The sequence below is a fragment of the Schistocerca gregaria genome, chromosome 7 (assembly GCF_023897955.1).
Source record: "Schistocerca gregaria isolate iqSchGreg1 chromosome 7, iqSchGreg1.2, whole genome shotgun sequence".
Taxonomy (NCBI): Eukaryota; Metazoa; Arthropoda; class Insecta; order Orthoptera; family Acrididae; genus Schistocerca; species Schistocerca gregaria.
The window spans coordinates 262,196,823-262,268,911 of record NC_064926.1 but is presented as its reverse complement, the minus strand read 5'-3'; positions in this window follow the sequence as shown (position 1 = coordinate 262,268,911).

The window sequence follows — 72,089 nt, the reverse complement described above, 5'->3', positions numbered from 1 at the left end:
TTGGGGCAGGTGGAGAGTTCGGCTGTGACAGAGTGCGCACTGTGTGGGACCGACCACGTAGTAAAATTCTCCGACACGGAAGTTCTGGCTGTAGAGAAGCACTACCACAGAAATACAAAAACAGGAGAACAGGTTCAACAAGAAAGAAGAAAGCCTTAATGTAACGGATCCCGGCTGCCCGTGCTGCAGCGAACGACCGTCGCAGGTAGCAAGAGGAGAACCGTACCGGAAATAGCCGCGAAAAAGCTCTCGGACGTTGGCGCGCCAGATACATATAGCCTGCGGCTGCGAGATCGGCTTCAGATCACCACCAGCAATGGGGGGTGAAGCTTTGACAATGCCAGCCACTCATGCTGGTGAAACGTCAGTAAAATCATCAGACGAACATCGGTCGAAGAACCCGAGGCAGAAGCCAATAAGCAGTTTGTGCGCGAACAGCACGATCGTGGAGCCATGGAATTACGGTAAATTGCTCTTGGTGCTCCTCGAACCAAGCACATACACTGCGAACCGTACGACACGTCACACTGCCTGCTGGTAAATGTCATAGTCCCGACGACAAACAAACTGCACTCAGGGATGGACGTGGTCTCGAAGGACAGATGCATGATTGCATTGATCCACTCTGCCTTCAAGAATGACGAGATCTCCCACGGAATGCCACCGAAAGATAGACCATAACGCTCCCTCCTCCAGCCTGGATCCGTCCGACGATTGCTGCAGGATGTTTGCTCTCAGTCCGATGAAGCATAAAACGTTGTTCATCTGCACAGGCCACCTGTCGCCATTCAGTGGGCGTCCAGTTGCGGTACTGGTGTGAAAATTCCAGCCTTCATCGACGATGCACTGCAGCCAGCATGGGTGCATGATCCAGACGCCTGCTGTGGAGGCTCATACGCAGCAACGATCGCCGAAGAGACACTGTTAGTAGGCCCTAGTTTCATCTGGGCGGTCGATTGCTCAACAGCTGCACGCCTGTCGGCCCGTGAACGTATCCACAGTCGTCTTCACCGCTACCATTTACGATATGATGTAGCAGTGCCTGTGCTATTCAGAAATACGATGCCCTGTGGCGATTACAGCCGTTATGAAATACACTAAATGTATTCTTAGCTACGAATATGGACAACCATCAGCTGTATAATGGAATGACAACCACAAAATTTTGTGCCATAGTCGAACCCAGATTTCCCACTTATGTTCTCGTACATCCATTGTGTATAATTCTGTACGCGGACAACATTTTACTTGAAAGTTACTTGAGCGGTGTCGTTGGATAAATACGACATAGCAGTGCCTTTGTTATTCAGAAATACGATGCAAAGTTCCTTTCGGCAAGCATGTATGAGGTTCATTCAAATCAAACCTGGTCAGTGCTTCTGCTTTTGAGCCGGCCGGCGTGGCCGTGCGGTTCTAGGCGCTACAGTCTGCAACCCGGCGACCGCTACGGTCGCAGGTTAGAATCCTGCCTCGGGCATGGATGTGTGTGATGTCCTTAGGTTAGTTCGGTTTAATTAGTTCTAAGTTCTAGGCGACTGATGACCTCATAAGTTAAGTCGCATAGTGCTCAGAGCCATTTGAACCATTTTCGTCTACCTTTGCCATACGCGTAAGGTGGCGCGACGTAACTGTGGGTATGGTGGCGCTATCTATGGTAGAGAGACTGACGCGTGCACACCGTTTAATGTTGAATAGCGCAGGTGGGGTTTCACGCAGAAGAGAAGGTGTCACACAAGTTATCGTCCATGCATTCGAGTAAGCAGGAACAACAACGAGTGATTCGATTTTTGGCGGCGGAGGTAGTTGTAAGCCATGAAATGTACCGACGGATGAAGCCTGTGTACGGTGAGTACAATCTGAGTCGGTTACGTGTTGTGGAATGGCGCAAACGATTCCTTGAGAGGCGCGAGTCACCGGAACACGATGCTCATCCAGGACACCGGCTATGGTTGTGGAAGTGAATGCTTTAGTCTTGGACAATCGCAGAATCGCCGTGGACGATGTTCCATCGGTTACTGGGTATTAGCGTGGGCACCGCGCACACCATAATGTATCAGCACTTGAACTTCCGAAAAATCTTTTCGCAGTGGGTTCCCCACCAACGCGGTGGAGCAGTTTCAGTGGGGAACACCCACCGTACAGTCCCGACCTTTCATCGTGGGACTTTCATTTGTTTGGACCCCTAAAACTAGCTATTCGCGGACATCGATTCGCAACAGACGAAGAAGTGTGTGACTGGGTGCAGGCCTGGATCCCACAGCAGCCTACTGGCTTCTTCAAGGATGGAACCGACCGGCTAGCGTCGCAATGGAATAAATTTGCCAACAGTTTGAGCGACTATTTTTGTGTGTGTGTACTATGTATAACTACATTTTTGAGTTAGTAAAATAGTTAGCGTTACTTTACACTAGTGACAGGGTGTCACTACGGGAATATACGTAATTAATGTACGAGTGCAGGCTGTAGACACATGGTTGACGACATAAGGAAGTTTGAGTGCAGCCGCAACTGCGACAGCTCGCCATAAGCGGGAAATCCGGGTTCGAGTCCTAGTCCACCACAAATTTTCATTGTCGTTATTACATTATACAGCTAATGGTTGTTCATATTAGAAACTGCGAATATATTTAATGCCTGTCATTTATGCTCCGTCGTGCCCTACAGTTGTCTCGGCTCCGGTTTTGTGTAGCGCCATTTTCTCATACACGGTATACTTTAACCATGGTGGCGAACAGTTAAAAAAACGTTTTGGAAATGCTTCGACACTTGGCCCGAACCCAATGATCATGCGATGTTGGACATCAGATAAATTTCCATGTTACGACAACACGTATTGTCTACCATCCACTGCTAATGCTGACACCTGTCCTCTGTGAGTGGTTGTTGCACGCCCACGTCGAACATATGCGGTAGTCACATTAATGTGACTGGAAGGTACAGTCATGCTCAAAAGTATCCAAACGACCTGAATTGCATTTCACCTGATTCGCATGCAACCCACATAACACAGCTGTCAAGCTAATCACCCCTTGGTACAGTCGTTTGACTATTGAAAATGGTTCCAACAAGTCACCACTGGAAAACACTGCTCTGTATCATAATAACTCAAGATGTAAAATAATACCACGATACTAGAAATGTCAGGGAACACATTATCACAGATAAGACTGTCCTTAAGGCTTCTAAGCTCACATTTATTGCAATAAATGACATACCTGAATTGTTACCACTCTCATTATTAGGCAATGCACGTGGCAAGTTCGTCGTGTTCATGATTTCCCCTTAAAAGTAACATCCTGTACTTGGTATTTAACACAATATGACATTAAAAATTTAAGTTATTCACCAGCAGCTAGTTGAGAATATGTATGAACTTCAAATGACACGAAGAACCGTCTCGTTCTGCGTACAGATTCAAACCCAGGTTTCGTGACTGACGGAAACTAACAGCCATTCCTGACTAGGCATACAGTGAGACGAAACATTAATTTTTTCCTTCCCAGTACTCCAACCCGGCGCCTGTCACTGTTATATTCTAGAGAAAACGAACGTTAAATATGGGTTTGTTACATCAGCAGTGACTGAGCATCTTTGAACTAGAAATAATATGACGAAGAGTTCAGTACTGACTGGGAATCAAACCCCACACATATCTTTGTTGACTACACACAAACAGACTTCAGCTACCGAATTTTTGTCCACCAGCAGCTCGGAATAACATTCTTGAACTTACGGTGATATCGCAAATAGTTATATGTCTCTCTGGAAATCAAAAACGTCAGATATCATTTGCTTTGGCAATGAATAAAAATGCATTAAAAATCAAATTTATTATCCACCAGCAGATATGTGCCCTCATGCTAGAGCTTGATAATTCATAATGAAAACTTTTTTGCCGGGGCAGGATTCGTACCCATTTAGGCACAATATGTGGAGATGTTGAGGAATCTGCAGTTTTGAACAAACAACAAATTGTAGTCGAGCTGTATTGTCATGAAGGGATCAAATTCCGCATTAAGGGCGGTCTGAGTTGCATTCCCAGTTCAGAACCAATTTTATCGACATACAGAAGCTCAAATAAAAGACGGAATAAGTGTCCTGTGACCCTACATAGCGTTTGTTTCGTCACTAGAAATAAATGACTAGTATAATAAAGGTTACTGTTGATAGTGTTTGTGTTGTGGTTGGCAGGAGAGCCAACACCGTTTTGCTAAAGGAGGCCGAAATGCACGCGTTTTAGCTCACGCAGGCTGGCGTGAGGTCTAGAACATGACAAGGAAATTAAAATTGAGAAAACCAGACGTAGCTGGTGGAATATTGAACTTTAATCCATTAATGACGAACGTCGCTCTTGACGGTACATGTTTTACAATATCAATAGAAACTGATAATGGCGCCTTGCTAGGTCGTAGCAAATAACGTAGCCTAAGGCTATGCTAACTATCATCGCGGCAAATGAGAGCATAGAAGTCAGTGAACCATCGCTAGCAAAGTCGGCTGTACAACTGGGGCGAGAGCTAGGAAGTCTCTCTAGACCTGCCGTGTGGCGGCGCTCGGTCTGCAATCACTGATGGTGGCGACACGCGGGTCCGACGTATACTACCGGACCGCGGCCGATTTAAAGGCTGCCACCTAGCAAGTGTGGTCTCTGGCGGTGACACCACAGTTTGTACGTATCACCACTCCTGACTTTATTGTGGTTCAACCTAACGTCTACTTGGTAGAGAAGGAATAACACGTTTAATGTGAATTTCAAACCACAATGCCATTATACCTTCTTCACTTGGCGTAGCCAGAAGCGAATAGAATCTATCTTTCCCTATCAAAAAGGATCGGCAGAAGTTGGAATCGAACCTAGACCGTCAGTATACGAACTTAGCATCGATCCAACAGACCACCAAATCCTCTTCACCGGGACTCAATTTTCTGTCATAACACCTTTGCGGCACACTGGATGAGAATTCTGACACACAGGTTCACTGTAGTTGTTCGTACCATGTTCAGTACATTCATTTACTTGGTTGACCGAATCGCCATCAACTAACTGCCTCGGCTGTCCAGTGCATACATTCGACTCCATTTTGTAACCACCGAAATAAAATAACGCAACTGTCATCTACACAGAACTGCCAACAGTGTAGGATGCAGAAATTTAATTAGGAAGTGTTCCGTTCCATTTGAGCTACTCTATTGCGCTATCTGTTTGTTGAAACCGTCGTGCAGTGCAAAAGAAAATCTGTAACTGTGTGTCTCTCGGAAGTCTAGATCCGGCCATTTGCATTATCTGACAGCACTGTGGAATGCAGAAACTCTGGAGGAACTGTTGTTGACTTCTGAGCTACGTGACAGCTAGTAGCGTAACGGTAAGCTTCGCGTACTGTAGATAAAACATTGCGAGTTCTATTACATTCAGTGCCAATTTTTTTTTTTTAAACGCAGTTTTGCTGTCTGCTGAAGTTGTCAGTTTAATGGAACTTCAACTCTACTCAACCCAAAATAGTCGTATGTGGAAAAAGGGCTAACTTCTGTGACATTTTGTTCTTTTCAGTTTTAATAGACGGCCAGGCAGCAGATGAATCTCGAAGCTGTAGCATGAGAATACCTATCTGCTGGTGGATAATAAATTTGATTTTTAATGCATTTTCATTCGTTGTCAACACTAATGATGTCTGACGTTTTTGACTCCCAGTGAGACATACGACTATTTGCGACATCACTGTAAGTTCAAGGATGTTATTCCGAGCTGCTGGCCGAGAAAAATTCGGTAGCTGAAGTCTGTTTGTGTGTAGTCAACAAAGATATGTGTGGGGTTTGATTCCCAGTCAGTACTGAACTCTTCGTCATATTATTTCTAGTTCAAACATGCTCACACGACGCTGCTGATGTTTCGTCTCGTAATTTCAGTTAAGACGTCTAGCTACTGGCGAGAAAATCCGATATGTCACAGTTGATTGTGCTTCCATAACATTCCGATTAGATTCTGGGTTCGAATTCCTGTCCAACTCAAAGCTTTACCTCACGGCATTTCAAGTAAGTTACTTGTGAAGAAGCAATATTTAACATCTCTCGTAGTTCGTTAACAGGGACAATAGATGCTGGGTAGGTATTCGCGTCCGTTAAAAATGATTATGTTATGTAATTTAAAGTTGACATTTGCTCACTGATGCAGTGTAAAATCGAGGTATATCACTCTCTGTATGCCTAGTCAGGAATGGCTGTTAGTTTCCGTCAGTCACGAAATCTTAGTCTTCATGACCTGTGTTTGAATCTATATGCACAACGAGACGGTTCGTCGTGTTATTTTAAGTTCATACATATTCTCAACTAGCTGCTCGTGAATAACTTAAATTTTTAATCGCATTTTGTGTTAAATAACAAGTACGGGATGTTACTTTCAAGAGGAAATCATGAATACGACGAATTTGCTACGTGCATTACCTGATGTAAAATGAGCGTGGTAACATTTCAGGTATGTCATTTATTGCTATAAATGTGAGCTTAGAAGCTTTAAGGACAGTCTTATCTGTGATAAGGTTTTCCTTGATATTTCTAGTATCGTGGTATTACTTTACATCTTGAGTTATTGCGATACAGAACAGTGTTTTTCTAGTGGTGACTTGTTGGAACCATTTTCAATAGTCAAACGACTGTACCAAGGAGCGATTAGAGAACCTTCTCGACAGCTGTGTTATGTGGGTTGCATGTGAATCGGGCGAAATGCAATTCAGGTCGTTCGGATACTTTTGAGCACGACTGTACATCTTAATGACAACATTACGACAGCATTTAAAATTTTTACATTCGGTCAGTAATTATATGAAACATTAAAAGTCATATTTCTGTTGTCTCTTGGAAACTATCAAATAGTAATGTAATTATGTCACCCTTCCAGGAAACTTGACGACCCTGTGACAGGTTAGGTGCGTAGGAATAGAGATAATGTAGTCAAACCAAGCCACTCCGCCGGGAGAATCACAATGCGGCGACGCTTATAGTCACGGCAAACTGAGGAGCAATGGCGACACAAAGTACAGCTTAGTGACGGGTACCCGTCAGGTGTCGCTACTGTATACATATCTGACAAATGTGTACGAAAAATTCAATGAAAACTGTAAATTAGCTAAAAAAACTGTTCTGAAATTTAAGTGTGCTAAATCTTGCTACGGTAATAAAATAAGATACATAAAAAATGTAGACGAAATGAACTGTCTTCAATTTTTGAAAAGCAAATGAGTGAGTAACAATGTATGATGCCGCCAAACTGTGGCATTAATTTTAGATGACATAATAATTCCGTGCTGTGTAATATAAGACTTAGTTCAAATTTTAGCTCAGTTTTCTATACATATGAAATTAGCGCCTCATCATTATTTCATAATTTATTGTTTACGCGATATAGATTGTTCAGCAGCTACACTAGATTCCATTTTCCATGAGAGATGTCAGTATGCCCATTATGGATGAAATCAATGGTATGACAATCATTTTTGTTATCATCGATTCTGATTAAAAAATATTGTCTATAATTCCACATAATTTTGCGGTCTTTCCGTAAATCAAAAATCACATGCGCTCTCTGGATCTGCTCTACTCGAGTTCTTCAAGAAGGAAAGATTTAAATAATTAATTAATTGCTCTGAGCACTATGGCACTTAACATCTATGGTCATCAGTCCCCTAGAACTTAGAACTACTTAAACCCAACTAACCTAAGGACATCACACAACACCGAGTCATCACGAGGCAGAGAGAATCCCTGACTCCGCCGGGAATCGAACCCGGGAACCCGGGCATGGGAAGCGTGAACGCTACCGCACTACCACGAGCTGCGGACAAGAAGGAAAGCCTTTTGTTTATTAGTACCTAAATTTTCGCGTAATAAACGTTGTTTCTGATGAAAACAACAGTACGACTACTACCTAAAATTGCTTGAAATTATTTGCCTCTTTACACATCGATGTTTTTGACTTGCATATAATGTATAAGTTTTCTTCGTGTGATTCAGATCAAGAATGTATAACACAAGATTTAAATGTCGCCCTGTCACCTCTAATTAAAATGGTTCAAATGGCTCTGAGCACTATGGGACTTAAGTTCTGAGGTCATCAGTCCCCTAGAACTTACAACTACTTAAACCTAGCTAACCTAAGAACATAACAAACATCCATGCCCGAGGTAGGAATCGAACCTGCGACCGTAGCGGTCGCGCGGTTCCAGACTTAAGCGCCCAAAACCGCTCGGCCACCGCGGCCGGCCCCTAATTAATCTGCAGTGGTAGTGTTGACGATAAATCGCACCTATTTTTAATTCCAAACATGAACTGTAACGGACACTTAGGGGGTTCACTGATATCAGACCATTACACAGAAATAAAATAAAGCAAAGGGTGAATTCAGGATCAAATTACTGAAAGTAAAAGCTCTACTGAATCATCTTCAGACCAATGCTGAATAAAAACACAAATGAACCATTTACAAATTACCCTCCTAGCTGGGTTTGACAGCGATCTGTGTCAAAATTGGTACAAAACGCTATCTCTTAAAAATTGGCTGACCGACTGACATCGACACAAAACGAAAAATAAGAAGAATCACTACACCCCAAATTATCGTGAAACCTCAGTGGAAACTGCAATTGCACATGATCCAGGTATGTAACGCTACTCCTAACGCAGGCGGAAGTGGGAGCGATTTCACCGTACTACTGCTGCTGTGGCTGCGATCTCCAGCAGGCGACGGCGCGGCCGTGGAATCTGGGTGTGGCGCCTCGGAAATTAGAATCCTACAATACTTGGACAACAGACTGCTGGATGTAAACTTCTCAAATGGCGTCAATCTTCCTATCAGCAAAGAGCTGACACGGCTCACGTTCTCTCAGAACGAAAGCCCAAGATGGAAGACCTCGACAGAGAGTCGAGCAAGATCGCTCTTCGCCTCTGTTTTCCCCACTAAAACATTACTGAGCGTATCACATCCCTAGAAACGCTCAAAATATCCAGTTTCGCAGTGCCGACCAATGTACGGCCTGGGAATCAAACTATATTCCACAGTTCTTCCCTTTCTACCAAATTTCACGAGTAAACTCCACCCAAGTCCCCTGGGAAGATACACAGCTGCGGGCAACAACAACTTCTCCCGAATTTTTAATTGTATGGGATTCCTGGCCTGCCCCACTTCCATAACTCGAAGGTGTAAAATTAGTGGAACATAGGCGGGAGCACGCCCAGCAAGCCACTGCTCTGTTTTGTAAACACTTGAGGCAACACACCTGGAGACGTGCTATCAGGCTGCTGGCTGAGTACTGTGCCCAGTGCCTCGCATATAATGCATTGACGCAAAATCCGATAGTTACAAAATTGCGTAATTCCTCAAAAAATAGTTCAAATGACTCTGAGCACTATGGGACTCAACATCTGAGGTCATCAGTCCCCTAGAACTTAGAACTACTTAAATCTAACTAACGTAAGGACATCACAAACATCCGTGCCCGAGGCAGGACTCGAACCTGCGACCGTAGCGGTCGCGCGGTTCCAGACTGAACCGCCCAGAACCGCTCGGTCACACCGGCCGGCCGTAATTCTCCCTGTATTACATGGCCAGCGTGCCGATGCGTTTCCACAGACATTTCATACACCGTAATCGAGAGTATTACTCCAACAAACAACAACTAATTATCTACAAAGCGATTGCGCGGCTGTCAGTCGTCTTTACTGACCTAAAGTGCTTGCAAAGTGATTATAGTCACGTTAAATGGACTCATGTAAGGGGGAAGTCACAACAATAAAAAAAAATTAAGTTAGAAATCTTTCACAAAGCTGACCTTTGATCGTGTTAACAAAGAACGAAAACAAGATGACATTGGTAAAGACCAAACAATTAATTATTTTAAAACTGTGGTTTAATTTCGGAACGACTGTGACATACAATTTTCATCCACCCACAGTTTCATGAGATATATTTCAAACCAGTTTCGCATTTTTCTTAGAGACTATCCCACATCTTGAAACATCCATGAACCCATAATACATACAACAAATTATGGTCCTAAAGAATAAGCAAAAATCGATGTAAAATTTAATAAATTGGTATCAAAAGTACCTACTGGTCCTATTGTTTTATTTGGAATCCACTTGTACCAGCAGTAGAACAAACTCAAATTTACGCCACAGTAACTTAAAGTATACTTTCTTTCACTGCCCACGATCTCCTCAATATGATCACTATAAAAAAAGCACATGACACCATCTCCTAAAATCACCTAGCACAATCCCTGAGCCGAGCCTTCCTTTGAATGCTAAATACTACAGTGCACCACTAGATGTCTCTCTCTTACAATAGGATTGGACAAAAGAAATTGAAAAAATATGAAGAGAGAGAGAGGCGTGGCAGCGTAATTGCATGGCGCAGCACTGAGAGGTAAAGTTGACCAAATGGCCAGCTATGACGCGCCATGCAGATTCGTGCAGTCCCGTTGACGTTAGTGCGGTACAGAAAGTGTTGCGACACTGCACGTCATTCACATCGTATTACTTTTGACGTGTGAAACCAAAATATGTTTACCAAAATGCCGTTAGACCAGGAAAAGTTAATTGTACGTATAAATACACTCCTGGAAATTGAAATAAGAACACCGTGAATTCACTGTCCCAGAAAGGGGAAACTTTATTGACACAATCCTGGGGTCAGATACATCACATGATCACACTGACAGAACCACAGGCACATAGACACAGGCAACATAGCATGCACAATGTCGGCACTAGTACAGTGTATATCCACCTTTCGCAGCAATGCAGGCTGCTATTCTCCCATGGAGACGATCGTAGAGATGCTGGATGTAGTCCTGTGGAACGGCTTGCCATGCCATTTCCACCTGGCGCCTCAGTTGGACCAGCGTTCGTGCTGGACGTGCAGACCGCGTGAGACGACGCTTCATCCAGTCCCAAACATGCTCAATGTGGCACAGATCCGGAGATCTTACTAGCCAGGGTAGTTGACTTACACCTTCTAGAGCACGTTGGGTGGCACGGGACACATGCGGACGTGCATTGTCCTGTTGGAACAGCAAGTTCCCTTGCCAGTCTAGGAATAGTAGAACGATGGGTTCGATGACGGTTTGGATGTACCGTGCACTATTCAGTGTCCCCTCGACGATCACCAGAGGTGTACGGCCAGTGTAGGAGATCGCTCCTCACACCATGATGCCGGGTGTTGGCCCTGTGTGCCTCGGTCGTATGCAGTCCTGATTGTGGCGCTCACCTGCACGGCGCCAAACACGCATACGACCATCATTGGCACCAAGGCAGAAGCGACTCTCATCGCTGAAGATGACACGTCTCCATTCGTACCTCCATTCACGCCTGTCGCGACACCGCTGGAGGCGGGCTGCACGATGTTGGGGCGTGAGCGGAAGACGGCCTAACGGTGTGCGGGACCGTAGCCCAGCTTCATGGAGACGGTTGCGAATGGTCCTCGCCGATACCCCAGGAGCAACAGTGTCCCTAATTTGCTGGGAAGTGGCGGTGCGGTCCCCTACGGCACTACGTAGGATCCTACGGTCTTGGCGTGCATCCGTGCGTCGCTGCGGTCCGGTCCCAGGTCGACGGGCACGTGCACCTTCCGCCGACCACTGGAGACAACATCGATGTACTGTGGAGACCTCACGCCCCACGTGTTGAGCAATTCGGTGGTACGTCCACCCGGCCTCCCGCATGCCCACTATACGCCCTCGCTCAAAGTCCGTCAACTGCACATACGGTTCACGTCCACGCTGTCGCGGCATGCTACCAGTGTTAAAAACTGCGATGGAGCTCCGTATGCCACGGCAAACTGGCTGACACTGACGGCGGCGGTGCACAAATGCTGCGCAGCTAGCGCCATTCGACGGCCAACACCGCGGTTCCTGGTGTGTCCGCTGTGCCGTGCGTGTGATCATTGCTTGTACAGCCCTCTCGCAGTGTCCGGAGCAAGTATGGTGGGTCTGACACATCGGTGTCAATGTGTTCTTTTTTACGTTTCCAGGAGTGTAGATATCCAGAGTTACATGATCTCCAACATTAACATTATATGAGTAGTATCAGAAAAAGGAACATTTGAAAAGAAATTATCAAGGATATGGAAGTAAACATAAGGTATGAATACCTATAAATTACACTTTTGTTAATTTTTTTAAAAGAGATAGGTCTTTATTTTCTATGACTACGTACTTATTGTTACATACTTTTACTGCTTATTTTGTCTTCGAAGACATCCCCTGTTTACCACGTCGTTTTGCCAGACCAAACTGCCTTTCAGGAATTTGCATAATCTTCGAATCTATTCGTATCTGTATAGCATCATTTACGAAAATGCCTCCTGTATGAGGAAGATCTCGTAACTGTATCTCTTCAGTCTCTTCATGGCAAGAAAAAATTCTCTTCACGTTCAGGACTGAGGAGATCTTGCGTTAACGAACCCTCCAACGGTCCAAAGATGTTTTTGGAACTATTCGGACTCTGTTGTGCCTGTAACGGTATAGTTTTTTCGAGTGATCATCTGTCAAAGATCCCATCAGATACGGTGTTTAAGGGAAGAGCTTCTTGAAACTTCCTGGCAGATTAAAACTGCGTTCCGGACCGGGAGTCGAACTGGGGGCCTTTGCCTTTTGCGGACAAGTGCTCTACCAACTGAGCTACCCAAGCACGACTCACGCCCCGTCCTCACAGCTGTCCTTCCGCCAGTACCTCGCCTCCTACCTTCCAAACTTTACAGAAGCTCTCCTGCAAACCTTGCAAAACTAGCACTCCTGAGAGAAAGGGTATTGGGGAGACATGGCTTATCCACAGCCTGGGGGATGTTTAGAGAATGAGATTTTCACTCTGCAGCGGGGTATGCGCTGATATGAAACTTCCTGGCAGATTAAAAGTGTGTGCCGGACCGAGACTCGAACTTGGGACCTTTGCCTTTGGCGGGCAAGTGCTCTAGCCATGTCTCCTCAATATCCTTTCTTTCAGGAGTGCTAGTTCTGCAAGGTTCGCAAGAGAGCTTCTGTAAAGTTTGGAAGGTAGAAGTCGAGGTACTGGCGGAAGCTGTGAGGACGGGCGTGAGTATTGCTTGGGTAGCTCAGTTGGTAGAGCGCTTGCCCGCGAAAGGCAAAGGTCCCGAGTTCGAGTCACGGTCCGGCACACAGTTTTAATCTGCCAGGAAGTTTCATATCAGTGCACACTCCGCTGCAGAGTGAAAATCTCATTCTGGAAAAGCTTCTTGTCCAACAATCACGCCAGATAGTTGAACTCTCGTGGGATTAATAACCCTTTTGGGCCTGGTATTTTCAAGGTATTTGTTTCCAGTTTTCTTGCTAAACCTGACGTGGAAAGATCCTCGCATCTCTGTTCTTTCCAAGGTCACCAAAGTTCATAAAATTAAATGTATAGTCTTCTGCCTCACATAACAAATAAATTATTATCACATCCACTTCAAAAATGGCTCTGAGCACTATAGGACTTAACATCTGAGGTCATCAGTCCCCTAGAACTTAGAACTACTTAAACCTAACTAACCTAAAGGACATCACACACATCCATGCCCGAGGCAGGATTCGAACCTGCGACCGTAGCGGTAGCGCTGTTCCAGACTGAAGCGCCTAGAACCGCTCGGCCACTCCGGCCGGCACATCCACTTCGCTTCCGCCCATTTTGATCGGAGAAAAATCTGCTACGTATTGTTGAGCTGCTGCATTTCAATTGTGGTACACTACGAGGCGAGTTCAATAAGCAATACAACAATTTGTTTCTGAAAGCGGATTGGTTTTACTCAGGATTCCAATACACCGCATTACTCCCCACTCTTTTAGTCTACAAAACCACATTTTTCATCACAGTCTCCGTTCAATGCGACCGCGTTGCCCCACGTTACTGGAAGGCCTGTGTGTCCGCATGCTACCACTCACTGGTGGACGTCTGAGCCAACGTCTCGCTGCATCGAGAACCTCCCCATCATCCACGTCCTGCTGTCCGCGGAGTGCTTCCTTCATTGCGCCAAACTAATGGAAGTCGTAAGGTGTGAGATCCGGCCTGTAGGCTGGATGAGGAAGAACAGTCCAATGACGTTTCGTGAGCTCTTCTCTGGTGCGCAGACTTGTGTGAGGCCTTACGTTGCTATGGAGAAGGAGAAGTTCGTTTGCATTTTTGAAGTGACGGACATGCTAAAGTCGTTTCTTCAATTTCGTGAGAGTAGCACAATACACTTGAGAGTTAATCATTGCACCACTAGGGAGAACACCAAATGAAATAACAACTTCAAAGTCCCAGATGACCGGCTCCTTGACTTTACCGTCTAAGGATGAGGTTTTGAGATAGTTGGACGCCACTCCATGGATTGCCGGTTTGTTCCCGTTTCGAAGTGATGAACTCATGTTTCATCTCCTGTGACGAAAAAGATTGTCGCGATCAGCCTCGTAACGCGCAAGTAATTCTGCACAGATGGTCCTTGGTTATTCTATATGGTCTCCTGTTCGGAAGCGAGGAACCCAACGGTCACTTATTTTTGATTTCTCCAACTACTGGAGGAGCGTCAGCAATGTCAACAGAGACGCCCAGTGGAGTAGCTAGCTGTTTGGTTGCAGTCCATCGATCACCTTCAATGGGAGCGTCCGCGAGTTTCAATACTATGCGGGGCATCGGACAGGTTAGCGCGCCCTCGTTGCTATGGTGACAGACAACGACTCACTGTGCTTTTGTTCACTGCCAGGAATCCGTAGACACAAATGAATATCTACAATTTTCTGGTTTTCTACCAAAAGAAACTCAGTCATAGCTTTCTGCTTGAAACACACGTCCGTTACAGACGCCATTTTGAAGGCTACGAATAGCACCACCACCAATCGGAACTTCAGGAAACTATAGGGACTGAAACAGGAATATTCCACGATGTCCCATAAAAAATTTCGCTCACGATGTCCCACAAAAAATGTCGCATTTCTTTCAGCCGAAATTGGCCGATAAAAATGTGGTGCATTACTTATTGTACATCCTTTGTAAATAGAGACGCGTCGTGCCGCGCTGCCTGCTGCAGAGCAGCTCCGTTCAGTGGACAATTACCTCTTTTTTGAATTTACAATTTAACAGCTAGAGTATTTGATTATATATGCAAGAAAGGTAGCTGTATATAGGGTACGAAATTTAGTACACAGAGCTGTTATCACCGTCATCAACAATGATTCCAACAAGGCTGTGCATAGAAGCCGAACTAAAGCTTGGATGACAGATGAGGATACGTCACGCCGTGCTGCTTAGACGCTGTACCAGAGGTTATCAAACGTAGATGCTGGCAAGTGTTGGCTTGTCTGTCTTTCGGGAACCCATGGGTGATAGATCTGGAGATCTCATCCCCGGACACTTTCTGTCTGCATCTACATCTACATCATACTCCGCAAGCCACCTAACGGGGTTTGGCGGAGGGTACTTCTGGTACCAATAACTGATCCTTCCTTCAGTGTTCCACTCGGGAATGTGGCGTGGGAAGAATGACTGTTGGTAAGCTGTTGTTGTTGTTGTTGTTGTCTTCAGTCCTGAGACTGGTTTGATGCAGCTCTCCATGCTACTCTATCCTGTGCAAGCTGCTTCATCTCCCAGTACCTACTGCAACCTACATCCTTCTGAATCTGCTTAGTGTACTCATCTCTCGGTCTCCCTCTACGATTTTTACCCTCCACGCTGCCCTCCAATGCTAAATTTGTGATCCCTTGACGCCTCAAAACATGTCCTACCAACCGATCCCTTCTTCTAGTCAAGTTGTGCCACAAACTTCTCTTCTCCCCAATCCTATTCAATACCTCCTCATTAGTTACGTGATCTATGCACCTTATCTTCAGTATTCTTCTGTAGCACCACATTTCGAAAGCTTCTATTCTCTTCTTGTCCAAACTAGTTATCGTCCATGTTTCACTTCCATACATGGTTACACTCCAAACAAATACTTTCAGAAACGACTTCCTGATACATAAATCTATATTCGATGTTAACAAATTTCTCTTCTTCAGAAACGCTTTCCTTGCCATTGCCAGTCTACATTTTATATCCTCTCTACTTCGACCATCATCAGTTATTTTACTTCCTAAATAGCAAAACTCCTTTACTACTTTAAGTGTCTCATTTCCTAATCTAATTCCCTCAGCATCACCCGATTTAATTTGACTACATTCCATTATCCTCGTTTTGCTTTTGTTAATGTTCATCTTATATCCTCCTTTCAAGACACTGTCCATTCCATTCAACTGCTCTTCCAAGTCCTTTGCTGTTTCTGACAGAATTACAATGTCATCGGCGAACCTCAAAGTTTTTATTTCTTCTCCATGGATTTTAATACCTACTCCGATGTTTTTTGTTTCCTTAAATACTCCAATATACAGATTGAATAACATCGGGGAGAGGCTACTACCCTGTCTCACCCCCTTCCCAACCACTGCTTCCCTTTCATGTCCCTCGGCTCTAAATAACTGCGATCTGGTTTCTGTAAAATTGTAAATAGCCTTTCGCTCCCTGTATTTTACCCCTGCCACCTTCAGAATTTGAAAGAGAGTATTCCAGTCAACATTGTCAAAAGCATTCTCTAAGTCTACAAATGCTAGAAACGTAGGTTTGCTTTTTCTTAATCTAGCTTCTAAGATAATTCGTAGGGTCAGTATTGCCTCACGTGTTCCAACATTTCTGCGGAATCCAAACTGATATTCCCCGAGGTCGGATTCTACTAGTTTTTCCATTCGTCTGTAAAGAATTCGCATTACTATTTTGCAGCTGTGACTTATTAAACTGACAGTTCGGTAATTTTCACATCTGTCAACACCTGCTTTCTTTGGGATTGGAATTATTATATTCTACTTGAAGTCTGAGGGTATTTCACCTGTCTCATACATCTTGCTCACCAGATGGTACAGTTTTGTCAGGACTGGCTCTCCCAAGGCCGCCAGTAGTTCCAATGGAATGTTGTCTACTCGGGGGGCCTTGTTTCGACTCAGGTCTTTCCGTGCTCTGTCAAACTCTTCACGCAGTATCGTATCTCCCATTTCGACTTCATCTACATCCTCTTCTATTTCCATAATATTGTCCTCAAGTACATCGCCCTTGTATAAACCTTCTATATACTCCTTCCACCTTTCTGCCTTCCCTTCTTTGCTTAGAACTGGGCTGCCATCTGAGCTCTTGATATTCATACACGTGGTTCTCTTCTCTCCAAAGGTCTCTTTAATTTTCCTGTAGGCAGTATCTATCTTACCCCTAGTGAGATAAGCTTCTACATCCTTACATTTGTCCTCTAGCCATCCCTGTTTAGCCATTTTGCACTTCCTGTCGATCTCATTTTTGAGACGTTTGTATTCCTTTTTGCCTGCTTCATTTACTGCATTTTTATATTTTCTCCTTTCATCAATTAAATTCAATATTTCTTCTGTTACCCAAGGATTTCTAGCAGCCCTCGTCTTTTTACCTACTTTATCCTCTGCTGCCTTCACTACTACATCCCTCAGAGCTACCCATTCTTCTTCTACTGTATTTCTTTCCCCTATTCCTGTCAATTGTTCCCTTATGCTCTCTCTGAAACTCTGTACAACCTCTGGTTCTTTCAGTTTATCCAGGTCCCATCTCCTTAATTTCCCACATTTTTGCAGTTTCTTCAGTTTTAATCTACAGGTCATAACCAATAGATTGTGGTCAGAGTCCACATCTGCCCCTGGAAATGTCTTACAACTTAAAACCTGATTCCTAAATCTCTGTCTTACCATTATATAATCTATCTGATACCTTTTAGTATCTCCAGGGTTCTTCCACGTATACAACCTTCTTTCATGATTCTTAAACCAAGTGTTAGCTATGATTAAGTTGTGCTCTGTGCAAAATTCTACTAGGCGGCTTCCTCTTTCATTTCTTAGCCTCAATCCATATTCACCTACTATGTTTCCTTCTCTCCCTTTTCCTACACTCGAATTCCAGTCACCCATTACTATTAAATTTTCGTCTCCATTCACTATCTGAATAATTTCTTTTATTTCATAGTACATTTCTTCAATTTCTTCATCATCTGCAGAGCTAGTTGGCATATAAACTTGTACTACTGTAGTAGGTGTGGGCTTCGTATCTATCTTGGCCACAATAATGCGTTCACTATGCTGTTTGTAGTAGCTTACCCGCATTCCTATTTTCCTATTCATTATTAAACCTACTCCTACATTACCCCTATTTGATTTTGTGTTTATAACCCTGTAGTCACCTGACCAGAAGTCTTGTTCCTCCTGCCACCGAACTTCACTAATTCCCACTATATCTAACTTTAACCTATCCATTTCCCTTTTTAAATTTTCTAACCTACCTGCCCGATTAAGGGATCTGACATTCCACGCTCCTATCCGTAGAACGCCAGTTTTCTTTCTCCTGATAACGACATCCTCCTGAGTAGTCCCCGCCCGGAGATCCGAATGGGGGACTATTTTACCTCCGGAATATTTTACCCAAGAGGATGCCATCACCATTTAATCATACAGTAAAGCTGCATGTCCTCGGGAAAAATTACGGCTGTAGTTTCCCCTTGCTTTCAGCCGTTCGCAGTACCAGCACAGCAAGGCCGTTTTGGTTAATGTTGCAAGGCCAGATCAGTCAATCATCCAGACTGTTGCCCCTGCAACTACTGAAAAGGCTGCTGCCCCTCTTCAGGAACCACACGTTTGTCTGGCCTCTCAACAGATACCCCTCCGTTGTGGTTGCACCTACGGTACGGCCATCTGTATCGCTGAGGCACGCAAGCCTCCCCACCAACGGCAAGGTCCATGGTTCATGGGGGGAGCTGTATTCACTCTAATTTCTCCAATTTTTTTCATCGTGGTCATTTCGCGAGGTGCGTGTGGAAGGAAGTAACGCATTGCAGATTGTCCGACTCCTCCCGCGAAGTGCTCACTCGAAATTTCAATAGCAAATCTTTCCCTAATACACAACGTCTCTCTTGTAAAGTCTTGTAAAGTCTTGTTAGGTATTTATGTAACGCTCTTGTGCCGACTAAACGAACCCGTAAGGATACGTGACGATACGTACCGCTCTCTGTTGGATCTCCTATGCCTCTTCTGTACATCCTACCTGATAAGGATCCCATCTTGATGGACGATACTCAAGGATCGGTCGAACAAGCTATAACATCCACGATAAATAATTTTTTTTTGTTACGAGTGGAATACGAATGTGTGGATGATATTCATTTAATTATGTAATTATTTCTTAAAAAATGATAATTATGTAAAACAGAGACAATATTTGTTGCACATTCTTTGTTAATCTGTGTCATTCTTTTCTTTTCTTTTGTGCCCTTTTGTCGTCTTCTACTGATGTACATCGTAACACGCGATTCGATTTGAGGTCCGTTAAATGAAAAACATTTAATGAAAAATTAATGTACTTTTATGTTCATTTGCTAATAAAAACAAATAGAGCCAAATACGTTAAAACTATTTATGATTAATTATTGAAAATTCACTTCCTGTTTTAATTATAATATTGTATTAATTGTTTTATCATAGCTGCGATTATATAGCAACTTCGTTTGTGCTTCTAGTTGAAAATAGCATGGGTTTGTGTTAAACTAATTTGGAAAACAATTTAATCATTTCTCTTATTGGTAGTATCAATTTAAATGATTTATTGGGAAAAGGAATATCTTAATTAAAAAAGGAAAACCACTATCTTTTGTTGGCCGCCATCTTAACTTTATTTACAGCGTCAAAATTTAATTTACTTTATACTGCAAACTTTCAATATTCCGATGTGTAAGAAATAAATGTGCACCGGTGGTACTGAACTCTATTTATAAAAAAAAAATGATCGAATCAAACTGCATTTTCTAAGAACAGTGCTGATGGTATTTATTGCTGAACAAGATTTCATTGCTCATGTATGTGGCCAAAATTAAACTACGCACGAATCACGGAGAAAACTATTTTTGGTAGCATACGTCAGTGTTGTGTGCTGGTGGTAAGCTGTGGTTCCTTTTCATGATCAATTTGCTAAGAATAATTAAATCCATCAAAGACAAAAATTATGAAAGCTCTGATGTACGATATGTAATTTTAGTGATATGAACACAGCTTACATTCAACATTATTACAATACGTCAGGTGGAATTCTTGTGCAATTTGAACACATTAATTATCCAGGAGAAGTTGTATTTTGAATAATGCACTATGCATGTGTATAATGTTGTCAGTATCATTTACAAAAACAAATCAAGGGAACTGCTAAAAAAATAAAAAAATGAAAAAAAGATTGAATTCAAACCGCAGAATACCATAGAGTATCGTATCATGCATATTCATTGCACTTGTCGATGTTGATGATACACAAAAACCGCCACATTGGCGCCCGAACAGTGACCACCAAAGCACATTTGTTCATTTAAATTAAATAATAACACAAAAATTATAATTTGTTACAGGTATAAATTGCCACAACAACTTATTAATTATTTGTACGTATTGTTTTTCACGAACATTGACAGCTGTCCACCGATTTACTGTTACTACTAATACTAGAGCTGGTGCGACAGACGAATCAAAGAGAGCACTGCTGAACACTTCAGAAGTGTACAAAGGTAGGAACAAGGATCCATCTCAGATCCAATAAACCGGCTGCGAGAGAGTAGCTGCTTCTCTATACAGATCTAAAGAGTTTTCAGTGTTAATATATATATATATATATATATATATATATATATATATATATATATATATATATGTGTGTGTGTGTGTGTGTGTGTGTGTGTGTGTGTGTGTTAGTTATAAGATTATTTTGTGTTGATGTATATGTGTTAGTGATATATATAGGCTCGTTGTGTTATATTGTGTATAAAACACTTAGGCCCAGGAAACTGGTTAAACCTAGTGAGGATACAGAGGCAGAAATGATATCAGATCCTCCTGTAGAACAATTTGTTCACACTGCTACTCAGTCATTAGAGAATTTAATTACCGATGACAATTTTGTAGATGATGTTCCGACAGGTAGTGAGACTGAAGAGCTGCCGAAGTAAACTGGCACTCCACCAGTTTATGGGTTAGAAAATAGAGACACTATTTGTACCGACCCAGGGGCACAAGTGCACAACGCACAAGCTATGCTGTTACAGGAAAGAACATGCCCCCCTTCTAACAGCCGTGTACAGCAAGTCTCTAGAGGAACGGAAGGTTCCAAATGATTGGAAAAGAGCACAGGTAATCCCATTCTTCAAAAAGGATCGTCGAGCAGATGCGCAAAACTATAGACCTATATATCTGACGTCGACCTGTTGTAGAATATTAGAACATGTTTTTTGCTCGAGTATCATGTCGTTTTTGGAAACCCAGAATCTACTCTGTAGGAATCAACATGAATTCCGGAAACAGCGATCGTGTGAGACTCAACTCGCTTTATTTGTTCATGAGACCCAGAAATTATTAGATACAGGCTTCCAGGTAGATGCTATTTTCCTAGACTTCCGGAAGGCGTTCGATACAGTTCCGCACTGTCGCCTGATAAACAAAGTAAGAGCCTACGGAATATGAGACCAGCTGTGTGGCTGGATTGAAGAGTTTTTAGCAAACGGAACACAGCATGTTGTTATCAATGGAGTGACGTCTATAGATGTTAGGGTAACCTCTGTCGTGCTACAGGAGAGTGTTATGGGACCATTGCTTTTCACAATATATATAAATGACCTAGTAGATAGTGTCGCAAGTTCCATGCGGCTTTTCGCGAATGATGCTGTAGTATACAGAGAAGTTGCAGCATTAGAAAATTGTAGCGAAATGCAGGAAGATCTGCAGCGGATAGGCACTTGGTGTAAGGAGTGGCAACTGACCCTTAACATAGACAAATGTAATGTATTGCGAATACATAGAAAGAAGGATCCTTTATTGTATGATTATATGATAGCGGAACAAACACTGGTAGCAGTTACTTCTGTTAAATATCTGGGAGTATGCGTGAGGAACGATTTGAAATGGAATGATCATATAAAATTAATTGTTGGTAAGGCGGATACCAGGTTGAGATTCATTGGGAGAATCCTTAGAAAATGTAGTCCATCAACAAAACACTCGTTCGACCTATACTTGAGTATTGCTCATCAGTGTGAGTTCCGTACCAGATCGGGTTGACGGAGGAGATAGAGAAGATCCAAAGAAGAGCGGCGCGTTTCGTCACAGGGTTATTTGGTAACCGTGATAGCGTTACGGAGATGTTTAGCAAACTCAAGTGGCAGACTCTGCAAGAGAGGCGCTCTGCATCGCGGTGTAGCTTGCTCGCCAGGTTTCGAGAGGGTGCGTTTCTGGATGAGGTATCGAATATACTGCTTCACCCTACTTATACCTCCCGTGGAGATCACGAATGTAAAATTAGAGAGATTCGAGCGCGCACGGAGGCTTTCAGACAGTCGTTCTTCCCGCTAACCATACGCGACTGGAACAGAAAAGGGAGGTAATGACAGTGGCACGTAAAGTGCCCTCCGACACACACCGTTGGGTGGCTTGCGGAGTATGAATGTAGATGCAGATGTAGATGTAGGATATGTTAACAGCATTATTCGAAAAATTTACTACCCAGCAGAGGGAAGGAAGGGCTAGAGAGAGACAGGAACAAGAAATTAAAGACCAAGAAAGGGAAAGGAAATTAGTTGAAAATATCAACAACATATTTCTTAAAAGAGATGAGGAAATTGTCCGCCAGATCAATCAAACTTTAAACGAACGGGAAAGTGAAATTGCTAATCATGTGAAACAAGAGGTCGATGCAGTGAAATCCCCGATCGAACCATTAGTGAAAATTCCAGTTCAGGTTAGCGGCCTTCAAACTGATGTCGATAAACGTGAAAATAGATTCAAAGCTCTAGCTACAGCTGTCGAAACATTTCAGGAAGATATTCCTTCCGAAATTCATAGGCAAGTCAAAACCGAGATAGCCAGAGCGATGTATCCTAAAAACCATAACCCACCAAATCTGTCAGTATGCAGCAATAACAACACTGATGCTGACAGGCAAACATACACAGAACATTCTACACCGAATCTTGTTGTACCGCAAAGAAAACCAGACTTTGGCAATCAAATGATTTTGCCGCAGCAAAGCGTGACAACAAGAAACAATCATGATAACGAAGCAGAGTGTGCTTGTAAAAAGGTAAATGCAACACCGGCAAATTATAGTACTTCAATGCAACTAACAACTCTGATGCACGAAGAGAGTCTCATCAAGCATCAGCAGTTTCAGATCTTCAATGAAGAAAGCAAAAGAAACGTATACCCTGTTGTATTTATCCGTAATTTCAAAAGTGTTCTTCCAAAATCATGGTCAGAAGAACAAAAGATACAATTTGTGGTATCGTATATCTCTGGTGATGCGTCATTATGGGCATTAAATGCCGCAGAAACATGTAAAACCTTTCATGACTTTGAAAAGGCGTTTTTAGATCAATTTTGGTCGGCGTCTATTCAAGAGCGACTTCGTAAAATAGTATACAATGCCAAAGTCTATAATCCGAAATCAGGTTCACTAAGGAAATATTTTGAAAAATATGTTAACATGACCAGATACTGGGATGAGCCAGTTACCACTAGAGTATTAAAAGCCAGACTACCAGTCCACATTAGAGAGAAACTGTTCAGTGTTTCAGATACCGACTTAAAAGAATTTCTGTCTGTAATCGATTTCTTGGATCTTGTGCAGGAGGACGCCAGAAAAACTTCTGATGTCACCAGCAATACAAACAGTCCGAACGGAAAGAGTTCATGGAATTCAAACAAGGTAAATAGGGGCGAAGCTAGTCCTAACAATATAAAAATGAATCTCAAGGATACAGCAATTACAACAATAACAGTAATAGAAACCAATACAACCAAGACTGTGGTTACAACGATAATAATAACAAGGATTATAGGAAAGCCGAAGAATACCAACAGCCGAATGGTAATCCAATGAAGCATCGCAATCAGAATTCAAATTTTCATAGTGACATTAATAACCGAAAAAGACGGAATGACCACAGACCAGACAGTCCTTACAAAGATAAGCCAAAGAATATGCGCGGAAATAACGAATACTGGCGGCAACCAGGACCAAGCCATTGGCAACCGTCGCAAGGTTCTTTTAATACAGGTCAGCTGGTAAACTATGTCCAAGCTAGTCCGATGTCAAACGGACAATATCCACCGTGGTGGGATACAAGCAGGCCACCTCCAACTACAACAGAAAATTCACAAAATGTGAAAATAACAGAGGTACCTTCTGATACCAAACAAAATTCACAGAAGCCGACAAACAATTGCAGTCCCTGTAGGCCTTCCAACAAGGAAGGCAGTAGGTCGAAGAAGCACAATATAAACATGATTCGATATCAGGATGGAAATAAATTAGAAGATGAGCTATATCAAGAACCTGTCATTTCTGATAAGGTAGAAAAGGAAATAATTCAAGCAAGTGTCACCGTGAGTGTAAATGGGATACCAACTACAATTCTGCTCGATACAGGTGCAAATGTATCCGTAATGAATATGCAATTTTTCAAGAAGGTTTCGCAACTAGGAAAATTACCGATCTTACCCGTCGCAAATTGCAAGGTTATTGGAGCGTTGGGAAATAAGACACAAACCATAAAATTCCAGACACAGGCGGAAGTTACCTTAGGAAATGATCGCTTGACATGCACGTTCCTATTGATAGATAACTTATCCGTACCAGTGGTTCTGGGACTTGAGTTCCTTCGGGAAAAGGAAGGTATAATTAATCTTGCCCGGGGATACGTGTGGTCTTAATCACCAACAACGACCGATAACTTTGATGTTGAATCGGGAGTTCGGTGCAAACCTTCCATTAATGCAAAAGGTACACCTCTCTGTCAGTAAACAGAAGATGTTAATGTCGAACCAAGAGCACCCCCAGATACGTAGTCAAAGCCGAAATAACGATGTACCCAGCGATGCGAATGACATCGTGGCAACAATACAAGAAAAAATAAAGATGACACCTTGCATTGATACTTCTGAGGCTAAGCAATTGACCGAATTATTGTCTGAATATCATGAAGTATTCGTTGAACAACCTGGTATCATAAAAGATTATCAACATAAAATGAATGTATTCTTGCACAAGATCTATTGTAGAGCAGTTTACTTGGTTCCCTGGACGAAGAGGAAGTGGCTATATTGCCATAAAGACAAGAAAAAATATTTGGAATAAAATGTTTGTATTTAGAATGGACTAATAAGAGGTGCTAACGTACCGAACATTAATAAATGTGATGTTTAGTTTTAGTAATGCATTTATATTGTATGTTTGGTAGTTTGTAGATTTACACATGAAGTGTCACAATATAATATTCTTGAATTATTTGTGCAAGGAGTAAAGAATCTCCATGATAAACACATTTTAATAAAAGAAATCTGTAGCTTCATAAATGTTCACTTAAATATTATTGTATTAGATGTAATATTTTTTTTGAAGCGTACATACCATTGAAATGAATAAAATGTTTTAAATGAGAATGAGTCATATAGTCCCATATATGCAACGAGTGTTGGTCATGTGTGAGCTGTGTGATCCTGTCAGCCACCTCTCGAATAGTATCTGACTGTGTACTAATTAATGTACACATTTCAATATGAAGTCATATGAAATGACTTATCAGGGACATTTCGGTTAGAAGAAGTCAAACACGGATCTCTGTCCCAAGAAATGATAAAATATGTGTATTTGCCATGAACATGGAAATGTACTGTTATCTCGATTGTTCGAGAATGATCTAATGATCACAACAATGTAGCAGATTCCTAAGGTTTTATATAGTATGATGTTATGTAACTGGATAAAATTTTGATCTTGTTATTCAGTCACTGTAATGCGAAAATATGTGCAAATGTGCTAGACCTCATTTCATGAAAGATGTCGTTCGTATATAGACTGTGTGTAAGTACTATGGACATGTACTCATAGCAATCAGAAACTTCATCTGTGTCTTACAAGAACTGCACAAAAGTCTAATGGACACTGATTTATTTAGCGAAAAATGTGAACAGTGATAAACTGTGATCAAGAAACCTTAAGAACACTCATGTAGTGTCTAAGGTAATAGCAACGCTTTGGACGTTACGTTCTGTTGCCAATATTAGCAGTTAAAAAGGAACTCGTGACCTCTAATAATTCGATTCGGAGCGTCTTTGCGGGTAAAATATTATGTGACTGACTGTAGAGCCAGCCGCGACGCACAAAAACAATGCAACGTTGCCTTCGCAGCGCGTCGCGAGAGAGAAAGTGTAATCACATTCTCCGAGTATACACAAAGCACGCTACGGACACGTGTGTGATTAACAGTGCCGTGATTGAAATGTGCATATTGTGATGAATTCCTAAATGAATTACTACATTGTATTGAACAGTGTCAAGATACAGGACAAAATTAATTCATTCTGTGTGAAAGTGAGTGATATGGACACTAACAAATTTTCTCCACAGGATGGTAAGAGTGTTTATCTTGTCACCGACACATGTATTTTGACATTTCATGTACCCGTCTTGAACTGAATGACGAGGCACAAGAGAATACAAAGCTGCAGCAGGAGTAGTTACGGCCGGCAGCAGATAACAATCAACTGAATGACGAGGCACAAGAGAATACAAAGCTGCGGCAGGAGTAGTTCCGGCCGGCAGCAGATAGCAATCGACGCAGCCGACGGCAGCCAGGGGCGGACCGTCGGCAGTCACCGCCTGACTGCGTTCCGACGGGTCGACGTGGAAGACATTTTCGTCATACACAATAAATATATTAAACCTTAAAAAAATCATAAATCTTCAATGTATTTCGCACATGCGACAGAAACATAAATTCTGTTCCAGTTTGTACAATCTCAACTATGTCAAACCTAACTGTAAATAGTAGGTGAATGTATTGTCTTGAAGCCCCTTGGACGGTTTTGATCCCGGTTTTCCGATTCCAGCTAACCCGAATGGGGGGGGGGGGGGGGGGGGTAAGATAATCCGGGAAGCATCCGAAGCATTTTCCGAGGCAATACAGTCACGGATTTTTTTTTATTGCTCAATTCAAATACAATTTTCTGTGACAAGTTACATTGAAGTCAAATATTCAGACATTAAAGACAATGAATCTTCGTGGATTATGTGGACTGATAAGAAAAAGGGTGATGAGAAATAAACATGGTGAATAAACTTTTTTTTTATCAGCCCAAGGCGCAATATAACATCCACGATATATAATTTTTTTTATTACGAGTGGAATATGATCGTATGGATGATATTCATTTAATTATATAATTATTTCTTTAAAAAAAGATAATTATGTAAAACAGAGACAATATTTGTTGCACATTCTTTGTTAATCTGTGTCATTCTTTTCTTTTGTTTTGTGCCCTTTTGTCGTCTTCTTCTGATGTACATCGCAAGACGCGAGTCGATTTGAGGTCTGTTAAATGAAAAACATTTAATGAAAAATTATTGTACTTTTATGTTCATTTGCTGATAAAAACAAATAGAGCCAAATCCGTTAAAACTATTTATGATTAATTATTGAAAATTCACTTCCTGTTTTAATTATAATTTTGTATTAATTGTTTTATCATAGCTGCAAGAAGCGCAGCCATTGTCAGCTGCGATTATATAGCAACTTCGTCTGTACTTCTTTAGTTGAAAATAGCATGGGTTTGTGTTAAACTAATTTGAAAAACAATTTAATCATTTTTCTTATTGGTAGCATCAATTTAAATGATTTATTGGGAAAAGGAAAATCTTAATTAAAAAGGAAATCCTCTATCTTTTGTTGGCCGCCATCTTAACTTTTATTACAGCGGCAAATTTAAATTACTTGAAATTGCAAACTTTCAATATTCCGATGTGTAATAAATAAATGTGCACCGGTGGTACTGTACTCCATTTATATAAAAAAAATTGATCGAATCAAACTGCATTCTCTAAGAACAGTGCTGATGGTATTTATTGTTGAACAAGATTTCATTTCTGATGTATGTGGCCAAAATTAAACTACGCACGAATCACGGAGAAAAATATTTTTGGTAGCATACGTCAGTGTTGTGTGCGGGTGGTATTCTGTGGTTCCCTTTCATGATCAATTTGCTAAGAATAATTAAATCCATCGAAGACAAAAATTATAAACGCTCTGACGTACGATATGTAATTTTAGTGATATGAACACAGCTCATAGTCAACATTATTACACTACGCCAGGTGGAATTCTTGTATAATTTGAACAAAATAATTATCCGGGAGAAGTTGTAGTTTGAATAATGCATTATACATGTGTATAATATTGTCAGTATCAGTCACAAAAACAAATCAAGGCAACTGCTAAAAAAAAATAGAGTGAATTCAAACCGCAGAATACCGTAGAGTATCGTATCATCCATATTCATTGCACTTGTCGATGTTGATGACACACAAAAACCGCCACAAAACCCTCGTAAGCCACATGCAGTCTGGATGAGTTGCATTTCCTTAAGATTCTTCCTATGAATCTCAGTATGTCATCTGCTTGTCCTACTATTTGTTTTATGTGGTCATTCCACTTAAGGCCGCTCTGCTAGATATTTTACAGTAAGTGCTGTTTCCAGCAATATTTCATCATTGGTGCAGCTGCGGAATAGTGGATTTCTTTTTATAATTATATGCAATATGTTACACTTATTTAAGTTCAGGTTCAGCTGCCAGATCCCGCAGCATTCATCAATCCCTTGCAGGTCATTTTGCAAATCGATACTGTCTTCTGGCGTTGCTACTCTATTATAGAAAGTCGCATTATCTACGAACAGTCTTAAAGAGCTTCCGAGGCTTTCTGCTAGATCACTTGCAAACATTGTAAACATTAACGGTTCTTTCATACGTCCTTGTGTTATTCCGGAAATTACTTTTACATCTGTCGATTTTATTCCGTTAAGAATGACGTGTTGGATTCTGTCTACAAGGAAGTCTTCAATCCAATGGCAAACTCCATAAAAGTTCATTCAAATATACGTGTCTATTCTGCATATTGCCTTTCAAATGCCATATGTATAAAATAATATGACCAGTGCAGCATAAATACAGATTTTAAAAAAAACATGAGCGTGACTTGAATCAGCAATCCATCGAATACGGAGCTTTAACGGTAACCACATGACCACGGGCATAGCGATCACAAAGCTCCGGTACATCACTGACGCGTAAAAATTCTTTTTCGATTTTCTCGATATCACCTAAGTAATACGCCTTACTACCTGCACATATGGTGTCCTCATGGAGTACTAAAAGTGTGCGAAGTCTGAAGTTAATCCGTGATGCGAACGTCGTGGTCTCCTCTCGTAAGATGGTATGACATTCGATGGTATGATATGCCTTCTGCTGGTAATAATGATGAACTTTGTTGATCAATAAATATCGAATAACGTTTCTTCAGCTTCGATAACATTTCATACAATTCATTTTCAATACTGCTTATGTATCTCAAACAACTTTCCCCATAAACGTTTCAAATTTCACATTTTGGGGCAGCTGGATTTCAGGTTTGACATGTAGTCACTTATGAGTCTTGCGACCATTTTATGAAATTATGAATTTTAGATATTGCTGTGTTCGTTGCTGCAGACAAAGGTGTTTTGTCATCTGATGTTCAGTAACTCAACTTTATGTAAGAATTTCAAGTAAAGCCATATGCCAAAAAATTTGTAGGGAGAACACAAACGCCGTGAGGAGCCACATTCTATTTGAAACAAAATTAATAATATTGACAAAAGTTAAAAGCCGTCATTAAAGTGAACATGCCAAAGGTGATAAGGTGCCTCATACATCTGGTACGACGTCATATGTGTCAGCTATTTCATACTACAACTGAGTTTTAGAATTCAGCGTTACGTACAAACAAACGTGCCCACTACGTGCCGCTATGAATACCTCGGGTAACAGATGAAATACTTCAAATGACCGTTGAAAGCAGGAAGTACAAAAATGTTCAGGGAAACAAAGAAATACAGTAATATAAATCCCCTAGGGATGAAATTAATAGCAAACTCAGGACGGCGAAAGCCAAATGGCAGCAGAAAAGATATGAAGAAATCGAAAAACAAATTATCTTCTGGATGATAGACTCAGCATATAGAAAAATTAAAACAAACTTCGGTTAAATTAGGAGCACAATGGAAATTCCACTGTTCAAGGCAGAAAAAAGAGCAGGCCTCTATAATAGAGAGCACTTCTCAAATGAAGTTTTACAAGAAGACGTTTTAGTCGACAGGGATCACTTGGGGGATCTAGTATTGTTGTTGTTGTGGTCTTCAGTCCTGAGACTGGTTTGATGCAGCTCTCCATGGTACTCTATCCTGAGCACGCTTCTTCATCTCCCAGTACCTACTGCAGCCTACATCCTTCTGAATCTGCTTAGTGTTTTCATCTCTAGGTCTCCCTCTACGATTGTTACCCTCCACGCTGCCCTCTAGTACTTAATTGGTGATCCCTTAGTGCCTCAGAACATGTTCTACCAACCGATCCCTTCTTGTGGTCAAGTTGTGCCACAAACATCTCTTCTCCCCAATCCTATTCAATATTCCTCATTAGTTATGTGATCTACCCATCTAATCTTCAGCATTCTTCTGTAGCACCACATTTCAAAAGCTTCTATTCTCTTCTTGTCCAAACTATTTATCGTCCATGTTTCACTTCCTTACATGGCTACACTCCACACAAACACTTTCAGAAACGACATCCTGATACTAAAATCCACACTCGAAGTTAACAAATTTCTCTTCTTCAGAAACGCTTTCCTTGCCATTGCTAGTCTACATTTTATATCCTCTCTACTTCAACCATCATCAGTTATTTTGCTCCCCAAATAGCAAAACTCCTTTACTACTTTAATTGTCTCATTTCCTAATCTAATTCCCTCAGCATCACCCCACTTAATTCGACTGCATTCCATTACCCTCGTTTTGTTTTTGTTGATGTTCACCTTATAACCTCCTTTCAAGACACTACCCATTCCGTTCAACTGCTCTTCCAGGTCCTTTGCTGTCTCTGACGGAATTAAAATGTCATCGGCGAACCTCAAAGTTTTTATTTCTTCTCCATGGATTTTAATACCTACTCCGAATTTTTCTTTTGTTTCCTTTACTGCTTGCTCAATACACAGATAGAATAACATTGGGGAGAGGCTACAACCCTGTTTCACTCCCTTCCCAACCACTGCTTCCCTTGCATGCCCCTCGACTCTTATAACTCCCATCTGGTTTCTGTACAAACTGTAAATAGCCTTTCGCTCCCTGTATTTTACCCCTGCCACCTTCAGAATGTGAAAGAAAGTATTCCAGTCAACATTGTCAAAAGCTTTCTCTAAGTCTACAAATGCTAGAAACGTAGGTTTGCCTTTCTTTAATCTATTTTCCAAGATAAGTCGTTGTGTCAGTATTGCCTCACGTTTCCAACATTTCTACGGAATCCAAACTGATCTTCCCCGAGGTCAGCTTCTACCAGTTTGTCCATTCGTCTGTAAAGAATTCGTGTTAGTATTTTGCAGCCGTGGCTTATTAAACTGATAGTTCGGTAATTTTCACATCTGTCAACACCTGCTTTCTTTGGGATTGGAATTATTATATTCTTCTTGAAGTCTGAGGGTATTTTGCCTGTCTCACACATTTTGCTCAACAGATGGTAGAGTTTTGTCAGGATTGGCTCTCCCAAGGCTGTCAGTAGTTCTAATGGAAGGTTGTTTAGTCCCGGGGCCTTGTTTCGACTTAGGTCTTTCAGTGCTCTGTCAAACTCTTCACGCAGTATCATATCTCCCATTTCATCTTCATCTACATTCTCTTCCATTTCTATAACATTGCACTGAAGTACATTGCCCTTGTATAGACACTCCATATACTCCTTCCACCTTTCTGCTTTTTACCTTCTTTGCGTAGAACTGAGGTTCCATCTGAGGTCTTGATAGTCATACTAATGCTTCTCTTTACTCCAAAGGTCTCTTTAATTTTCCTGTAGGCAGTATCTATTTAACCCCTAGTGAAATAAGCCTCTACATCCTTACATTTGTCCTCTAGCCATGCCTGCTTAGCCATTTTGCACTTCCTGTCGATTTCATTTTTGAGACATTTGCCTGCTAGTATTAGGGTCCGAAATTATGAAAGGTCTGGAAGACTTGGGATGAAATAAGGCAGAAGAGATATGCAACATTCCATCGGAACGTCTGAAATCATTGGGGAAAGTGGCACCAAAAGTCTATACAACTTGGCATCGAGAATTTATGAAAATGGCGACGTACGATCAGACTATCGGAAAAATATCATCCACACAGTTCCGAAGATAGCAAGGGCATACACGTCCGAAAATTATCTCAAAAACCAGGTTGATATGAATGGAAAGAAAATAGAGGCTCAGTTATAAGGCGGTCAGTTTGGATTTAGGATATGTAAACGCACCAGAGAGGCACGCATCACGTAGTGCATTATAATGTAAACTACACTCCTGGAAATTGAAATAAGAACACCGTGAATTCATTGTCCCAGGAAGGGGAAACTTTATTGACACATTCCTGGGGTCAGATACATCACATGATCACACTGACAGAACCACAGGCACATAGACACAGGCAACAGAGCATGAACAATGTCGGCACTAGTACAGTGTATATCCACCTTTCGCAGCAATGCAGGCTGCTATTCTCCCATGGAGACGATCGTAGAGATGCTGGACGTAGTCCTGTGGAACGGCTTGCCATGCCATTTCCACCTGGCGCCTCAGTTGGACCAGCGTTCGTGCTAGACGTGCAGACGCGAGAAAGGCTCAATGGGGGACAGATCCGGAGATCTTGCTGGCCAGGGTAGTTGACTTACACCTTCTAGAGCACGTTGGGTGGCACGGGATACATGCGGACGTGCATTGTCCTGTTGGAACAGCAAGTTCCCTTGCCGGTCTAGGAATGGTTGAACGATGGGTTCGATGACGGTTTGGATGTACCGCGCACTGTTCAGTGTCCCCTCGACGATCACCAGAGGTGTACGGCCAGTGTAGGAGATCGCTCCCCACACCATGATGCCGGGTGTTGGCCCTGTGTGCCTCGGTCGTATGCAGTCCTGATTGTGGCGCTCACCTGCACGGCGCCAAACACGCATACGACTATCATTGGCACCAAGGCAGAAGCGACTCTCATCGCTGAAGACGACACGTCTCCATTCGTCCCTCCATTCACGCCTGTCGCGACACCACTGGAGGCGGGCTGCACGATGTACGTCCACCCGGCCTCCCGCATGCCCACTATACGCCCTCGCTCAAAGTCCGTCAACTGCACATACGGTTCACGTCCACGCTGTCGCGGCATTCTATCAGTGTTAAAGACTGCGATGGAGCTCCGTATGCCACGGCAAACTGGCTGACACTGACGGCGGCGGTGCACAAATGCTGCGCAGCTAGAGCCATTCGACGGCCAACACCGCGGTTCCTGGTGTGTCCGCTGTGCCGTGCGTGTGATCATTGCTTGTACAGCCCTCTCGCAGTGTCCGGAGCAAGTATGGTGGGTCTGACACACCGGTGTCAATGTGTTCTTTTTTCCATTTCCAGGAGTGTAGGTTGAAGAAAAATAGACACTTTCTTAGCATTTGTTGACTTAGAAAAGCCGTTCTACAATGTAAAATGTTGCAAGATTGTCGAAATCCAAAGAAAATACGAGTAAGTTATAGGAAAATACGGGCAATATACATTATATACTAGAATGAAGCGGGAGCAATAAGACTCGAAAAGAAAGGCGAAATGCGCGGATTAAAAAAGGTGTAAGATATGGATGCAGTCCTTCACTCCTACTGTTCATAACAAGGATGAAGTAAAAGAAAGGTTCAAAAGTGGTATTAAAATTGAGGGTGAAAGGATATCAATGATAAGATTCGCTAATGACGTTACTGTCCTTAGTGAATCGTTAGTGAGTATAAAGAAGAATTACAGGATCTGTGGAATGGAATGAATAGTCTTATGAGTACATAACATGGAGCGAGAGTAAACCGGAGAAAGCCGAAGGTAATGAGAAATAACAGAAATGGGAACAGTGAGAAACCTAACATCAAAATTGGTGACCACGAAGTAGAGATATAAAGCAGACTAACACAAACAAACAGAGAATCCATGGCTATGAAAAACCTACTGTTGTCAAATATTTTTCTTAATCTGAGGAAGAAATTTCTGAGAAAATACCAGGTGATCAAAAAGTCAGTATAAATTGGAAAACTTAGTAAACCACGGAATAATGTATATAGAGACGTAAAAATTGACACACATGCTTGGAATGACATGGGGTTTTATTAGAACAAACAAAAACAAAGTTCACAAAATGTCTGACAGATGGCGCTGGACAGCAAAACGTCACTAACTGTTACCATGACGGGTGAGAGGTACGCTGACATGTTACAGAATCTCATCAACCCGAGCCTGGCTGATAAACACCTGCTGGAACGTACGATGTTTATGGAGGATGGCGCTCCACCCTATATTGCTAGACGCGTGAAAGATCTCTTGCACGCGAAGTTTGGTGATGACCGTGTGCTCAGCCGCCAATTTCGTCATGCTTGGCCGCCCAGGTCTTTGGGGTTACCTGAAGTGTATCGTGATCGACCGACATCTCTAGGGATGCTGAAAGACAACATCCGACGCCAATGCCTCACCATAACTCCGGACATGCTTTACAGTGCTGTTCACAACATTATTCCTCGACTACAGCTATTATTGAGGAATGATGGTAGAAATATTGAGCATTTACTGTAAAGAACATCATCTTTGCTTTGTCTTGCTCGTTATGCCACTTATTGCTATTCTGATCAGATGAAGCGCCATCTGTTGGACATTTTTGAACTTTTGTATTTTTCTTTTTGTTCTAATAAAACCCCATGTCATTCCAAGCATGTGTGTCAATTTGTACCTCTCTATCTACGTTATTCCGTTATTTATTCAGTTTTCAAATTTATACTGACTTTTTGATCACCCGGTACGCTTGGTGAACGGCATTGTGTGGTAGTGGAACATGGACTGTGAGAAAACTGGAATAGGGAGAGTCGTAGCGTTTGACGTGTGGTGCTACAGAAAAATGTTGAAATAAATTGAGTCGGACTGGTAAGATAAGCAGTCAGAAGGTTCTCCACAGAGTCCGTGAAGGAAGGAAAATACGGAACACACTGACAAGAGGAAGGGGCAGGACGATAGGACATGTGTTAAACCATTGGGGGGGGGGGGGTAAACTCCCTGATAGTAGAGAGAACTGTAGAGGGCAAAAACTATCGTGGAAGACAGAGATTGGAATATATCCAAGAAGTAAGTGAGGACGTAAGATTCGAGTGTTACTCTGTGATGAAGAGGTTTGCGTAGGTGAGTAATTCCTGGCGGAGTGCATGGAACCAGTCATAAGACTAATGACACGAGGAAAAATGTTCTTTAATTGGCAACACCACTGAGTGGAATTCGTACCAATCGTCCAAGAAGAGAAATTTCTTGGCGTTACCAGACACTGGACCCGGGTCCTACACACGGCAGCCAGCTACTCTCACCACTCAGTTACGGAGGCAACGCCTTGAAAGGAACATGAAACAAACGTGAAATTAACTCTAAGTGTATTTCGTTCTTAACTATACACATTATTAATATTTCAGCGTAACTTCACAAAAGTAGACGGTCTTAACGCCATATACATTGTTCATACAAGGAGATTACGCAACCAATCAGAAACCGCATTTGAATGTTTGTGGATTATACCTTCTCGGTTTAGCCGATTCGTGGTTCAGTGTTTGTCGCAATCTTTCGGCGTATAACTTAAAAGTTTTTACCTGAAGGTGAAGAGTGTGGAAGTCGTCCAAACGTTGCGGCAACACGACGCCACGACTCAATTTGTAACCCGATATTTCATCAATGGAATTAGAAAGGCAGCATTATAAATATTAAACACTGCTATGGTCGATGCCGGAGAAAAACATGTTTAGTCACCTGAAATTACCATCTGAAATTTATAACAGAACTCAGTCTTTCTCCTCTCTCATCCCTTCTGCCAAGTCCTTATTCTCTCGTAACCATTTCTTCTATTTCTTCCCCTATAATTGTGTTCCATTCTCCTATGACTGTTAGATTTATATCTACCTTTACATACTGAATTACCCATTGAGTATCCTCATACATTTTCTGCACCTCTTCATTTGCACCTTGACATGTATATCTGAACTACCGTTGTCGGCGTTGGTTTGCTGTAGAATCCCTATCACTGAACTGTTCACAGTAACTCACTTTCTGCCTGACCCTTCTTGACGAATCTCCCTCCAGTTATACCATTTTCTGCTGCTGTTGATATTACCCTATATTCGTCTGATCAGACATCCTTATCTTTTCTCCACTTCACTTAACTGATCCCCACTGTACCTTGGTTGAGCCCTATCATTTCCCATCTCAGACTTTCTATCTTTCCTGCTTCGTTCAAATAGCTGACATCCTACGTCCCGACTCGTAGAACGTTACCCTTTCGCAGTTTATTCAACCTTTTTCTGATGGTCACTTCCCCCTTGGTAATCCCTCCCGGAGATCCGATTTCGGGGCTATTCCGGAATCTTTTGCCAATGAAGGGACCGTCATGACACTTTTTCCAGTTACAGGCTACATGTCGTGTGGATACACATTGTGTCTTTAATACTGTCGTTTCCACTACCTTCTGCATTTTTATGTTTCTGATCACTGCTGATTCTTCCGCCTTTTAAGGACAGTTTCCAACCACAAGGAAAAGAGGGTGCCCTGAATCTCTATCCGTCCTTCCGTCCTCTTTGACAAGAAAATTGGTAGAAGCAGGGTAACTTCTTATTCCGGAAGTCTTCGGCCGCCATTGCTGATGAATTTTATTTAAAAGTTAAGAAGTGGCTAGGTTGGAACACCGAAATTTTGGTTCGTAGTCAGAGGCTCTACTCCTTGCTCACGGATGAACTTTTGGAGGAAAGCAGGCCGGTGTGGCCGAGCGGTTCTAGGCGCTTCAGTCTGCAACCGCGTGACCGCTACGGTCGCAGGTTCGAATCCTGCCTCGGGCATGGATGTGTGTGCTGTCCTTAGGTTAGTTAGGTTTAAGCAGTTCTAAGTTGTATGGGAATGATGACCTCAGATGTTACTCCACATTCTGGATGGTTGGCAAAATGGCGGGGAGACAGTTGTGCTGAACACATCCGCATGAAACCACGAGGCAGAAGACGACGCGGACGCCTGTCGACATCCCTTGGGCCTTTACGGGGTCTACTTTCATGGGGCAGTTATGTCTAGCAATGCCACGAAAGGAACTGTGCAGCCGAGAACTGCAGCCGGATTCTGACATATCCTTCACGTAGCTGCGACTTCGTCGGATAGCAACGTATATTTACTCTATTTCTTCTGTAAACAGAATTTATCCGCTTCCTAGTCTTGTTGGCTTATCATTGAGTCAAAGAGAAGGCTTTATGAGAACCATCGCACATCCGTGTACTCCTAGCCTCAGTTTGAAATGCTTCAGGCCATGTAGTACAGAAAAATTTCTCTCTGCGCGCAATGTGATTCGGATGTAGTCCACTTAACGGCCTACAAGGATGTCTTTAAACGTTGCTCTATTGGAAGTTAGAGGGAATAACTCCTGACACAGAAAGCAACTCGCCTAGCATTTTCTCAGAAGTGAAAATACACGAAAGCAGAGTAAAGAAAGCGTCAGTTCTCTAACCGCAGAATACATTAACGTCACATCTGTGGTCTACTCGAATTTATACGAAACATCATATGGTTCGAGAAGGTTAAACTGCTATCGTGGAAATCGGAAAGGCCAGTTCAAGGTTGTTCAATCTCTGATGTCCGTGTATTAAATATTAGCTGTGACAGAAACTTCTTCGTTGCTCACGGCTTGCATATGAACAGGCTGGGTAAACAGAAATTTACCAATGATCTTATAAACTTGCTAAGCTCTAAGTCAGAATCAAACACTGTAGGCACAATAGAACTTCCACGGTCAGATCAGTGAAACATATAAAGCTCCGAAAAGGGCTCACACAATTTGTACACGCTCGTCCAACTAATTTACAAAATACTGACTCTACCTTGAGATGTGAAACAAAATATTCCAAAACTGATCAACATGATTGTAAAAACGAACATCTTGAGCATTTATTATTTAAGGCAAAATCTGAATTTAGTTCACCACAGATGAATACTGAATTTCTATCTTTCTTCGACAGTCAGTAAAAAGCACTGTGCCCGAATTAGAATTGTTTTTGAAAGAGTCGCATTGTGATGTGTCTCAATGAACACTGGCTTACAAAAAGTAAAAACAAGTTGTGCAGTTCTCATGGTTTCAGAATGTTACACTTGCCCTTACGCTCAAATAAGCGGTTGATACGCGATTGCATTGAGGGACTTCTGAGAGGTGGAAATTAGTACGACGACCTTAGAAAAAATGGTTCAAATGGCTCTGAGCACTATGGGACTCAACTGCTGTGGTCATTAGTCCCCTAGAACTTAGAACTACTTAAACCTAACTAACCTAAGGACATCACACACATCCATGCCCGAGGCAGGATTCGAACCTGCGACCGTAGCAGTCGCACGGTTCCGGACTGCGCGCCTTGAACCGCGAGAGACCTTAGAAAATAAGACCATTAACTCACTAGAAAATTGTAGTTAAAATTGGTATGGATATAAATAATTAGTGTTTGATGCAAAGACTAGCAGCAGACGCAGAAACTGTATAAATGTAATGTAAAATGCGTGCATAGATGATCATATTGGGGTTTGGTTAAACTCTGAGGTAACTCACCGTATTTTACAATAGCTGTAGATAATGAGAACTTCTGGTAGGTTTTACGATTTTCTGGTCGATGAGAAGATTCAGTCAGGCGTGATATATTTGGAGACTGACAGTCGTCTACTGGACCTAGTTAACTTCTTCGTACCCTCCCAGAAATTATCTTCTATGTGACCTCTAACCAGATTCTTGAGTCACAGCATAGTATAACGACTAAGAGGGATAGCATGTCAGCATCACTAAAAGGCTGTTCGCTGACAATACCGTTTTGGACGACATAAGGAAATGCAGGGACTTTAAATTGCGGCAGCCAAATGTTGTGCTGATACGTTATACGTTTCTCTGTTATTGTGCCTATTCGTAGAAATTTGTGTGGTGATATCATGGGTAACGATAATATTGTGAAGATCGAGTTGCTAACACCCATCTCCCTTTTCCACCTAACTATTTAGGTGCATGTTCTTGATTTAGAGGAATAGGGAGAGCAACGTAAGAGGCGGCGTGGGAAGCCGTTTTCAGACACCGGACGCAACCGTAGCCACAGAACGAATTCTAAAGGGAAGCTGATTGAGCAGAGGGCTCCACCTTGAGCACTTGTCGACATATAGAATATATGGCCATACCACTTTGTGAACAGAAGTGTTGACTGACGCTTGTGACTGCAAGTCCTGTGTAGCAAGGGCCACTTTCTACACTACTGGCCATTAAAATTGCTACACGCTGACGTGTTACAGACGTGAAATTTAACCGACAGGAAGAAGAAGCTGTGAAATACAAATGATTAGCTTTTCAGAGCATTCACACAAGGTTGGCACCGGTGGTGACACCTACAATGTGCTGACATGAGGAAAGTTTCCTAACCGATTTCTCATACACAAACAGCAGTTGACCGGCGTTGCCTGGTGAAACGTTGTTGCGATGCCTCGTCTAAGGAGAACAAATGCGTACCATCACGTTTCCGACTTTGATAAAAGTCGGATTGTAGCCTATCGCGATTGCGGTTTATCGTATCTCGACACTGCTGCTCGCGTTGTTCGAGATCCAATGACTGTTAGCAGAATATGGAATCGGTGGGTTCAGGAGGGTAATACGGAACGCCGTGCTGGATCCCAACGACCTCGTATCACTAGGAGTCGAGATGACAGGCATCTTATCGGCGTGGCTGTAACGGATCGTGCACCCACGTCTCGATCCAGGAGTCAACAGATGGGGACGTTTGCAAGACAACAACCATCCCCACGAACAGTTCGACGACGTTTGCAGCAGCATGGACTATCAGCTCGGAGACCATGGCTGCTGTTACCCTTGACGCTGCGTCACAGACAGGAGCGCTTGCGATGGTGTATCACCCGGCGTGATGGTATGGGGTGCCATTGGTTACACGTCTCGGTCACCTCTTGTTCGCATTGACGGTACTTTGAACAGTGGACGTTACATTTCAGATGTGTTAGACCCGTAGCTCTAACCTTGATTCGATCCCTGCGAAGACCTACATTTCAGCCGGATAATGCACGACCGCATGTTGCAGGTTCTGTACGGGCCTTTCTGGATACAGAAAATGTTCGACTGCTGTCCTGGCCAGCACATTCGCCCGATCTCTCACCAACTGAAAACGTCTCGTCAATGGTGGCCGAGCAACTGGCTCGTCACAATACGCCAGTCACTACTCTTGATGAACTGTGGAATCGTGTTGAAGCTGTACCTGTACACGCCATCCAAGCTCTGACTCAATGCCCAGGCGTGTCAAGGCCGTTATTACGTACTGATTTCTCAGGATCTACGCACCCAAATTGCGTGAAAACGTAATCACATGTCAGTTCTAGTACATTATATTTGTCCAATGAATACCCGTTTATCATCTGCATTTCTTCTCGGTGTAGGAATTTTCATTGCCAGTAGTGTAAGAGAAATCGGTTTGAGAACAATGTAGCGTGTGAGGTCAATACAAAATGAGTTATTTTACTAACCGCTATCTCTGCTAAAAGAACATCTCAGTGGTGCTTATTTCGCCGTAAAACCTTCCGAGAGAGCTGGAAGGAGTTGTGCTGGACAAAAGGTAGCCATCTCCCGTTTTTCTCGCGGAGATCTGTGTAGCAGTTACTGCTAAAGCTTTCCTCATTTTGCTGGATTGGGGAGGGGGGAGGGGAGGGAAGGGGAGAAGAAGAATAGAATCATACGGATGCAAGACTACGTGAACAACAAAGTTTTTCTCTCTGTCACTTTGGGAAAGCACCTCATTGTGCGGCCTAAAATATTAATAGGTGGAGCTCCGTTTCATAAAATTTCATTGGGTAATCATTTGTTGAGCTTTCCCATAGGTGAGAAAGGTTTCCACAGACCTTTTCTGAGAAGCCCAGTGGAGAGAGGCAACATAAAAGTTTCAAGACACTTGGACTTTGTTGGTAGACGTGAACTGAGACACCTGGACAAGAGGAGAGAACTTTTATTCGAGTGTCAGTTTATTTCATGACCTGTAAACTGTTTTTGCCAGCAGGCTGCAGCAGAACCAGCTCTTGTCATTCTCAGCTGTCAGTCTGATGAGAATTGCTCCTTGTGAGGGCGATCACTGGAGGAGAATGGTTAGCTATATTTGTGTCATTTCTTTTAAATTTTTTAGACTGGGTGACTCGAGACATTGCATCACGTTGTAGAGAGCTCATGACTGAGCAGAGTTATTTGGTGTGAAATCAATACCTTGTTACCTGGTATGAACGGAGCAATAATTATGCACCCAACAGCGATTATGCGGTTGGGGGGGGGGGGGGGGGGGGAGGCCGTGTTGAGATTACAGTCACTCTTGCCTTATCCATTCCTTATGGGCGCGACAAGCAGAATTAATAGGGTGTTAAATTATCCTAACGTTCACTGTTTGATTTTTCTTTTGTTGTTTTTGGTACTTTTTAGTAACACTGATGTATGCTTCCTGTTAGCGTGTGTGCTCACAAATAGCAAATAAAATTATTGTTAACCTGGACCGATATTATCAATTCAGTAGATAGATAACATTTCCCAGTTTTAATCCTCAATGATTTTGTAAGAATCTGCACTCGGAACTCATTTACGAGAGCTTTTCCTTTCTTATTATTCGATCGATTGGGTGATAAATTTGATAAAGGATGTCAGTTTTACTGCGTAAAAGAATTTTTACTTTTAAAAATACTTTGTACATCTTTCCAAATACATACCAGCTCTGTATTACCACAGATTGGGTGTCACTGTTTCCAGTTGTGCTAAGAATGCAGTTCGGACGAGGTGCCTAGTTGATTTCACTGCTCTGAGTGAAATGCTTGGGTTTCTGATAACGTTCACCAGCTGCAATCTTCTACAGATGTCCCCTGCGCAGGAAATTGCACATAGGTCATAGATCAGTTGTCTTGCGACTATAATGAAGTGTTAGAGAGGAACTGATACTACTTAAATGTCAGATCATTTCACTTTTTGGGACACTATTGGATTTCATTCTAGCAGAACTCGAGAAACTGCGAAATACAACTCTTATCCAGCGTCTATTTAACAATCCACACTTCATTAATGATTTCACAAGTTCTCTTTCTAAACTCCGGTAACTGATCACGCGTTTACTTTATAGAACTGAAATACAACCGCTCATACCGAGGGAGGTAGCGCAGTTGTTAGCATACTGGAATCGCATTCGGGTGGACGACGGTTCAACCCTGCGTCCGACCATCCTGTGTTAGGTTTTTCGTGGTTTCTCTGAATCACTTTAGGCAAATGCCGGGATGCAAACAACCCGTCTGGGCCCCATGACTGCTCGTTCCGGTGCGATTAGGCAGCACAAACCATTACGCATGGGCGCGCAGTAAAGGTAAAACCCGAAGATACCCGAAACCCTTCGTCTGCCTTTTTGCTTAACTTTTGCTCTTAGTTTTGCTTATTTATTATGACTTTTGAAATAAATGGGCGATAGGCCGCTGTTTAGAGATGCCTAAATTTAATATCAAGGAAATTTAATGCTTAGTTCTTGTAATATCAGTGACAGAAAACTAGCATTTTGACGCGCTGTCTCTAAACATAACAGCCATTCAGAGTGATGGACTACAGTTGCCGGTCGTACCACTTGTTACTGGTACCTCAAACTACATAGTACGTCATCTGTTTAATGCTCCAGACTCAACTGCTCTGAGGAGAGAATCTTTGAGCTAGATGTGATGTTTGCTAAGGTCAGAAATATTACAGTTTATGTGGAGCAATCTGTCTTCTGGTCAGTCCATCTGGCACAGATTACATAAACGACCGAAACGTTCGTCAGATCGAGTCAGCGAATTGCAACTTGAACAAAATTTCCGCTTCCTTTAATAGTCGGGAAACTTCTTTAAATGTGGATACATGCAAGATAATGCCCCTAACGCCGAGAAGGAACTCAATAGTATCCAAACGATGTCATTAGAGGCGGAGCATAGGGTCAGATTGGGGAAGGATGTTGAGTGTGCTCTATCAAAGGAACCATTCTGACAATTTACTTGAATAATTTAGGAAAAACCACAGAACATCTAAATACTGGCTATTACATGGGTAGTTGAACCGCTTTCCATTACTTTACCACTGTGCCGCAGGCATGTTAGTTACACTGTCTGTGCTGGTGTCCACATCAAAAACTACAGTAGTTGCAAATAAAGCAATACAATTAATTCTAATTCAATGGTGGCTGGTGAGAAATATCAGTTTAAGTTAGACGGTTTCTCCATTCTAAGAAGTGGAACATCAAATAACTGAGAGTTATTCCTGAAGAGAAACTGAATTTTTTTAGCTCATGTTACGAATATTAGTCAGAGACCTACAGAAGCTATGCAGAAGATTGTCACACTATTTACTAAAGAATACCAGCTACAAATAACAGTATTTAAATTGTATCACGATGCCACTTCGACAGCAATGGCCAGTTGTGCCACAGGTGTACGAGGCTCGAAATTACGAAGTGAACATCGTCGTAAACGTCCTCAAGGAACCTTTTGTAATATGCCTCCTCAAAATTTTTCAGACTATCTCTTTAAGGAGCGTCCACAGTTTCTTTTCTTATTGGGTCCTATACAATTGCATCTTTAGTTACGCTACTGTTGGACATACGTTACACAGGCTATTACCATTTCAGTCTGTATTTTTAAATCATAGTTTTAATGGAGTCCATAAAAAGGAATTTAGCAGTTTTATTTCCCTGTACCTTTCGTGTTGTACTGTATCTCTTGTCTTGGAAATAGTACTTATAAAAATCTTCATTTCATTCTTTTGACACATGTCCACTCAGCCAGAAAAATTCATAAAATATAAACGTCGATGCTTTAGTTGATCAGTCTCATATTTAATCAACTCACTGTTGTTATCATCTATGCCTGGTAAATTAGTCTTTGTTTATTGGACCACTTTTTGCAGTTCTTCCATTGTTGTCAGATCTGCAGAGTCATTGGTATTACTGTTTATTTCTGGTTCTTCTTCATTGTCAGTCCATAAATATTTAAAGTACTTTAACCATTCCTTTTCGGACGTTAGTTGTAAAGTGAACATCCAAAGAAAAATATTTGCAGGCTGAAATGCGCTTTAAGTTCAGCGCCTGTAGAAGCATTTGTTAGTAATTTCCTGATAGACTTGAAAGTAAGGTAATAAATACATTAACATCCTCCTTGTCAATGACTGCGACCCAAAGTAATACACGAAATGTATGTACGTGTCTTAATTAGTCTCTTATTTGCAATGATTCTGTTAAGTGAAGTCTTTGGTTTTCAATTTCTTTGGTGAATAATGTTACTTCTTTTCTATATAAAATCAAAACTGTCTTACTGATGTACAGTGAGACGGGGCTACAATTTTCAGAGTTAGAATTCGGCACAAGTTTTATCTTTTCGTGGGTATAACGACTGCAGTTTAGTGAAACAAACGAAGTCTCAATAAATCGACGTTCAAACAGTTCGTTAATCTCTATTTTCAATTTCTTCTTTCATGTACATTCTCGTTGTTGCCCTCAAAATAGCAATTGACAGTTAATTGAGTTAGAGAGAACCTGATACGTCATTAAAATGCCAACACTCGATTTAACACTGAAGTGACAATTAATCATCCAAATCCAGTCACCGTTTTCTGTCAAAAATACTGCTATCACTTCAGATCATACGTGATGCGTAAAACATTTGAACGGCTCTATTATTCATTTAAAACTTTCTTATACTTCGCCTGAGCTCTAAGATATTCCATTAAAGTTGGATAATACATCGTCTCAAAATATTATATAGCTCTGTATTAAATTATCACTTGCTTCTGAGTTATCTCAGTATTCCCTCATATTGTTTCTTGAATTACAAGAATCACGATTACATACATATCTGACAGAACACAAATTTCAATGTTCACAATCAGCTATCAGATGCAATAGTGAGTACAAATTGATCACCTCATTTTATTAGCAATACATTTTAGTAATGAATATACGGGTGTGAACAACATCTTCTAGTACATGAAGTGTATTCGGTGTTGCGAATTATAACAACCGTCAGCTGCATAAGGAACTGACGACAATGAAAAATTGTCCCACACCGGGATTAAAGCGCTGATTTTCCACTTTACTCGAGCGGTCACTTTACAGCTTTGGCTGAAATGAAATGAAATGAGTGTATGGTACCGTTGGCCGGGAAGCCCCATCTGGGAAAGTCTTATTTCAATCAGCGCTACATTCGCGACTTGTGTGCCGGTGATGAAAATGAAGTGACGACGAGCACAACACAACACCCAGCCCCGAGCGGAGAAAATCTCCAACCCGGCCGGGAATCGAACCCGGGCCCGCTTGCATGGCAAACGAGCACGTTACCACCTAGCTAAGCAGGCAGACACCCATTTGGCTATCCATCCATGACTCACGGCCAGACCCAAACTTCCATATGTCGTCGTTCCTGCGTCACAACCTGTACCTGTTCACACATTATGTAATTTGTAAGTAGGCTGTTTAGGTTTTTATATTGGTAACGCCATGTAGCGCTCTATATGAAAATCACTGGCTGCGCTGTGTGTAGTCTGTGGCTGGGTGGCATTGTTGTAATATTCGCCATTGTAGTGTTGGGCTGTTGGCTGTTAAGAGCGCATAGCGTTGCGCAGTTGGAGGTGAGCCGCCAGCAGTGGTGGATGTGGAGAGAGAGATGGCCGAGTTTTGAAATTTGTAAGACTGGATGTCATGAACTGCTATATATATTATGACTATTAAGGTAAATGCACTGTTTGTTCTCTATTAAAATCTTTCATTTGCTAACTGTGCCTATCAGTAGTTAGTGCCTTCCGTAGTTTGAATCTTTTATTTAGCTGGCAGTAGTGGGCGTTCGCTGTATTGCAGTAGTTCGAGTAACGAAGATTTTTGTGGGGTAAGTGGTTTGTGAAAGATATAGGTTAATGTTAATCAGGCCCATTCTTTTGTAGGTATTATTGAGAAGAACAATGCAATGTTCCTTCGGACATACACGCATGTTCAGACTATGAAAATTTGTGCCAGTCCGGGACTCGAACCCGAGTTTCCCGCTTTACACAAGTGGTCGCCTTAATTACTCTCGCTATCCAGTCGGCTCACGGCCAGACCCAAATTTCCGTATATGACCCAGGAACGACGCCATATGAAGTTTGGGCCTGGTCGTGAATCGCGTACAGATAGCCAAAGTGGTTACGGCTATCACTTGCGTGAAGCGGAAATTGCAGGTTCGCGTCCCGATCCGGCAAAAGTTGTCACTGTTACCATTCCCTTATACAGCTGATGGTTGCATGTATGTCCGAATGAGCAATGAATCATTTTTCTTAACAACGTAGGCATTGCAATATCGTACCGGAATGTCTTCCAAGTTGGCTGCTGCCTGCTGGCCATCGGTTGGACTACAGTGGCTTCCGATATACCCACTGTCGTGTCGTGAGCATTGCACTGTATCACCTTGCGTGGATTCGATTGTAGAACATGAAACAAAATAAAATACATAGCATTCTAACACAACAACTCATTTAAAATTTAAAATTCAACATTATCACGCTTATTTATTCTTGCATAGCATCGCTTAGGGATGTGTAACAGTATTTGCCATGATCACCTTAAACATTACACACACCCGACCGTATCGGAATGACTCCACATTTAAATTAATAAGTATTAATAACTTATGTCGGGTTCCCTAGTAACTTCGTTGCATTTCATGAGTTCACATGACTGTACACAAATTATATGATGATGTAGTCTTTACCCTACAGCCATGAAGTCTTGTAATCCCCAAAGATTATGTTATAGTGTTTGTTCAGTTTTTGGCATTAATCTTTCTTAACGAATTTGCTTCGAATAATAACTGTCAGTTTAATTATACTTCCATACATAAATTAGTGGTGCCTGTAACGTTTGCTTCAATATGTCCTCTTCATTGTTACGTTACCTGAAACTCAGGTTTACGTACTAAATCGTTAATACAGGTTTTTTTCATACTGTGTCCCTTTTACTTTTTTGTAGTTACAGATAACGGTAAGTCATGTCGGTGTTCGAGTCCTTTTCTACTTAAAACTCACCATGTTCCTTTTATTTAATTTAGCTGTATTATTCATTGCTCTCAGACTATTGAGAGATCGTTTTATGACTTTGAGTTATATTAGCATTTATCTTCTTATTCCCCTAACCACAGTACTATCAGTAGTTAATAATATGTTAACCACTGCCAAGAATAAATCTAGATTGGTAATTCTTACTTTCTTGAGTACACCAATTTCTTGTAAGATAGTTTCCAAATTTTAGCAGTCTCAACTGAATGACTGGTTTGATGCATAGTTTCCAAATCCAAATTTTAGCGGTCTCAACTGAATGACTGGTTTGATGCAGCCCCCCCCCCCCCCCCGATTTCTCCCCTGTGCCAACTACTTCATTTCAGAGTAGCACCTGCAACCTACATCCTCAGTTATTTGCTTGATGTATTTTAATCTGTCTTCCTACACAGTTTTTGCCCTCTAGTACCATGGAAGTCGTTCCCTGACGATGTCTTAACAGACGTCCTACCATACTGTTCCTTCTCCTTGTCAGTGTTTCCCACATATTCCTTTCCTCTCCGATTCTGCACAGAATTTTCTCATTCCATACCTTATCAGTCCACATAAGTTTCAATATTTGTCTGTAACATCGCATATCAAATGTTTCGATTCTCATCTGTTCCGCTTTTCCCACAGTCCATGTTTCATTACTATTCAATGCTGTGCAGCAAATATACATTCTCTGAAATTTCTTCCACAAGTTAAGGTCTATGTTCGATACTAGGAGACTTCTCTTGGCCAGGAATGCCCTTTTTGTCAGTGCTAGTCTGCTTTTGATGTTCTCCTTGCTCCATCCGTCATTGGTTATCATTGGTTATTTTGATACCTAGGTAGCAAAATTCCTTAACTTCATCTACTTCGTGACCATCAATCCTAATGTTAAGTTTCTCACTGTTCTCATTTCTGCTACTTCTCATTACTTTCGTCTTTCTTCAATTTACTCTCAATCCATATTCTGTTCATTCTATGCAGTAAATCATGCAATACTTCTTCACTTTCACTCAAGATAGCAATGACATCAGCGAACAGTATCACTGATATCCTTTCACCTTGAATTTTAATCCCACTTCTGAACCTCTCTTTTATTTCCATCATTGCTTCTTCGATGTATAGATTGAACAGCAATGGCGAAAGACTACATCCCTGTCTTACACCTTTTTAATCCGAGCACTTCGTTCTTGGTCGTCCACTTTTATTATTCCCTCTTGTCACTTGTACATATTGTACTACCCGTCTCTCTCTATAGTTTACTACTTTTCTCACAATTTCGAAAATTTTGCACCATTTTACATTATCGAACGCTTTTTACAGATCGACAAATCCTATGAACGGATCTTGATTTTTCTTATGTCTCGCTTCCACTATCAACAGCAACGTCAGAATTGCCTCTCTGGTGCCTTTATCTTTCCTAAATCCAAACTGATCGTCATTTAACACATTCTCAATTTTCTTTTCCATTATTCTGTATATTATTCTTGCGAGTATCTTGGATGCATCAGCTGTTAAACTAATCGTGCGATAGTTCTCTCACCTATCGGCCCCTGCAGTCTTCGGAATCGTCTGGATGATATTTTTCCGAAAGTCTGATTGTTCGTCGCCAGACTCCTACACTCTACACAGCAACATGAATAGTCGTTTTGTTGCCACTTCCCCCGAAGATTTTAGAAATTCTGATGGAATATTATCTATCCCTTCTGCCTTATTTTATCTTAAGTCCTCCAAGGCTCTCTTAAATTCTTATTATAATACTGGATCCCCTATGTCTGCTAATTTGACTACTGTTTCTTCTACTATCATATCTGGCAAATCTTCCCCCTCATAGAGGCCTTCAATGTACTTTTTCTACCCATCCCCTCTCTCCTCTGGATTTAACATTGGAATTCCGTTGCACTCCAATGCTACTATTCTTGCTTTTGATTTCACCGAATATAGTTTTTACTTTCCTATAAGCTGAGTGAATTCTTCCGACAATCATTTCTTTTTCGATTCCTTCACATTTTTCATGCAGCCATTTCGTTTTAGCTTCTCTACACTTCCTGTTTATTTCATTCCTCGGTGACTTGTATTTCCTGAATTTCCCTGAACATTTATGTACTTCCTTATTTCTTCGATTAACTGAAGTATTTCTTCTGTTACCCATCATTTCTTCCTACATACTTTCTTTGTACCTATGTTTTCCTTCCCAACTTCTGTGATGGCGCTTTTTAGAGATGTCCATTCCTCTTCAACTGTACTACCTACTGCGCTATTCCTTATTGCTGCACTTATAGCCTTAAAAAACTTCAAGCTATCTCGTCATTACTGAGTACTTCGTATCCCACTTCTTTGGGAATTGATCTTTTCTGACTAGTCTCTTGAACTTCATCCTACTCTTCATCTCTACTGCATTGTGATCTGAGTTTACATCTGTTTCTGGGTACCCTTACAATACAGTGTCTTGCTTCGGAATCTCTGTCCTTGATGTAATCTAACTGAAATCTTCCCGTACACCCGGTCTCTTCCAAGTATACCCCCTCCTTTTGTGATTCTTGAACAGAATATTCGCTATTACTATCTGAAAGTTATTGCAGAACTCAATTAGTCCTTCTGCTCACTCATTCCTTGTACCAAGCCATATTCTCCTGTAACCTTTTCTTCTACTCCTTCCACTTCAATTGCATTCCAGTCCTCTATGGCTATCAGATTTTCATCTCCCTTTACTTACTGTATTACTCCTTCAGTATCTTCATATACTTTCTCTATCTCTTCATCTTCAACTTATGAGGTCTGCATGTATACCTGAACTATCGTTGTCTGTGTTTATTTGCTGTCGATTCTGATAAGAATCGAACGCATTTTCTTTAATGTGTATTACCAATGGGGGAAGGGGCTCGAAGAGGTGTGCTTCATGCTCACCCTAAAAAAAATTAGAAAAGCACAGAAATCGTTAACTGCTACTGACTTATGTTAACAACTTACTCTTTAAAGAGGTGTTATTGTGTTAGTAGTATACAGAACATGAAAAATCTTGTAGCACACTCTTAGCAATATCAACATACTTGCAATAACATGTACTGCCAAGAAGGATGGCAGAACTTTCCAAGCTCTAAAAAAATTTAAAAATGCAGCTTTCTTTACCTTTTTGCTGACTTTTTGCTCATAATATACTTTTTAAGCGATATTGATGTGTAAGTATGGCCCTGAGCCTGAAAATAGTAAACGTGAAATTCATTGGGGAAATTGACATACAAAGACTTAAATTTTTGGGTTAAGTTGAACTCAAAACTTCAAAAAAATGTCGAATCTGGTAAAAGAATTCCTCAAAAACAATATTTTTTTAATTTTAAAATATACAATAACTGACTCAGTTACAATATTTTCTATTTTTTTTTATTTTAAAATATACAGTAACTGACTCAGTTACAATATTTTCAAAAGGTGGACATATAGTACTCCTCGCCATTGGTATTGTGAGGGTAAGGTACTAGTGCTACTTCAACTTATTTTCTACCATTGCTGGAGTTACATTAACCTTGGATTTTTGTCCCCCAGGCTATGCCAACAAGGATAACAATGACTCTCCTAGCAGCTCTTTCCCTATAAGTTACATAGGCACTAAAACTGAACTGATTTGAGGCATTTCAGTAAATAAAATCACAGATTCAGGGACTAGAATCAACCATATGCCTGTCACTCATAGCAATATTCACAAACCTAGCCCAGTTTTTACATAATACAATCAGTGGGGTTACTTTGTAGGTAATATTTAGAAATCAATGCATTTTGGATATCATATTCTTCCAACAGTTCCTTGAAGTCCTTACTAACAAATTGGCTGCCATTATCAGAGAAAATCCTTCTGGAATGCCAGTTCTATATATCAGGGGGTGGAGGTGTGGGGCGACAGGGGGGGGGGGGGGGTGAAGGAGTGATGTAACCCTTAAGTAATACGTACCTCTAAAACATGGGTCTTAATTGAACAGTTGAAAATTGTTGTACCTAGGCAGTGAAGTAACATGTATTTCTATTTGCACTATCATGAGATGACATGACTGTCGACAACAAACATGAAACTTACATCTTTAGCACTAAATGACAACTTTTTGGGTAAAACTAGTGATACTACATTAAGCTGAGGTTCATACAACCATAGAGAAAAACTTGTACCTAAACTATCTCATACTGAGGCTCAGCTATTCTGCTAGGTAAATGAAAGATGCATCCATTCCCTTAATATCCAATGAAAGCATAAAAAATGTACAGTTCTAAGTGCATCATCATTTGTATACAAGGGTAGGAACTGGACTGAATTAAGTGAACTAACGAAACGGTTTCGATCTTGCGATCCAATGCAGTTTGGAACTGGAGCCTCGACGCAGCTGATTTACCTAATGGAATGGTTTCGTTTTCTGATCCAAAGTCGTTTCCTCTTTTGAGAACTGGAGCGTGAACTAAGTAAATTAACAGAACTGTTTTGGTCTTTTGATCTGATGCAATTTGCACAGCTTGCAACTGGAGTCAGAACTGAACTAAGGGAACTTATGAAATGGTCCGGTCTTCTGATCCGATGCGCTTTGAAACTGGAGCCTGAACTGAGCTAAATTAACTGATGGAATGGTTTCGATCTTCCAATGTGACACATAGTTCAGAACTGGTACCTGCACTGTGTCAACTGCGTCAAACTGGAAGACCGAAACCATTTCATTAGTTAACTTACTGACATACCTTTAGCTCCAGATAAGTACCACGAAAATACGAGCGCTGTTCAGTATCTGATTCTGCGCATTTTGTTTCTCAGAACATATTTATTTTTAACAGGTAGACTTTGGTGACTCTATCAACGGATATTTCTCTTGTATGTGCTACTTCCTACATAGTCTGCATCACTTTCTATGCAATTTGGAACTGGAGCCTGAACTGAACTATCTTAAGTAAAGGAACGTTTTTGGTCTTCTGATTCAACACAGTTCAGAACTAAAGCCCAAAGCGAACTAGGTTACGTAACGGAACACTAACAGTCTTCCAATTCGACGCCGTTAACACAGTCTGGAACTGGAGCCTGACCCAAACTAAGTGAACTAACGAAACGGTTTCAGTCTTCCAGTCTGACACAGTTTGGAACTGTAGCCTTAACTGAACTAAGTTAACTAACAGAATGGTTTCACTACTTCAACTCGATTCAGTTCACAGTTCAGAACTGGACCGTGAAGTGAAGCAAGAGGACTAAAGAAAGGTTTCAGTCTTCCCATACGACACAGCTGGAACTGCAGCCTGAACTGGACTAGGTGAACTAACGGAACAGTTTCGGCTTTCCGATCAAATGCAGTTTGGACAGTTCTCCGTTAGGAGTTCAGGACCTAATGACACTTAGATCCTGCGAGTGGGTTGTACTCAGTATCAAAGGAGGAGAAATTGATGCAAGTCCATTACAACTTCCAGTAGGTAGGGAAAGATAGGATTAAAAGAACGATAGTTTGCTAAAAGAAAGACTGCTCTGAACAGTTCATTACCTAAAATAGTTCATCAGTATTAGTTCATGAACTACACATCCCTAATCCCTTTGGCAACCCAGCCCATGCTCACCATCGCGTAGTCCATTAACTGTCCCACACACCAGCCCCTTGAGGCACTCCAATTGGGCTCCACTCAGAATTATCTTCAGGAGTTGAATGCTCCACCATCCATCCACTCCTCCAGCTGCGGCATGTGGCGCTCTTGGCATTCGCTTGTTCCCGCCATCTGGCAGCACCATTACCACACACATTACTTCTTCCCTGGCGCAGGGAAAACAGCTGTGCGGTTTGACACAGCACAAATCGTTCAATAAATAATGCCACAAATCTATTTATTACGGTCATTAATACATGCAGTAAATGCCCATTTAGGTGCTTCAAAATTTATGTTTCTTCTGCATGTACACGATGTTTCGAACAATTCTGACTGATAGTAGAGCCTTGTTGGACGATAAAAATGACGCCTACGCAAGACACTCGTTTCAGGCAACGTGCAGCAACTGAATTCTTGGTTGCGGAACATACACGACGAACACTTGTTAACCTTGGCGAGTAGTATATGGTAATGATTCAGTGGACGAGAGTACCGTTCGACGAGGGATAAGGAGAGATAAAGCGTTTGGAAGCGCAGAAACTGAGCTCCATGATCAGTCACGTATGGACGCCCTGTCATATCCACTTCTCCAGAAATAGTGCATCGTGCAGATGGCGCTATTTGCGCAGACCGGCGCATCGTAACTCGGCAGTTGACTCTATAGCTATGAGTGCACATTGGAAGTGCATGTGCCATGATCGACACTCTTGGACTGTCTAAAATATGGTCTAGATGGGTCACAACAGACTGCAAGGAAACCTGTTTCATGTGGAACGTTGGAAGAGTTTTAAAGCCAATGGAGAGGCCTTTCTGTGACGGATCGTTGCACATGATAAAACCTGTGTGCATCACTTTGAGCCGAAAAGAAAAGACAGTCGCCGGAGTAGCATTACCCGCAGTCAGAAAAAAACAGTATTTTCAAAGCTGTGCCCTCTGCTGCCAAAGTTCTGATAACAATCGTTTTGGATAGCGATGGTGTTGTTCTCGTCGATGTGTACCGAAAGGATCAACTATCAAGTCAGAGATATATGCCAAGACTCTGAAAAAATTCAAGCATAGTTTTCGAAGTGTTTCTTCTGACAAGAATAAAAAAAAAATCTTGCTCCAAGACGACAGTGCGCGCTCACACACATCTCAGAACCCAGAAATACATCGCGAAATTGTGTTGGACACCTCTGCCTCATCCACCATGTAGCCCAGACCCAACCACGTGAAACTTGTATCAGTTTGGGCCAGGTCGCGCGGAGTGACCGAGCGGTCTCTGGCGCCATGTCACGGACTGCACGGTCCCTCCCGCCGGAGGTTCGAGGCTTCCCTCAGTCATGGGTATATGTGTTATTCTTAGCATAAGTTAATTTGAGCAGTGTGTAAGCATAGGGACCGATAACCTCAGCAGTTTGGCCACATAAGACTTCACACACATTTGAACATTTGTTTGGGCCAGTTAATGATTCTCGACGTGGGACACATGCTTTGAAGACGATGAGAACGTACATCATGCAGTGAAAACATGGCTACGATCACAAGAGAAGAACTTTTACCAACAAGCTATACATGCTCTTACACAACGCTGGCGTAATGCCACAAAAAGTGATGCAAACTATACAGGAAATAGCACAAACAAGAGAAGTGTTTACTGATAGTTTCGCCAATGTCTAACTCTTACGAATAAATATGTTCTGAGAAAAAAAAGTGCAGAATCAGATACTGACTACTGTCTGTCAATCACAAATCGTTCCATCTTACCATGCTGATGTCTTACTATTGTCGACGACTGGGAAACATTTGTAGTATTCCTGTACTTGTAGTATTCCTGTAGTCCGTCCTCCAGGGGTTAATTCATGATGTACAATACCGCTACAATTGAAAAAAATCACCAACACTGTCTTCACCTTCGACGTACTTTGCAGTGCTTTTTTCGGCCGTGGTGAACCTGGAGTCTTCCTCTGCGAAGACTGCACTTTAGTTTCAGGATCATACCCATACACTAACTATTCTTCACCTTTAACAAAACTGGGTCAATTTTAGTCCAATTAATCAGTTCTTGGCACACTTAAAGTCGTTATTGTCTCTGGTTACTTGACAACACTTCTGAATGAATTTTGCGGACACTCAACAAATGTTGAGATCTTCAGTTAAAATTTCCTGAACTGCATAGAATCTTAAATGAGGTCCATCAGCCATCTCCCTAATTGCAAGTCTACGATCAGAGCGCACTAAGTCGCGATATTATACAACATTTTCATTCGTTTTTAATCTGCCAGGAAGTTTAACATCAGCGCACACTCCGCTGCAGAGTGAAAATCTCATTCTGGAAATTAAATGCAGTTTCCTCTCAGAGGGCGTTCAAGGGCAAGGGAATGACTCACTCCCCACCCTCCGTGAGCCTGTCCGCTAAACAGTAAGCAGTAGTGGATCCATTCTTAAAACTTACAATCACACATCGTATATAAATTTTTTAGCGATGTGCAAATGACACGACAATAGTAAAAAACGAACGTAAGAAATAATTTCTTTTTCTTTTAAAGCAGTAAATTTGGTCCTGAAAATTCTATTAATTTTATCACTTACAAACGTTCTGTTGCGAGCACCAGATGTTCTCATTAGCTACGGCTGACTACGAATCGGCTGCAGATCGAAGTGGCTCATTTGATGCAGTTGTTAGTGCCACACTCCTGGGACAGGCGCAGCTAGAACCTTGAAACATATTGTCTGCGTCAGACCTTCCAGGTAGGAGTTCAAGTCTGCGGAGTTGTGTGGCAAGCTCATTCAGTGCCTCGGAGATAATAGCTCCGCTCGGCTGCAGAATAAACTGTGAATAAATCGTCAGTCTAACAGGAGCACTTAAGAGCTGCTGCTTTGTATGGAAACAGGACGACACGGGCGGAATTCATTGGCCGGCTCGCCGTATCTACCTCCATCGGTGACCGTGCAGTGTTTTACGAGATCGGCGAAGTCGTAAAGCATGGCGGCAAGAGTAGACTCAGACAAATTGCCTGTAGACAGAAATTAATCATGTCGCATTTGATAGATTTTTATGCTCTCCAGAGAGTGTAGTGTACCAAATCTTATCAGCAGACTACATTCCTAGAAAACTGAGAGACATTAGGTGATTTTGCGTTATTTTTTATGATGCCTTTAGTGTATTAGGTTCAAAATAGTAAACTGAGCCACACAGTTCTCTTTAGTGTGCGTGATTCGTGTGATCGGGCGAGAACTGTGGGGACCAGCTACCTCCGTAATGATTATGACAGCGCCTGTCGCGGGAAACATCCGACTCGACGTCAGCCCACAGCAGAAGATACCGCTGGACTTGTCTACGTCGCTCATATTTAAAGAAGATATGTAGTATTTAAAACTCATCAAATGTTGGTTACGGCAGAAAGTTTTGTTATGTACTGTGTATAATCAATTGTGAATAACACAGTTAAGTTGATACTCAAGATTTTTTGCAATATCCAACGAATGAAAGATAGTAAGAATAATAATGAATGTCGCTGGAGAACTGGTTTCACGTAAACGGACATGAGTAGTGAAATAATTTTGCAACGATGAAAGTAGTTCTAAACAAAGATAATGAGTTGTCCAGATTTTAATTTTATATCACCTCTTTTTCATGAAAATTCAAGCAAAGTCTACAATCAATAATGAAATTTATGTAAGCCAAAATACATAAATAAAACGCCGTTTCCAACATACCATCTATGGATTATCTTTGGAGGAGCAAAGTCAGAGAAACGCTGTAAGTCTCCATAGCTGCAGTAAACTGAATACCATGTAAAGAATTTTTTTCATGACAAGAAGTTTTGCCCAGTTATTAACTTAATTTCACAAGAGTCTAAGAAGAACCTATAATAACGGATGTAGATAATAGGTCAAAAATATAGTTGTGGTGAAAATTTAGAGGAAAAATATCCGGAAAAATGTGACCACGTGGAACCAATGTAGTGAACACTCCCACTGAATTTAACAGCATACCGCTTTTGTATTTCGCCACGAGTTGATAGCAGATTAAAAGAGTAACGTTACAGCACTGTGGCTCTAAGCATTATGGGACTTAACATCTGAGGTCTACAGTCCCCTTCGATAATATGAACTGAAATATGTTAATGAAGATAATGCCCAGTACTGTTTGAGATTTCAGAGGCAAATCAATATTATACAAACTGTACAAATGCCATATATGCCAATGGTGAAATACAAGAGACTTCTTTTCAGTAAGGTGTAGGGGAGACGGGAAAGTTGGCGATGTTAACGATTAACCATTTTTAATAAATTCATTTTTTTGAAGAAAATATTTTTTCAGTGCAAATATTATTAGACTGGTATTTATTGCAATGTTCGTAATTATATATCATTTTATTGTAATGTTACCCTAATTTTTTTGTTTATTTTAGATAGTAATGCAAAACTGTCATCTTGCCCAGTACTGGGGCAAGATGACGCTTAATAAAGCTGCAATATATTTTTATTGTTATAAATATTAATACACTGTTGTACATACATTAACAAAAGTCACATACAAATTTCCCTCCTTCACAGTTTGAGCAGTCTTCGTGCCACCATCTAAAGCACTCAAAACACTGTATCCAGTCTTCTGATGGACGGTCTTCGCATATCTCATCACATCCAGGACACTGAACTAAACTTCCTTGGGAAGGATTGATTGATTTTATCGAAACTCTGGGTTTTTTTTCTTTGCATGCGAATAAGAAAAGGCTAGTTTCTTAGTAAAACCTCTATTTCTTGCATCCCGAGCTTGTTGTCTTTGTTGCTTTAGAAGTTCTTATTCCATCTTCTGTGCTTCTTTCTGCTGTAAACTTTTATAGGCGTGCTTTTGCACATTGTTTGTGAATTCCACGTTTCCTCATGTTTGATTTTTCTTTTGGCACCGGTTTTAAACCAAAAATACTTCTGCATAATTTTGGTTTATCCAGATGGGCATTAGTTGAAGGTCCTGCTTCTTCAGTCAGCTTTTTTGAGGACTGTACATTAGGTTCATCACTATAAACTGCAGGATTTTCATGTTCAGTAAGACTGTCTGAAGCAAGAGCATGATCTGTGACGTCTGCTGCAGCAAAATCGTCTTCATCAAACAGAAGAGGATCATAAGGCTCGATTCCGCATTTTATGAATCCCTTAACGGCATTTCCAACAGTAGCTGCTTTGAAATAGGCTTTTGTGTTGGTAGAAGAGCCAACACCGTGTTACTAGTGGAGGCCGAAAGGCACGCGTTTTAGCTCACGCTGGCTGGCGTGAAGAGGGAAGAACTATACTGGCGTGAGGTCTGGAACATGACAATGAATGAGAATTCAGAAAGCGGATGTGATTAGTTTGATACTTAACTTTAATCCATTAATGATAAACGTCGCTCTTGACGTAGATGATTCACAATATCTGTTCAGAATACATTCTTATAGTAACTGAATATGGCGCCTTGCTAGGTCGTAGCAAATGACGTAGCTGAAGGCTATGCTAAACTGTCGTCTCTGCAAATGAGAGCGTATGTATACGCTAGCAAAGACGACTGCACAACTTGGTCGAGTGCTAGGGAGTCTCTCTAGACTAGACCTGCCGTGTGGCGGCGCTCGGTCTGCAATCACTGATAGTGGCGATACGCGGGTCCGAGGTATACTACATGACCGCGGCCGATTTAAAGGCTACCACCTAGCAAGTGTGGTGTCTGGCGGAGACACTATATAGGCAGTGCTCAGTAGCACACCAACATTTTTGTCAGCAATCGCCTGCCCTGGATGAGTGACCATAAAGTTACCACAAGCTTGGCTATAATAGCTCTTTAAAGGTCCAAAACATGAAACGTTTAGTGGTTGTAGGCGATGGGTAGTGTGAGGTGGAAATCCAACCAGAATTATATGATGTTCCCTGCACAATTTAATAGCCTCCAGCGTTATGTGAGATTTATGATTGTCAACCAGCAACAAAACTGGTGATTCAGAAGTCGGTTTAACATGAGAATTAAAATGCTTCAAAAACATCAAAAACGTATCTCCATTGCTCTCCCCATTGTCACTACAGTGTCCAATTATTCCTGGTGGTGCTCCTTCCACAAGCTCAGGTAGCATCCGTTTTCTTGCAAATCTTAAAAATTGTGGCAGGTAATATCCAGTAGCACTAATGCAACAAATTATGGTAACATTCCTTCCTCTCTCCGCTGACACAATTTTGGAAACTCTCTTAGTTTTTGTGGGTGATAGGACGTTTGGTAACTTATTAGGCACAGTGGAGAGTCTAGATTCATCTGCACTGCAAATGGCAGAAGCAGTAATTTTTTATTTCTCTCGCACTTCTTTCAACATTGAGAAGAACTTATCAACACATGGCTTGTTAAAACCCATTCCTCTAGCAATCGATGTTGTCTCTGGTTCCCGTACACTGAATTTAAATTTTTCACGAAATTTGTCAACCAATCATCACCTGCCACCCTGGTAACAGGGCTGAATGGATGGGATATCCCACACTGCTCTGCGTAATCAAAGACGAGCCTTCTACATTGCTGCTTCGTTATTCCAAAACACATTTTATCCATTATTGTCACATAGTCCTTTAGACCTTTTAGTTGTACTTCATTAAAAACTTCTCGAAATCGTCCACGATGAATAGGTCGTTCCTATGAAAATTAAAAATAAATAAGCGACCTGACCCCAGGTCCTACATAGTCTCTAAATATTATGTTATGTTGAGGTAGGCCTATTTATTATAGGGTCTAGGCCCTATGTAGGCTAAATATCACACACACAGACACACTCACGTGCGAGCGCGCAGACATACAGATACACACACACACACACACACACACAGTTATACGTATAATTTTGCGTATGAAACAAACAGTCTATTCTTACGTAATCTGTTTTCTTCAAATGACGACGTAGTGTTGCTACAGTAATATTGTAAGCGTTTGCTGCACCCAAGCAGGTCTTTCTTCCTTCTTTGACATCTCTTATTGCAGCAGCCATAGCATTTCGGTCCCACTCGCCTCTGGAAGACCTTTTTTTATAAGTTCCCATCATGTCTGGATCATAATGTGTCAAAAATTAGTAAAGTAGCCGACTTTCAGGATGTTAAGAGATACTTTGTGAGTCATGAAAGTCAAGGCTGTTACACAAAACACAAAAAAAGGCAGTCAAAAACTGAAACAGGCACAGCAAAAATCATATGGGACAAGATGACGAGGTTGTCATTGCCCCGAACGACAATGTTACAAACTTTCCATTATTGAGGCAGTTTAAAGAAGAATGAGGTATAAATACACAGTCCTTATAATAAGCACATTGTTTAAGTTACTCGTGTATGGCAAAGTATAAAACAATATCTTACCTGTTAGTCTGAGAAGTCTTAAATCAAAGATGTAGAAAATTGCAGCACGTCACAGAAAATTATCGATCAGAGTATAGCAAGGAACGATACGGCATGAGCGGCGTCAGTGCACTATATTTTGCTTCCTAGTAGTGTGGTGCGCTAGTAGTATGCATACGGTGCTGCCACCTAGATATGGGAACTTAAACCATTTTTCATCTTGCCCCGCTCGTCAACTTGCCCCAGTCTGCCCTACGTCAAAGTTATGATTGGTCACTAGTGTTGTTCAAACTTTGTACTGAGACGGCATTGAGGAATGTAAAGAGGACATGGAGCGGATGGAGGTTAAATGAAAATTATGATATTTATTGAGGAAGTATCTGTCATGCAGGGAAACGGAGAGAACGGAAAGAAGTTGGCAAGGCAAAAGACGATTTTGAAAGAGGAGTATGACGTGAAAATTAACACAAAAAAGACGAAAATTACAGCATGCCGCAGCCAAAATACCACAATAGGCACCAAAATTAGTGCTATTTCACTCAGACAATTGAATCCCTTGAATTACCTAGGAAGTAAAATCACTTCAAGACGGTAAAAGTTCACCCGACGTAAGGGAAAGAACTGCACTGGCAACGGTAGCCTGTTACAAGGAAAAGGTGTTTTCTACGTCAAGGAACCTGAATGTTAAGACAAAAAGGTAGTTTGTTAAGAGCTTTGTCTGGATCGTGGCCTTGTATGCTTCGAAAACGAGGGACAAGAGACGTGTGATGGCAAACAAAATGTGATGCCGACGAGAAAGAGCTACTGGACAGCAAAGCGCGCAAATGAAGAAATTCTTGGAATGATACGTGAAAAAAAAATATCTTTGCTATCAAGAGTACAGAAGTCAAGGGATTAGCTAATTGGTCGTCTGTGACAACATCAGTATAATGGAATGAATGATTCAACGCAAAAGAGGAAGAATAAGACGTAGAGCCCAGTACTTTTGTGACACGATACATACTCAAGCTCAATAACTCACTTACCTCACTTAAATATTTATCTATGACCCCTATTTGTTCTCTCTGTGTAGGAAAGGGGTACCCCGCGCCGTGAATAGTGGCTTAACGGAAAGGTAAACAGAAACAATGTATGAGACCACTCGTGTCTCAGTTTTGTTTGTCTGTTCATAGTGAGCAGAGTGTAGTCTCTTGGCGAAGTCGACAACGTAATGTCAAAAATAAAATAAAAAAGAATAAAAACAAAACCATATGTTTTTCAGGGCAGAATACTTGGCCGCCACCAAACAGGCTAGTCGCAGACCGAAGTGCCAATATCTTTGGATGCACCATAAACTGTCATTTCGAGGCTTTGACGGCCGTTTCAAGACACAGGAGATGTCTACCGTATGCCAGTACAAGATGGAACACGCATAACCACCACTACAGCTAGACCCATATCTACCTATAACTGCACAGCTGCAAAGTTTGCAGTTGTCTCAGGATTTGCTTTTCCCGATAATCTGTCTGTGTATCAGAGGTTCAGAACAGAAGGGCTGTTAGCCAACACCTGCACATGTGCATCCCGTCTCAGTCCAGCACATAGACGGGCCCGTGTATTGCAGATGCGGCACCATCAATACTGCTTCAGTTTACAAAATGATTACGTCAGACAGGAATCCGGAGATAACCTGGTAGCAGATACAACCCTAGGAACATTGTGGAAAGAATAACCAAAGAAAGGATAACGTTCTACGAGTCGGAGCATGGAATGTCAGAAACATAAACGTGATAAGGAAGCTAGAAAATCTGAAAATGGAAATGCAAAGGCTCACTCTAGACGTAGTAGGGGTCAGTGAAGTGAAATTGAAAGAAGACATGGATTTCTGGTCAGATGAAATTGGGTAATATCAATAGCAGCAGAAAATAGTGTAAAAAAGTAGAGCATAGAGTGAGCTTCTGCAAATACTGCAGCAATATAGTTATTTTCATTAGTGTTTCAGTATTAGTCAGGTTTATCAGTTTCTTTACCTCTTCAGTGTATTTCAGGCACTGTTATAATCTAGGTGTCTTGTTTTTAAGCTGTAGGCTCTTCAGTGATCTTCCCGACATCCTGATTAGGCAATGTGTCCTCTTTTCGTATAATGCTTAACTTTTGGACACGTGTAGATCAGGTAAATGGATAGGAGTAGTCTTTATACAGGAACTATCATGCGTGCGTTGCTATTATGAGGCGACAATGAATTCATTTGGTCTTTTTCTTTGACTGTAAGCTTTCAGGATGCTCCTGTTGTAGCTTGAAGGTGGTTTAACTTTGCGTTTCAGAAGCAGTTGTGGACGTTTTCTACAGCGTCGCTACTATGAATAACCGTTCTTACATTTAACATGTTACTTCACTTTGCGTGGTCAACACAATGATGACATCCTCTTCTCTCTGTGCTGTCATTCTGCTTTATTAGCATTTTGAACACCCAGTTATTATCATAAATAGCAGTTACCTCCATCTTGCGGCCGCATTACACGTAACATACATCAGCAGACTTTCCTTGTTGGCATTCCGCCCTGCGGCTGTGTATTGACTTGCTTCGTTCGCCTCTTACGACACCAAGTAAGAACTTATAACATTCTTCCACCTCAAATATAACTCGACGTCTTCCTAGAACAGTCTTAACAATCATTCACAGGAAAGTTCACATTGTAAATTTTAGTTATTGGTCTCTGCTTCAGCTGAGCCCGAACTCAAAGTTCCTCCTCTTAGTTAGAAGATTACTATTCATAGTTTAGCTTGCTGAGCAGTGAATCATACAATTATTTGTGTTTTCTAAGCCATTACCTAAAACTACACACATCAAAAAATGTTTTGCGTCACCTCGGTTCTCAGAGTTCCGGAACCTGTACAGAAAATTGAAATAGAGATCAACATAAACACCATTTCCGCTCTTTTTATTGCTCATGGGAACCACATATTGAATGTTGTACCACCATACGGCTAGACCTTCAGAAGTGGTGGTCCAGATTGTTGTACACACCGGTACTTCTAATACACAGCAGCACGTCCTCTTGCATTGACGCATGCTTGTATTTGTCGTTCCATACTACCCACAAGTTGATCAAGGCACTGTTAGTCCAGATTGTCCCACTCCTCAAAGGCGATTTGGCGTAGATCTCGCTGAGTGGTTGGTGGGTCACGTCGTCCATAAACAGTCCTTTCAATCTATACCAGGCATGTTTGTTAGGGTTCATGTCTGGAGAATTTGCTGGCCACTCTAGTCGAGCAATGTCGTTATCCTAAAGGAAGTCATTCACAAGATGTGCACGATGGGGGCGCGAATTGTCGTCCATGAAGGTGAATGCCTCGCCAATCTGCTGGTGATATGGTTACACTGTCGGTCGGAGGATGGCATTCACGTATCGTACAGCCGTTACGGTGCTTTCCATTACCACCAACGACGTACGTAGGCCCCACATAATGCTACCCCAAAACAGCAGGGAACCTCCACCTTGCTGCACTCGCTGGACAGTGTGTCTAAGGCGTTCAGCCGGACCGGGTTGCCTCCAAACACGTCCCCAACCATTGTCTGGTTGAAGGCATACACGACACTCGTCGTTGAAGAGAACGTGATGCAAATCCTCAGCGCTCCATTCGGCATGTTGTTGGGACCAACGGTACCGCGCTGCACGGTGTCGTGGCTGCAAAGATGGACCTATCCATGGACGTCGGGTGTGAAGTTGCGCTTCATGCAGCCTATTGCGTACAGTTTGAACCGTAACACGAAGTCCTGTGACTCCACGAAAAGCATTATTCAACATGGCGGCGTTGCTATCAGGGTTTCTCTGAGCCATAATCCGTAGGTAGCGGTCATCCACTGCAGTAGCAGCCCTCGGATGGCCTGAGCGAGGCATGTCATCGACAGTCCCTGTCTCTCTGTATCTCGTCCATGTGCGAACAACATCGCTTTGGTTCACTCCGAGACGGCTGGACACTTCCCTTGTTGAGAGTGCTTTCCGGCATATAGTAAAAATGCGGACGCGATCGATCCGCGGTATTGACCCACTAGGCGTGGCTGCACTACAGACAACACGAGCCGTGTATCTCATTTCCTGGTGGAATGACTGGAACTGATCGGCTGTCGAATCCCCTCCGTCTAATAGGCACTGCTCATGCATGGTTCTTTACATCTTTGTGTGGGTTTAGTGACATCTCTGAACAGTCAAAGAGACTGTGTCTGCGATAAAATATTTACAGTCAACGTCTATCTCCAGGGGTTCTGGGAACCAGGGTGATGCAAACCATTTGTTGATATGTGTAGTTTAGCATGCTACTCATTGACATAGTCTACGTGCATAACTCAGCTCGTTTGCACCCAGTTACTAGCCCTCCTTTTCTTCTTCTGCTTTTTAGATTCAATACCCTGGACAGAGAACAATACAGGAAACTGTGGAAAAGCATAGTAGCTCCTTTAAACGACTTCACTCATCCCACGTGGACAATGTCAGTTTCTGCCGGTAGTTGCAACTTCACCTTTGAGGAGGAGGGGGGGGGGGGGGGTTGGTAACGTCGTTTCTCTGAGTCGGTCTGGTCCTTGGTATAGGGTCACGTATTTCTTATGCATGTAGAGGCTCATCACCAAAATCCATTGTCCTATTATGTGCTGTGGCAACGTACCCACGCATTTCCCGGGTCGTTTTTGACACTCAAGACTTTTGTATTCGCTTTTCTCACTCTCCCACAAACATCGATTAACATTTTCAAAAATTCATTCACTGTATCACTGTTTATTCTATCCCCAAGCTTCACAGTATCAAAGAGAGAAGGCATTTCCCTGCTGTACGCCACTTCATATGGCACGAGACAAGTCACACTAGGAATTTTGTAGTTGTATATGGGAAGCCGTTATCTACGGGTAGCGTCATACACTCCTGGAAATTGAAATAAGAACACCGTGAATTCATTGTCCCAGGAAGGGGAAACTTCATTGACACATTCCTGCGGTCAGATACATCACATGATCACACTGACAGAACCACAGGCACATAGACACAGGCAACAGAGCATGCACAATGTCGGCACTAGTACAGTGTATATCCACCTTTCGCAGCAATGCAGGCTGCTATTCTCCCATGGAGACGATCGTAGAGATGCTGGATGTAGTCCTGTGGAACGGCTTGCCATGCCATTTCCACCTGGCGCCTCAGTTGGACCAGCGTTCGTGCTGGACGTGCAGACCGCGTGAGACGACGCTTCATCCAGTCCCAAACATGCTCAATGGGGGACAGATCCGGAGATCTTGCTGGCCAGGGTAGTTGACTTACACCTTCTAGAGCACGTTGGGTGGCACGGGATACATGCGGACGTGCATTGTCCTGTTGGAACAGCAAGTTCCCTTGCCGGTCTAGGAATGGTAGAACGATCGGTTCGATGACGGTTTGGATGTACCGTGCACTATTCAGTGTCCCCTCGACGATCACCAGAGGTGTACGGCCAGTGTAGGAGATCGGTCCCCACACCATGATGCCGGGTGTTGGCCCTGTGTGCCTCGGTCGTATGCAGTCCTGATTGTGGCGCTCACCTGCACGGCGCCAAACACGCATACGACCATCATTGGCACCAAGGCAGAAGCGACTCTCATCGCTGAAGACGACACGTCTCCATTCGTCCCTCCATTCACGCCTGTCGCGACACCACTGGAGGCGGGCTGCACGATGTTGGGGCGTGAGCGGAAGACGGCCTAACGGTGTGCGGGACCGTAGCCCAGCTTCATGGAGACGGTTGCGAATGGTCCTCGCTGATACCCCAGGAGCAACGGTGTCCCTAATTTGCTGGGAAGTGGCGGTGTGGTCCCCTACGGCAGGATCCTACGGTCTTGGCGTGCATCCGTGCGTCGCTGCGGTCCGGTCCCAGGTCGACAGGAACGTGCACCTTCCGCCGACCACTGGCGACAACATCGATGTACTGTGGAGACCTCACGCCCCACGTGTTGAGCAATTCGGCGGTACGTCCAACCGGCCTCCCGCATGCCCACTATACGCCCTCGCTCAAAGTCCGTCAACTGCACATACGGTTCACATCCACGCTGTCGCGGCATGCTACCAGTGTTAAAGACTGCGATGGAGCTCCGTATGCCACGGCAAACTGGCTGACACTGACGGTGGCGGTGCACAAATGCTGCGCAGCTAGCGCCATTCGACGGCCAACACCGAGGTTCCTGGTGTGTCCGCTGTGCCGTGCGTGTGATCATTGCTTGTACAGCCCTCTCGCAGTGTCCGGAGCAAGTATGGTGGGTCTGACACACCGGTGTCAATGTGTTCTTTTTTCCATTTCCAGGAGTGTAGATTAGTATCCGAAAACCCCATGGATTCCGCTTCTGACCCCATCCACTGCTTAGATTTTGATTTAAAATCTCCAGCAATTGCGGCCCAAGACTTCCAGCACAAGAAGTCACCTTGGCTCTGCCAGCGGCGTTGTTAAAGAGGACGGAGGAGTGGACAGAGGTTCAGGGCACTCTCTTGCCCTTGCATTGGAATACTGCCCCAAAACGGCGGGAGAATCAGCAATGGTCAATGGCGTGAGGAAGCAAAAGGCAATTGAAACCATTGCATTAAAGACACAATGTGTATCCACAGGACATATGGAAGGTAATTGAAAAAGTGTGATAATGACCTCTCGATTCGCAATAGATTCCGAGTTAGTCCCCCATTCAGATGTCCGGGAGAGTGTGGCGAAACAAGCACTGCATCATTTGAGAGATAAATGGGTGAGCGAGTATGTCGGGACTTACCCCAGCTCACCGCCACTAGCGCCACGTCATCATAACGCGCATGTGCGTAGCATACAAAGTATTGTCCCATAATATGGGTGACCATACGTCCCGATTAATCGGGATTGTCCCGTTTTTGAGTCTCAAATATTTGTTTCGACTTTTTTTTAAAAAAAAACAAGCAATTTGTCGCGATTTTCAAGGATTATTTTCAGACATTTACAAAGTGGTTAAAATATTTTCTGAGTGTCGATTTTATAAACTATCAATTGAAACTGACATTCCGTACGTTTGTACCCCCTTATAATGTACAGCTTAAGCACTATAATTGTTGCGTACTCTTATTTTCTTTGCTTTTGCTTGCCATTGTTGTCAGCACTCGGTATCAGTCTCGTGAAGTGCTAGCACGCCGTGGCGATGCCGAAACGAAAATCAAAGTTTTCGGAAGAGCTTCAGAGGAAATTTCCTTGCTTCACTGCTACAGACAATGACTGTTCAGCAGAATGTAACGTATGTAGCTGTACTGTATCCGTGTCTCATGGTGGTGCTGCAGATCTCAAGCATCATATGGAATCATAGAAACACAGGAAGAATCTTCGATCGGCAGGTTCCTCGCAAAAAATGACGAGATATTTTGTAACATCAAATACACAGGAACAGAAAAACGTAGTTGCAGCAGAAGGAACTCTGTTATTCCATGTTGTTAGACACCACCAAAGCTATCGTTGTAATGACTGCAGTGTTCACTAAACAAAAAAAAAAATTCCTGATTCTAAGATTGCAGAAAATGCTTCGTGTGGAAGAACAAAGTGTGAAGCAACTATCAACAATGTTATAGCTCTGCATTCCCAGAAACAAGTAATAGCTGCTGTAAACAGTGCAAAATACTTTTCAATGTCTACTGATGCTAGCAACCATGGGCATCAGAAAATGTTTCCTGTAATAGTTCAGTATTTTTCTATAAGACGAAATTGCTTGACCTTGATGAATTGCAGAACGAAAAGTCCGAAACAATTTCCAATTATCTTTATCATGTTATACAATCATTAAGTATCATCTCAAAGTGTGTTGCATTTGGTGCAGACAATACTAACTGTAATTTTGGGGGTTAATGAAGAAAGAGGGTAATAACGTTTTCACAGATCTGAAAGAAAAATTTAAAATACTCTAACATTGTTGGCATAGATTGTCCAGCACATGTTCATAACACACTTCAAAGTGCTTGTGATGTTTTACCTGTTGACATTGACTGCATTGTCATGAAGTTGTACAACCAATTTCATATTTTTTCTATTCGTGTTGCAGAACTCACTGAATTCTGTGAATCTGTTGGTGTCACTTACAAACATTTACCTTCCTTTTCCAAAACAAGGTGGCTTTCATTGTTGCCAGTCATAGAAAGGATCTTGAAAATATATGAACCTTTGAAATCTTACTTTTTGTCACAGTCTAACTCAAAGTGCCTTGCAATCTTAAAGAGTTTTTTCAGTGATCCTATAAATGAATGTTATATACTTTTTGTACATTCACAAATGAGTGTTTTCCAACAATCCATTCTGAGCACTGAGAAACAGAATAATTCCATATGTGAAGTATTAGCAATCTTAAATAAAGTTCTGACAAGTCTAAATTCAAGGATAGGTGAACATTTTGTACCAATAAGTGTAAAATACTGCTGAATGATTGTGATGACCAGTCTGCTAAGAAATTTGACATAGTAGTATCAACGTTTTATGATGCTTCAGTAGACTATTTATCCTCATGGTTATAGGGAATAACTGAGTTTTCTATATCCTCATGGATGATGCTCACAGAACCTCCAGAATGGTCAGCAGTTGAAAATACTTTAATGTGGCTAAATATAAGGGCATTCTAGTAAATGACAGCCTCTTGTTTGATGAAATAGTTCATATACTGTAATTTGTAAAACAAGTGGAAACAGACAGTGAACAATGGAATCACTTGATGGCACATGAAAAATGGTGTAGGTTTTTCAGATCTTGCCAGTGTCATGAACAGTTCAGAGAATCGCTTAATATAGCGCAGTACATCTTTTCACTCCCTGCCCACAATGCTAATGTTGAAATAGTTTTCAGCTTACTATCGTCACAGTGGACAGATGAAAGGAACAGATATACGGTGAGGAGCGTTAAGTGTATTTCACTTACCTGTTTAAACATCAGTAAATACAGTTGCACTGACGTTTATTCATACCTATTAGGCAAACCTGAGTTGCTGAATGAAATTTCATCTTCGAGGAAATATGATTGCAGTGTGGAATCCACAAAACCATAAATTCCTTGTGTTCACTAAGAACTTTTTTGTAGTGATTGTTACTGTATGTCTTACTACATTCTGTGTTATAAATGTTACATTTCTTAATAAGTAAATTTCTGACAACTTGAAATATACTTATTTCCAGTCTTTCCATTCTATGTTTGGTTTTGTACACACATACACACAAATGTCAGTGAAGGCTATATTTGCAGAGGAAGAAGATATGTGGTATTTAACGAGAAATAAAAATGGTCCCACTTTTTGGCCAAGAAAATGTATGAAAGTCCCACTTTTGTCCGAAGAAAATATGGTCACCCAATCCATAACCTGCGAATGGAATTAAGAAATTAAAGTAGCTTTTCCACACTTTGTCAATATATGCATCAGTATGTTAATGTTCTAAATTGTTAAATGTCAGGGTGACCAGATGGATATGTTTCCCTAAATACGTCGTTTTAAATAAAAACAAATGGGGCTAAATAATAAAGTCGGAAAGCCAAAAATTGTTATGAAGCGTCAGTTTGATATACAAACTTCAACTCTGTGACCCCATTAAGCTACCTCTAATAGTTTTCGAGTAAATTACTCAAGCTACCCTAGTAGTTTTCAAGTAATTTACTTAAATCTAATTTGGAACAAAAACGTCCTTATTTGCAGTAGATTAAGTATCATTTATATTATTGATAGAAAGTTTTGATTACAGCACCTGATGAAACCCGTTAAATATTTGATCTATAACAAGTTTCAAGACATTGATGTAAATAACAATCAATACAAGATCTCATAAAGTTACAGTTCAGAAGTCATGTTCTACTGTCAGTTCCGTTCTAAAAATTCTAGGCGGCAAAGTTTAAATATAGGCAAGCTACATTTCTTTCTGTGATTAGAGCCAACTTAATTCCATTCATACAAAAATTACATGGATTCTAAACTAACGAATAACGGTGTTATAAAATATTATTTGTGCGAGAAAGCGACCATTTAGAGGCTACTACCGGGACATAGAGCGAATGACAGCAGGTGTTACCCTTGGGCCATCCACTTTGCCCGAGAGGCAAAAGTAAATCTGTAACTGTCTGTCTCTCAGAAGTCTAGATCCGGCCATATGTGTTATCTCACAACACTGTGGAATGCGGAAGTTTTGGAGGAACTATAGCTGACTTTAAGAGCTGCTGTAGCTATGTGTCAGCTAGTAGCGTAATGGTAAGTGTCACACTCTGTATGTAAAACCTCGCTAGTTCGAGTACATTCAGTGCTACATTTTTTTAAACGCAATTCTGCTTTCTGCTGAAGTTATCAATCTAATAGAACTTACGTTCGTTTTCTCTAATTCTAGCGGTAGGTGCCGGTTTGGAGTCCTGGGAAGGTTCAAAATCGCTCTGAGCACTATGGGTCTTACCTTCTGAGGTCATCAGTCCCCTAGAACATAGAACTACTTAAACCTAACTAACGTATGGACATCAAACACATCCATGCCCGAGGCAGGATTCGAACCTGCGACCGTAGCTGTCGCGCGGTTCCATACTGAAGAGCCTCGAACCGCTCGGCCACTACCGCCGACTCCTTGGAAGGAAAAAATTAATGTTTCGTCTCACCATTTCAGTTAAAACATCTAGCAACTACCGAGAAAATCAGGTATGTCACCGTTGATTGTGCTTCGATAAAAATCCGATTAGGTTCTGGGATCGAATCCCTGTACAACACAAAGCCTTACATCACGGCATTTCAAGTAAGTTACGTGTGAAGAAGCAATATTTAATATCTCTTGTAGTTCGTTAACAGGGACAGTAGATGCTGGGTAGGACTTCGAACCCGATAAAAATGTTTACGTTATGTAATTTAAAGTTGATATTTGCTGACTGATACTGTCTAAAATGGAGGTATATCACTCTCTGTATGCCTAGTCAGGAATGAGTGTTAGTTTCCGTCAGTCACGAAATCTTTGCTTAGTCTGCATGACCTGGGTTTGTATCCATCTGCAGAACAAGACGGATCGTCGTGTCATTTGAAGTTCATACATATTCTCAACTAGCTGCTCGTGAATAATCTAAATTTTCAACGCCATTTTGTGTTAAATAATAAGTTCGCTCTGTTACTTTGAAGAGGAAATCATTAATACGACGAACTTACTACGTGCATTACCTATCTGACGTAAGAATGAGAGTGGTAACATTTCAGGTACGTCATTTATTGTAATAAATGTGAGATTACAAGCCTTAAGAACAGAGTTGTCTGTGATAAGGTGTTCCCTGATATTTGTAGTATCGTGGTATTACTTTACATCTCGAGTTATTGCGATACAGAGTAGTGTTTTCTAGTGGTGACTTGTTGGAACCATTTTCAATAGTCAAACGACTGTACCGAGGAGCGATTAGAGGACCTGCTAGACAGCTGCGTTATGTGGGTTGCATGCGAATCAGGTGAATTGCAATTCAGGTCGTTCGGATACTTTTGAGCACGACTGTACGTTTGAAGCGCAGCATTGTATGGTAGTGAATCGTGGTCTGTGGGCAAAAAATCATAACGGAAGAGATGTGGTGCTTCAGGACAATGTTGAAAGTCAGGTAGACTGATAAGATAAGGAACGAGGAGGTTATAATATCACAACTCTAAAACAAATGTTGTGAACAATAAGGGACTTAACATCTGAGGTCATCAGTCCCCTCGAACTTAGAACTATTGAAACCTAACTAACCTAAGGACATCCACGCCCGAGGCAGGATTCGACGCTGGGACCGAAGCGGTCGCGCAGTTCCAGACTGAAGTGCCTAGAACCGCTCGGCCGCACCGGTCTGCACCACAGCTCTGGATGACCATACATTGTCTACGTGTTTTGCGAAGTTT